Here is a 69,125-nt window from a genome sequence, read left to right on the forward strand (position 1 = left end):
AAGGTGATCGGCACCAATTGCAGGATCCCTTGTAATTCGAGCAACTGGCGATCCGAATTGGTAATTGGGTTGGGTTGACGTCTAGAGAAAGGGAAACTCTTTTCCTTGGTTTGTGTACATGATTCCGAGGGGAAATATTTGTTATCGTCAGAGTACACAGGCTCGTGAATTAGGCTAGCCCAAACTCCACTGGGCCAGCAAGAATATCTAAATTTGCTCTGATTCAAAGCAGCCCAATCTGTTCATCTTCCTTTTATTTGTTGTACGCTACAGTTTTCGGCAAAAACTATGCACTTTCATTGTGAAATAAGTTGGTAAACCGATTCATCTGATCTGAATGCCCAATAAAATATTAAATTACCGCATATCTCAAAAATTTGTAATATAAATGGTGAGTTAACATGATATGAGAGTTGTTGGGAATAATTCTACTTCAAGTTGAATTTGGGTAGTAGTCTTAATCCGAGTTCCATAAGAACTCTTTAAAGAATTTGGCCAACAATCCAACTCCCAGTTGAATGGAAATTGGACTCTTAAAATAAATTAAACCCTAGGCATTCCTATTTTAAGTGAGAATAGTAAACTTAATTCAGGTTTGGCTCCACCTCTTTGCATATAAATAGATTCATACCCAAATATAAACGACAGACTGAATATTTCCCGTACCAACAAGAGTTAAAGATCTTAAATTTGAACATTGTTTCCATATAAGGTACAAGCCCCCACGAATTATCTTAAACTAGATGTCAACATGAAAATGTTTATCCATATCCACCTTCAATATATATATATATATATGATTCTTACGTAGGCCTGCATGCTACTCTTAACTTTTGACTAAAATGTTGTTGCCAAGTATTGTAATCTATTTAATGTTCATTTTCATTCTTTGTCATTACCTAACTCTTATAATTTCCTCCAAAATTTATCATTACTCTTCTTTTTTTTTTTCTTTTTTTTTTTATATAGATATCATTACTCTTCTTTTAATTAACTCTTATTTCACTCTATCCTAATGCATCAAGAGTACTTTATTAAGGGATTGAATTTGAACCCTGAGGTCCATTTTGTCAAGGACGGAGGAATGTTATCTTGCTCTCTTCTTTCTGTCTTCTTGTGGTATAGTGTTCAAAAAATGCCAAAACTCGTCTCCTATACCACCTGAACCTGCATGATATTTACGGCATAATGATGTTAATTCCGGAAAAGGCCAGGACACCCATTTGCAACATTAATTTCTTGTGTCCTTGCTCACCCAATATATATTCCTCCTTTTTTTTTGTTTGTCCCTCACCCTTGGACGATTTAATGTCCTCTCTGCACCATGAATTGAATGGACGAGTCCCCACTTGTTGGCCATATTGGAATTCTCTGCAATTCTCTTGCCCAGACCACAAAAGACAATTGTGAGCCGCTCATGAGAAAACCGGATTAGGATTGTCCCTAGTTATTTACTCGAATTTGAAAAAATTTAGATAAGTAATTGTGAGAGACTACTTATGAGACTTATTTGACCAAATAAAAGTTGAATCATCCAACCATTTATCTGGTCAAATAAAATCCATAAATAATCTCTTACAATTGACTGTTTGAATTTAAGAACAAATAATTATAAACGACCAAATAAGTGAGCCCACACAATACCCTCACATGTCACAATTATAAAGAATTCCAGTTGCTAGTTGCCCAACTTGCCCACTTGCCTAAAAGGACTTCTGAGTTTTGAGTGCTAGAAAAACTTGAACCGTCTTTAGGATTCATAGGTAGAATAGGTCTTTGAGTGCTTCTCTTTTTCTCGATCATTTGCAGGACAGATGGGCCTCTCTTTTCCATTTGCTATCAAAACCACCGTTCATTCACGTTGGGAATAATAAATGTAGATGATTTAAATTATCCAAACAAATCCCTAATTTTTATTGCTTAGTAAAGAAAGGAATATTGGAACTTAAAGGCAAAGATAGCTTAATCCTGAAGGCTGATCATCAGGTGTCCTCCAATTCTTCATGTGTGAAAATAACCACCTAAAAATTAATAATGACTGCACCGTAAAAGGAAATTGGTGGCTGTTTACAAATTATTATTATTATTTTTAATTATTTGCTTAACAAACTGGCTAATATATTTTCAGCATTTTTCAAATTAAAACCAATTAATAACCACAAAAACCTTTTATTTTATTTTATTTTCTTTTCTTTTCTTCTGTAATTATCTGGGGCCTTTTAAGCTTGGACACCCAACGACAGCTGGAGTAGTCAAAGGGGCTCTACTTCCAAGGTCTTGTAAGCCAATCGTAGGCACGATGGAAAAATGAGAGGGACATGTGATTGAATGGCGACGGAGGTATGGCCAAAATTATGAGCTATTCTATGTGAAAATGATATTGCAATAATTCATGCATCCATACAAATGTGGAATTAAGGACCCTATCCCTATTGGCTATTGCAACGAAGTAGAAGACAGGGAAGCTTCCTTCCAGTCACTTCTCTTCTTCAATGCCCACTTTTTTTTTTTTTTTTTTTTTTTTTTTTTGAACAATTCTTCAATGTCCACTTTAAATATTAGGGAAAGAACAACAGAACTGAGGGTCCATACCCACTACAATGAACTGCTCAATAGCTCTTTATTGTTATTGTACATGATAATAATAATGAATAATTTAAAATTAAAAAGAAGAGATAGTAATAAATAAATAAAACACAGATTTATTTAATTTGACAATGTGCTTATATTTACAAAAGTGAGACTATATTTCAGTATATAATTTAAGATTACATCATAATATATTTATAAAGAAACCTTAATTGTACGGACGTATTTTAAAAATTTTTAAAATACTTTGTACCGTACCTGAGATTACTACTTTTTATACTAAGAGAATATAAATTACTTGTTTTAACACCATTCAAACAGGTATTCGAAAAAATGAAAATCGAACAACTCAGACAGAATAAGACCGCGCCTGATTGATCATGGTCAATATAGCTCAAAAATAAATAATAAAAAATGGTCATGGGTCAATATGGTATAGAATAATAGAAATTCGAAACCCTTTTCACACTTCTAGTCTTCTACGAATTCCATGATTAATTACCTACGTAGCATCCAAAGATTCTCTCCTGTGGGCAAATTGTTCAGCCAAAAGAATAGTTGAATGGACCAACGCACGAGAAGCTATGAAGATCACCAACTTGCACATATAATGATGGGTTGGGAATGACAAGCTCCCGCCAGGCGGGACCATGGGCATTCCCACTTGTTTATCACATGTATATACCATGCATATACTAGGAAACCAACCAGTAACCACACGTGCTTTTCTGTTTCTTTTTTACTTCAGGTAACTCTTTCTTCCTTCCAATCGAGTAATCAATATTGGATTCCACCAGCCGGGGCCTTCAAAATTTAAAATCACCTTTAACCCTTCAAACCAACCAACGGACAGACATTTTAATCAAAATTAATAGACTGAATTTGAAGAATTTTGGACAAAAACTTTGTCCCACATTCACTAATTTACTTCTTACTATAATATTTGAATATGATATTCTTTCTTTAACATTATTACCGCACTAGTTGTCCGACCAATATCTCTTAAAATTTGAATAGAAATCGAAAGAAATAAGAGTAAAATACGGTTTTTAGGATATACGAGCAGATATATCCCGTATCTTAAACAGTTCATAGATTTGCTCGGCGATCCTGAGACCGACATCTCCCGCTCTCAACATATCCAACATCCACTCTACTCATGCCCTACTGTCCTCGTTCAACCCTCTCCGGAAAGTTCCAAATCAACCACTCTCTAAACCATCCAAAATACAGCCCAAAAGGAAATTGCATGTCCCATTACAACCACCTATAGTTGAGCCATAATGACCAGCTAGCTCTCACATATCATTAAAAACCATCATTTTCCCATGATAAACAGGCCCATAGTATACGTGTATAGGCAACGATAATTGAGAAGCCAACCAGGGGACAAACAGCTTTACCCAATAGCCTTCAAAACCTAGACCTAAAAAGTTATGACTCTTATGAACATACATCTCTCATTAGCAGTTAGCACCATTATTACTATAATAATCATTGCACGCCTCAACGCTTGTTACAGCTGTAAAGACTCGATCTAATCCAAATCAAACCACACACCGCGTTGTTTAGCCTCCTTGTGTGCTGCCAAATTCCACATCCTACTATTCCGCATATATGGTATGCAGTGCCAAAGATAAGTAGTTGGCCGCATTTATTAAGAATGAATTTAAATTCTAAGTGAATGAAAATATTAGAATATTATCAAACAATTAAAAATTGTCATTTCTTATTATTTAAGATAAATGATAATTTATCCAACAAGCTAGCTTACCCCCAACCCGAATTTGAGGGGAAATTTTGGCCATCTCGTTAATGACACACATATCATACGTATTTCTTGGAGCGATCCATATCCTGGGCAGTTTATATAAAACCCAAAAATGCCATAAGTTGAAAATGACGTTTGATGATGTTCTTTATGTACTCACACTTCTAGTCCTTTTTTTTTTTTTTGGTTGTTGTTGAAGCCTTCTATACTCTTTTATCTCTTAATTAAGACATGGAAGTCTTATCTCTTAACACATTATTTGAGAGACAGCGTACGCAGCATTCTATGATAATTGTTTGCATCTTTCTCGACTATATATGGAACGAGATTTTAGGGTTTCAAAATCTTAAATCGAAAGAAAACGATCATTGATATATCGTTCATCAATCAGCAATCAGCAATCATCAATCATTCATCATTCATCATTCATCATTCATCATTCATCATTGTGTTTATGTAAAATTAATTGCCCATCAACCTAAATAAGGGCAAAATTGGAACACGACCCCTAAATGGGTGACAGGCCAAAAGTAAACGCTCAAAGCATTCACAGAAACAGCTCTACAACTTAAAAAAAGAACCCCAAATCATTACAGTATATACACCGCTAACCACGAAGCACCTCTACTCAGGTATTGCACTCAACATTGCCGAAAACTTTATAGCACCACCACCATTCCTTCCCCTTCTCAACCCAGCACCGCCACCTCCGGCGGTGGCTCCTCTGGCAGATCTCCCCTCCTCGCCGGAAAAAATCGCCGGAGACCCCGCTCTCCGGCGACACCCACATTTGTCACCCCCACTTCTCGTCAAAGCCGAGCTGGCTTTCACGGCCAATGCAGCCATTTCCTCTGGCTGTAGTGGGTGCCTGAGCTTACTCAATGGCAAAGCAAAATACAGCTGACCCGGTTGAAGCTCCTCGTTGTCGTTCACGGCCGATACGACGTCGTCGAAGTCCATCTCGTCGGAGTTACAGATAAAACACGTTGGATTCTTCTGCAACAGATAGGAAACCTTAACCGGGTACGAGAATTCCTGTAGCCGACCGTCATGTAGGATCAGCTTGGCCGTGGCCACGTCCGTCGAACTGGACGAATTGCAATTACCCATTTCGCCTACGATTCCGATTTTTCTGTGAGATTATCGGACAACACCGTTGATGGAGGATTTCGGAATCGGAGAGGAGCTGAAGCGTAAAGAGCCTGTGGAGGTGGTGCATATATAGACCTGGTGGACTGCCTCGTTATTTGAACCCTTGTGCCATGTCAGATTTGTCGTTTAGTACAAGCAAAAGCTTGAGTATATGTATATAATTATAGTCCCTGAAATTGGGTTAAGTTCGTTTTCTGTCCTTGAATTTCAACTCCTTTCAATTTTGATCCTTCAAAAATTTAAATAGTAGCTATTAGCAAATAAAGAGAGAAGGTGACATGTTAATAATATATATATATATAACATTTGAACAATTTTTTAAAAATTTTGTTTATTATATAAAAAAATATTACAAAGTATATACAACATTGATTAACAAATTTTTTATAGTGATTGGATAAAAATATAATAATATTGTATGATTTTATAGTCTTATTTATAGATGAATATGACTCAAAGTAAAAAAAAAAAAAATAAAAATAAAATAAAAATAAAAAATAAAAATAAAAATTATATGTAAAAATGGAAGAGAGAGGTTAAACAATAATTTTTTTTTTTTTCTTTTAACAGAAAAAGTAACTAATACATGTCATGGCATGTCAATGAAAAATATATAACATTGTAGAGTTTTATAATAAAATGAAATATATAAGACAATATCGGAAATAAAGAAAAAAAAAAAAAAAGATAACAATTTTGAAATAATTCAGTCTTAAAACCCTACGTCCAACACAAAAGGTAACACGCAATTTTATGTCTAAAAATTATATATTATGCTATATTGGCCTTCTTATTTGCTATATATATCAATAATTTCATATCTAAGATGAAGTTCACTAAAAAAAAAAAAAAAAATCAGATATACCTAATAAAAAGAAGATAATATAAAATGTTATTTGGTCTCCATTTGTCATATCAGCCATTTTACGATCTTTAATTGGCGAGATAAAAGGATTAGAATGTTTTCATATAAATCTTTTGGGGATTAAATGAAAATTGTATGAATTTCAGGGCACAAATCCGAGTTGGACATAATTTCAGGGTAAAAAAAAGAAACGGATGCAAAGTTTTCGATCAGTGGGAAGGGCTCGCCAGGCTGTAAGTTGGTAGTGACAGGTTGTTCGTGTTTTGCTCATTAGTCATGAGTGTGTCTTCCAACTGTTGCCCTCGTTTCAAAATGAATATTACGGATACAGGGACTGGCCGGGGCTTTGTATTTTCAGAAATATTCCACACACTTCTATTTTTATATTTGTGGGGATTTTTGAAATTATTATTAAATTTATAATCGATTATTATTGTTTTGATAATGTAATGAATTATTATTAAATTTGCAAATTTAATAATAATGTAGCATGTACCGTCTCTTGTGGTCCGAATTTTCACTGTAAAATTACTGTGTGCATTGCACGGGTGTGTTTTTTTTATGTGTACATAGATCTTTGACCGTTGATGAGAGGACGGGACCAGGTGATGAAAAGTGGAACAAAGGGCTATATATGTCTATGTGATTGTATTAATAGGGGCTGTACCTAATACCGCACTATCTCGAACGGTGGATCTTCTATTTATGACATGTGATGCAATGTAGGCTATGATAAAGCCGAAAAACAGTATTGGATATTAAGAAAAAAGCTTATCATGGTAGGCCACTGGTGCATGACAAGAGCTTGGACTCTTCTATGAGCTAAGACGATAAATTTGTTTGGCCCTTTTTTAGCCTTTTCAATTTATGATTTTTTTGGCCAATTTAAATGAATTTTTAATGAAGAACATTATTATTTTTTTCTTTCATTTTATTATAATATGAGTAATGGGTCTATTCTTCACTCCTATTATCATATTGTTTTAATGAAACATTAAAAATTATTTAAAATACGTTATATTAACTAATATAAAGTGAATATGATAAAAAAGTAACATTACCCTTAAAATGTATAAAGGAATTTTAATGTAACGTATGTGGCAGATGAAAATGTTACATTTGAAAATAAAAGTGACGGAAGAACTTATTTCAAACATGTGCAATATTTACCATAATAAGGTGTCATTACCGTAGTGGTTAGAATGGATATTTGTAACAAACGAACGGTAATGAAAATGTTCTACAATTAGGTCAGGGGCAGTTAATTTGTTAAATTCAGATTTGAAATCTTTCATGCACTATTGCTGAGTCGATAGTTGATAATATCACCAAATAATGGGTCTATAATCTAAGTCGATAATATAAAATAAATGTCACAAAACACCGTAACACATACAAAGAAAAAAGGTGGCGCGGCTATCACCACCTTAACATATCCTTTAAGGTGGCAAAACAACCAAGCCATATATATATATATATTAGATTGATGTATCAATTCACAATTGGTTAAATTGATAATTTATATTTTATGCTTAGAGTAATGATTAAATACCACCCTCTATGTGGCAAAGTAGTAAAAAATTGTGTCTTTAGGTAGTGTTCAATCATTACTCTTATGCTTAATCATTAATTAATGCTATATGCCACAAATATTTTAAAAATATCTTATTAAGCTGATGCAAGGTTTATTGTCCTAGTATAATCCCTTTATTTAAAAAAAAAAAAATTAATAAATACTAGACCTTACCACAACAATTTTATATATAAAATATTTGTGCAATATACAGTATTACTCTTAATTATTTTACTAATTATAAATTATCATGCCAATTTGCAAAGTGCATTTTTTTTTCTTTTCATATATACTCATATTCATATATCTTGGCTGCAACATATTTGGGGATATGAATAAACAAAACTCTTCTGCAATATATACTAATGCCAAAAAAAAAAAAAAAAAAAAAAAAACATGTTGGCGACAAGACTCATCTACAGACAAGCAACTATGGCATTGGCAGTGCAAGAGGGTTTGGACGGAGGGTGACTAAAAAATGAGAAGACGATGACGTGGTTTTGAAGAAAATGGAGGGTAGCAGAGCAGGGGATGATATGAGGCTTAGGAAGAGAGACGTGGCAGGGTGTAGGAGTCCAGGGCGCTCCGCTGCAAGGCATGAGAAAGGCCACGTGGAAGCAGAGAAGGTCTGAAGAAGGGGAAGGTTCCCTTGGAAAATGTAAAAAGTTCCCCCCAACAATCCGACAAGGGCTGGCGTAAGGTGATCTGAGTCTGCTGCCCTGTCCTTTCTCTATGCTTTTCCATCACTCCTTCCTTTTGTATTCTTTATTCAAATTAGATTCCAAAATGTGGCCATGGATGCAATTTTTCTATTCTTTTCTTTTTGCTCTTCTTCCCTATCTATTTTCTTTCTTCTTTTTTCTTAAGCTAATGTACTTTTATTTGCGAAAGATTATGGACTTGAACTATTATGATTAAAAAAGGGACACATTTTTTCTTCAAATTAGTTTAAATAAATTCTTTTAACTTAGCCTTTTATATTGATATTTGTCTTTAAAACGTGTGAGAATCACGTGTTCTAATAACAAAATTTTTAATAAAATTGTACATGATAATCTTATACCTGAGAACAAATATCAGTTTAACAGGCTTCAACTCAATTTAAAAAAGAATTGTATCCTTAAAAGAGCATAAAATGTCATTAGGCTTCCTAAAAGCATCCACAATGGCTAGTTTATTTTGAATTTTTGTGTAAAATGGTTAATCAAATCCCTAAAAGAACATCTTAATCCGATTCTCCACCGTAATATAATTTGCATTTAATTTATGGTGCTTAGATCAAATCCATTTTAAATGCCCTGAAAGCACTTATAATTATAAATTATACCATTGGGACAAACAAAGGAATAAGTAATTAAGAAGCAATATTGTCTATTCAAGAAGTAACTCCTTTTAATCGCTTCACAATCATTTATGGAAGAAAATTAAACACTAGAAAGAAGTGTACACTTTTGATTAATTTTGATTATAGTACATAAACATGTGCATAACCCATGCTTTGTTGGAAAGATTTGATGTTGTTTATACTAACTAACCAAAGCTAATTGATAAAGATTAAAGAGGAAAGGACCACCCCAACCCCAAGCCTTTCCTTGAAGCTTCTTCAGCCCTTCCCTTTCCCACTCAATCCTAAAGACTCGTGCATGTAGATGCAATCATGCAGATTTTGACAATCAGGTCTGAGCACCAAGGCTTTGGGTTTTTTCATATATTATATTCTCTCTCTCTCTCTCTCTCTCTCTCTCTCTCTCTCTCTCTCTTATACAAAAAAAAAGAAAAAAGAAAAAAAAAGACTTCTTTAATAAATGATTTTCCTGTACTGACCTTTTTCTTGTCCTTTGCTTTTCAGCTTTTCCCCTCTCCTTCCTTTTTTTTTTTTGACGAAAAAATAATTAAATTTATTTCTGCAGCTTTTTGAGTCTTTGAGTCAATCTACCGCCTTTGGGTTGTCTTTACAGACTCTTTAGTAATTATATATATATATATTTGGTATTAGGTTTGATTGATTGTGAAGTTTAGTTTATAAAAAGAGGATCGGGCTGTGGATCACCTAGCTAAGCAAAAAGAAAATTACCAAAGTGGTGCCAACTCGTGGCTAGCGAGGGAGCCCCCACGATCAAATTGTATTTTGATTGAGAAAGAAGGAGAAAATGGAATGAAGAGGGTTCTTGAGAGAGAGAGAGAGAGAGAGAGAGGGTACTACTTGAGCTTCTATTTATTGTTTTGGAGATCGAGAATGTTCATTTTAAAGTGTCGTGTTCGTGAAACATGTTATGTGGATGCTTGCCACATGACAGGCCGAGAGCAAGCTATTTGGTTATTGCTAATTGCTATGTAGTAAACTGTTTGAATGGGTCTTTAATATTAGGGGCCTCTAATCTTGAGCACAATGCTAATTTATTGTACTAATAGAAAGTGGAGGTGTATTAATTGAAAGAACTCTATAAAGATTTCCAATATATATAAAGTTAATCAATTGGATTATATATTTCGGTCCCTGGGTACATTTATATATATGATAAATATGATAATAGAAGTGGGCAGAGTTTATAATGTTGAAGGATTTGACATTTGTTGGCTAAATCAATTGGATTGAGAAGGAGATACAGTTGGCAACTAAACATGAATAAACCTCAACAACCGGCAAAAACACATTAGAAGCACAATTGTGTCGATTTTATAGGGGATTGATTAGACAAAACCTTGATCAAGAGAATCCGATCTAAAATAAATCAAATAGATTTCCAATCTTAATTTAGACGACAAATTCTTTTTGGCATCTTTGATAAGAACAAAGGTTAGTACCATGAAAGTTCCTAGCTTCTTCTAGCTGTGCACTTTAATTTGCATGGCCCCTCAAGAACACTCTTCCATGCTCAAAATTCAACGAATGTAATCATATTTATATGCTTAACAAACGCATTCCATGTTATAAAAGCGTTGGATATATCATATCAAGTGTTGGATATATACATTCATCATTGGAATTTGGATCTATGGAGTTCACCCACATATCTGATTCACATGAGCCTGTAATTTTGAAAAATAGAAGGATATATATATATTAAAAAAAAAAAAAAAAAAAGACCGTACTTTCAACTCCCTTATCCTAATTAAAGAATGAAAAGCTTATTAATTTGCTTGGGTCTCTGCTTTGCAAAATTCCACGTACAATGAAGAAAATCTAAAAGAAAGGAGACCTTGTAGGTGTCCCTTTTCGACTTCTTTTGCGAAAAGAGTCGTCGGTGGGTGTCCCTTCTCTACTTGCTTTGCCAAAAGATTGATCACCCTCGGTTCTTGCACGTACATCTTCATCGGAATCATCTACCACTGAATAATTCCTCCTCCTCTTGGCCTGCAAACAAAATTAATTATTTCTGCCAATGAGAAACTCGAACCAAAGATTAAAAAATAAAAAATAATAATAATAAAAATCTTACTTCTACTTTGCATGCGATTGAACAAAATAATTTCCTCGGCAAACGAGACTTGGACGACTCCAGTTCATATCCACATGTTTCACACCCGTAAGCAGCTTTAGCACGAGATATATTATGCGATTTCTCTTGCTTCTGATGAAGAAATACTATATCTTTAGAATTAATGACAAAACTGTGTATATCGGAGACATCAAAGAATGCTCCAATGTCTCTAATCCGAACCGCAGTCTGATATGAAGCTCTGTAAACCTTTTTTTTTTTTAAAAGAAAAAAAAAAAAAAAAAAAAGTCAAGAATTATCATGATGAGTAGAAGAAATATATATAACTAAGATTTAAAAAAGAAAAGAAAAGAAAATTAAAGCTCAAATTACTTTGATAATTTTGTGACCTTCATGCTCGCCAACCATGGCTTCAGTACAAGTCTCACACAATGATTTGCCAGGACAATCTCTGCAGAAAGAGGTACAACGTTTAAGGTGTTCCTTGCATGTGTTATAGAATTCGGCTTCTAACATGGGCATCACCCAGGGTGGAAGCGTTGCCATAGTTAATTGACGTCGTAATTTGATTGTTTTCACTAATTAATGCATGATCTTATAACACATTTATATAGATTAGGGTTTCTATCCAATCCTGTTTAGAATTGGGAGGCTCGAGCTAATTAATTGGACATATATATACTACGAATCCTACCTGTAGAATGACTCCTAAACCGAATAAGGCGAGGAAATCCTAACTTAATTAATTACTTACTAGTATATTTGATCTATATTTCTGTATAATATTTGAAACACTATCAATTATTAACCAAACATGACTTTGCAGGGCAGTAGGATCCACTACGTAACTGTTGAGGATGCCGCAGCTAGCAAGAGAAAAGAAACGACAAAACATGATTATTTAAAAAGGGAAAATTAATATAAATTAGACGCACTGTTTACACATAAAAATCTCATATCCCTGCATCAATAATCCTTTTTTTTTTTTTTTTTTAAGATACCAAGATCACATTAGAGCACTAGCAACATATTTCCAACTATTTTCTCTAAATTTAGGGAACAAAATTACTTTTTGCTTCCCTATAAAAAAATACCCCACAATAGATTCTCTTACATTTCCCTATATCAATTAAATATTATTTTTTTACTCTTATTTTATTCTTTTTCTCTATTTCCTACTTTTTCTCTCTTTCCTATATCAATTAATTATACTTCTTTTATATTAAAATAATACATAGGGAAGGAATAGTAGACATGTATACATAGGGAATTACTATTCATTCCCAACCCCTCATCTAAATATAGGGTATCTGCTGTAGGAGGTTTTTTTATGTTTTTCATAAATTTTTTCCTAAATATAGGAAAATAAACCAATATAAGGTAACTGCTACTAGTGCTCTTATATTAAAATTGGGCTGACGGACATAGAAAGAACGGCAAATACATAAAAATAAACTTAAGAACGAAAGTATGCAGTGACAATGCTTCTGAAGATGCGGGCCAAAGATTTCGACCCTTGCATCAATAATCTGTTAGTATTTTGATTGAATGTTACCCTTCATATTCTAACCAAATTTTTCCTATGCCTTATTAGTATAAATGAACAAGGGTTTCGATGATGTCTTGATAGGACATGGTCAAGTTATGGCTCAATTAGATTTGAGAGATTGCTTACAATCCCACCGTTTAAGCCCCTTATGTGCAGTTTGCAGTAGGCAAGTTACGTTCAAATAAAGTAGCTACTCTAGTCACCCCCTTTGCCTTTCTAATTATAAAATAAAAAAAAAATAAAAATTTGGATGAATAAGTTTTCCATGAATTGAGGGACATATGCAAAAATAATTGAGAAATGATCTTTTTACATCTTATTTTTAAATCAACCCCAGATAACCAACTTCCAAAGGAATTACTGGAGAGACTAGGAGAAATATTTACAACAATTGCAAGATCTCTTTCTGGGATGATAAGTCTGAAGCCTAACCAAATCGGATTTTGTTGAAACTTAGATCTGGATTTGAGAAATCTAAAAGATTAAAGGGGTTCTTCGGAAAGGTGTCAAGGGATCGTGGATCTGCTATAAAAGATCCATAGTAGTGGTGGCACGTGTAGCTCATGCACTAAAGGAGACGCGTGTGGTACCTTCGTTGGGAAGGAGCCATATGGTGGAAGAGAACAAACCAGTAAAGATAAAGAAGAGGCGCGTGGATGACAAAGGTCAAAGGATGGTTGCATATCATATTTTCAAAACCCCAAGAAAAAAGACAAAACATAAGAACAGGAGCCTATTCCTTACATTATGAGGAAACCTACTCAGTCCTTTTAAATTCAGAGGGAACCTAGACCTTTTAGATTCAGAGAGAACTTAGACATTTTCAAACACAAGGTTTGTGATTAATTCTGCTTACTTTTTATTAATCACTTGCGCATATAAATAAGAGAATTACAAAGACAGAGAACAAGAAATGAATTCTTATATCTACCCTAAAATAAACTCCTAATACAAATAAACTACTTAGAGATAACTCTAACTCTAACTTGGAGAAACCTACAACTAAATAACTTCTGCACGTGCTACAAATAATTAAAAACTCCGACTTAAAATGATAACTATAACTATCATTCTTTAATTAAGCTAGGACTATTATAAGATACAACAAAAATAACTATAAGAGTTTTATAGGATACGTGCTTGTGAGTCATGCCAAGGTCTTCGAGCTGCTTTAGAATTCTACTTTCATATCACGGAGACATCAAGGTTGGGGGAGGGGAGGGAAGGGGAGGAGGGAAGCACGGAGCAGGTGGAGGGTGTTTTGTTTTTCTAGAGCATTTGAGAGAGGGCGTTCTTTTATACAAAAAAAGCCTACTGTACCCAGTAATGGGCCTATTTGTGGCCTGCTACGGATGGGGTTCAGAGCGCACACTTTATTTCAAATAGTCCTCACCAAGACCTGCTGCATAATTTTATTTCTAGAAATTAAAAGTTTAATACTAGTGTTTTTCTCTAAGGAACCCTTTATTGTACAAAATAGATTAGAGATTACTCAAATACAAACCATAATGCAAACCAATTCGCTACCTGTGAACATGTCTGCTTTCTCCAACCAAGAGAAACGAAAATTCATTGGCTGAAAAATTTCCCATCACTAAACCCAACAAATATGGTTGAATTCTTATGCTTTTCACCAACCAAACTCTATAAAAAACATAGTCCATTCACCTTATGATCATCACAGCTTTTCCCATGTTCCCACAGACAGAGAGAGAGAGAGAGAGAGAGTGATCTGGTTAGTAATCCATAGCACCCATAGAGTAACACAAGAATTGGGATCAAAGTTCATTCACCTTATGATCATCACAGCTTTTCCCATGTTCCCAGAGAGAAAAAAATGTTATCTGGTTAGTAATCCATAGCACCCACAGAGTAACACACAAGAATTGGGATCAAATTTGAACACAGAGATGGGTACTGAAGAATTATAAGCCAAACCCACAAAAGGGTTCAATCAAAACACAATCTTGAAGCTCAAGATACAACGAAATTGGGGATTACCAGATGGAAGTGTAGCTTTAGAACTCAACGTCCAAGCACATGGAGAGAAGGGATAAAGAGGAGAAGACAGTCTGACCCGACTGCAGAGCCGAGCTGGCGCTGGTGCCCAATGCCCTGGCCGCTCGCCCAAGCTATTATTGCTTGCATGCAAGGCCTCGCCAAACATAATCAGAAGGACAATTATCGTAAGATTTTACAATTGATAGAAGGGGAAAGAAAAGGTGAAAGAACCTTGGAGTGTGAATTTACTTTCTCATAACTTGATACAACGGAAAATCGGCACAGCGCTAGATTTCCTCTACATCCAAATATGCACTTGAAAGGCTACATGAATATCCAAAAGACTTCAAATGATCTGTTAATTGATCAAGTATGGAGTATATACCGCTTGAGCTTTCATGTCTCTTGTCATTAACCAGAAATTCATAAACGCAGCCATCCATTTCAATGAAGCTAATTGCTCTACACTTTTTGATCCCATGGTCATTCATTAGTTTCCTTATCTTCTTCACATCTTCCCATCTTTCAGCTTCACAGTATATGTTTGAGAGAAGCACATAAAGCCCCGAACTCTGTGGCTCCATCACCAACAGCTGCTTTAGGATTTGCTTTGCAACCTCAATATTGCCACAGGTCCTACAAGCACCGAGCAAGGCACCCCAAACCACAACATCAGGCTTCATAGGCATTCCTCCTATCAACCTAATTGCTTCTTCTAGGAGCCCTGATCGCCCAAGAAGATCAACTACGCAAGCATAGTGCTCAATTTCATGTGATAGCCTGTAAATGGAACTCATTTTGTCAAAGTAATATCTCCCAAAATCAACAAGACCACTGTGACTACAAGCAGAAAGCAATCCTGTGAAAGTGATCTCATCCGGCCAAACTCCACAGGCTTGCATCTTTTCAAAGAGGTCAATAGCCTCCAAGCCACATCCATGCAGTGCCAGGGCCCCAATAATAACATTCCAGGACACTAAATTCTGTTCTGGCATCTCGTAAAAGATATCCATGGCAATTCTAAGGGCACCGCACTTTGCATACATGTCTATGAGGGAGTTATATAGAGTAACACTAGGTTTTAAATTACTGCACATGTAACTATGGATCTTCTTTCCCATGATCAGATCCCCGATATGGCTACAGGCTGAAAAAATGCTAATTAAGGTAGCCTCATCCGGCACCACCCTCAAATCACACATCTTGTGGAAGAGATCCAAAGCTTCCCTACAAAAACCCTCTTGGACATAAGACGAAATCATTGAATTCCAAGAAACCACATTTTTCACAGGCATGCTATCAAAAATTTGTTGAGCGTATTGAGTGAGCCCATGTCTACCGTATGCAGTAACCATGGAAGTCCATGAGACGACATTTTTTTCAGGCATGTGATCAAAAACTATTTTAGCTGAATGCAAATGCCCACACTTAGCATACATATCCAAAAGAGCATTTCTCACGATTAGATCAACCTTAATTCCCATAATCACAATATAGAGATGCAGACATCTTCCCAGATCCAAATCACAACCTTGTGAACAAACAGAAAGTAAACTAACTAAAGTGAACTCGTCAGGATCCATCCCCAATTTTCTCATCCCCTGAAACAACAGAAAGGCTTCCTTGCGACAACCCATTCTAGAATAGCCACCAATCATCGAATTCCATGAGACCAAAGTCTTTTCTAAAATCTCATCAAACACCTTCCAGGCACATTGAATAAACCTAGAAACAAAATACACGCTAATAAGTGCGTTTTGCACGCAAACTTGAGACCCAATTCCTAGTTTAATGGCTTGACCATGAACAAGCACAGCTTCCCAATACGCAGATTTTCGAGCGCAAGCCTTAAGAACAAAAGGAAGAGTAAACTCGTTCGGCGAATGCCCTGAACCAATCATTCTACTGTAGAGCAAAATTGCCCTTATTGGATCATCACTATTTGCGTAACCCCTTATCAAACTATTGTACATAAATTTATTGGGTTCTGGCATTTGCTCGAACATGAGGCGTGCGTATACGAGACTGCCTGTGTCGGCAACAGCACAGAAAGAAATTAATTTTCCGAGCGTGAGGGTCTCGTGGGTTAGGCCATGGAGGATGATCTGGGCATGGAGTAGCTTGAGTTCTCTCATGGATGAGCATCTCTCTAGGAGGTGGTGGAGGTTTTGGTGAGTGGGAGACTTGAATCTGTGGGTCAAAGTGGTGGATAGAAAGTGGAAATGGAATAGGGAGTGTTTAAGGCGGGAACCAACGGTCGAGTATTTGAGAGCGAAGGACATGATCGTTGGGCATTTGGTTTGAACTGTGGAAGGGAATGGTTTGTCACGGTTTTTGTTTAAGTGCTATGTGGACAACTGTGCCGTTTCTTAAAATACTTATTCTTGAAATTTTAATTATTAATTTCCAATTTACATAATTCAAATTTTAACATTTTGTTAATTCATTGTATTTCATTTATTGATAAATATTAATACGAGAAAATCTCAACCATTCAATTTAAAAATTAATAATTAAAATTTTAAGAATTTCAAAACAGAATTATTTTAAAAATATAGAAACATTGATTCTATTATGTATAAAATGGATACAAATAATAAAGTTGATAATTTTTTTTGCAAGATACGCGAATTCGATACGAAATTAGTAAGTTATGGTGGAAGATTTAACCTGTTTAAATAAATGGGTCGACTTATAATTAACCTATATAGTTTTAGGGAATAACTTCAATCCAGTCATGGCAGAAACTAGGCATTTTTTGCCTTCCAATGAGAAGTTGACATGTAAGCTTGGAAAAAACACCCGATGGATTTCTTCAACATATGCTAAAATGAGATCCGACCAGAAAAAATGAGCATACCGGTCGGATCTCTATCAGTCGCCGGTGGTCAAGGTGAGAGAAAGAGAGATCTGGCTGGAAACCCATACACATTGCCCGGATCTCTCTCTGTTGCAGGTGGTCGGGGTTGGGTCAGGGTGCGAGAAAGAGAGATCCGGCCGGAAACCCACGAATACTAGCCGAATCTCTCTCTGTCGCAGGTGGTCGGGGTGAGAGAAAGAGAGATCCGGGCAGAAATCCACGCAAGCCGGCCAGATCTCTCTCTGTCGCAGGTGGTCGGTGTTGGGTCGGGGTGAGAGAAAGAGAGATCCGACCGGAAACCCACGCACGCCGGCCGGATCGCTTTCTGTCACAGGTGGGCGGGGTTTGGTCGGGGTGAGACAAAGAGATCGGGCCGGAAACCCACGCACGCCAGCCGGATCTCTCTCTGTCGTACGAGGTCAGGGTTGGGTCGAGGTCGAGAGCGTTGGATCTCTCTTTCCCTCGCCGAATCTCTCTTTGTCGTCGGGGGTCCAGCTTGGGCAATGCCATGGTAAGGCGAACGGGTTTTTCTTACTTGATGGTGCAGGTCGTGGGGTACTTCAGCAATATTTCAATTTTTTTGGTTTTAGCTGACATGTCGACTGATTATTGGTGGGCATAAACCTATTGTTTTCTGTCATGACCGTATAGAATAGAATGGACACTTATAGTTTTATACCCATGTCTCGATACGACCTGAATCCAATAAGTGACATTTTTTTTATACGACTTTCAAACCCAATACTAAATTAGCGGATTAGGGTTGAGGAATTAAATGAGTCGAATTAAGGTTTACCTATATAATCTTATACACATGCTTTAACACGACTTGAGCACCCCTAACAAATAACACTATTTTAATTTGTTGAAAATAGTTAATTTTCGCGTTCTTAATTTTACCAACATATACCTTTTTGGTTGGTAAAAACTAAACTGTACTGTGTTCCTTAATGGAGCTAAGTGTTACTTGTTGGGATCCAAAGGATTGACTTATCACGTCCTACTAAATAAAGCAGAAGAGATATCTTCCCAACATATATTCTTGACCTTTTCAAGTTATGCCTAATTGTATGGTTAGCGTTACTTCACTACTATTTTGTTTTTTGGTTAGATTGTCTTATCAGTGAGACACTACAAACTGCGCCACAATCAAAAGTTTCATATAGAGAATGCATAATATTAGATATTTAATTCAATCAAAGTTCTACTTTGACATGTTTATTCCAATCTTTTCTGGTCACAATCCACTCCCTGCATAAATGCTTTCAGGACATATAAATTCCTAGCCAATGTTGTCATGCTGTTCAAGTTTCAAATCTTACTGAAAAGGAAGAGCTTTACATCTCTTTCCCATTATTCTAATTGGAAACACAAATGAAAAAAGAGGCTTTGCAAGACCTTACTTATTATTAGGCTGTAGAAAATATCAAATTTATAATGACCCAACTGTATCATATTTGATATTTCTGTATATATGAAACACAATCAATGAACAAAATTTGACTTTGGTAAACATCGACTTTCTCACTATTTACCCATTTCATTTCTACGTTGGCAACCTCCAGCCAGAATTTTACAAAGAAGGAAGAAGCCAAAGATTGAACAGAGATGAAGCCAATGAAAGGAACCAAGACAGGAAAGCCATTGCGGTGGACAACTGATATCTACTACATAACTTAGCAGGGCAATAGTATCCACCGGAATCAAGCAGGAGGTCTGTCACACTAGCTGCTGAGGATGCCGCGGCTAGCAAGAGAAACGACAAAACCTGTGATAGAACAAAACATTCTGTTCCTTTTAAGCAGTTGAAAAGGATGATATCATAAAGCTCTAATTAGTTGAAAATCATACGTACCAAATCTCCTGCAATGATGACCAACATTATTCTTGGTTGACGAGGTAAACATCTAATGAAGACAGAGTATGCATCCACCACTAATAATGTCAGGCTCCATGGAATTACCAAGCCCATGACTGTCACCAAATAGCTGTAAAATCAGCATGAGCAATAACAAAAGTTAAAGATATGAACTAAAAAAATCCTCTGACTTGACACCCTTTACTTTTATAGCACACTGCTGCATCTTCACAGCAACATAGACAGAATATATGATATAACATCTCATAAATAATTGAAAATGGCACCATGTGATCTTGCAATTGATGAATAAGATAATGCAACCAATTTGGTAAATCAACTAAGCCTCCCAAAGGCATGACTTATTAAACAGTCATTAGAGATGATATGTGCCAAATTACCTACTTCTTAATTCCAAAATCCTACGACATTCACGGAATTTACAGTTATGCCACATCCAGAGGACATCGAAGATATATTTAGTAAGGAAGATCAAATGGAAACTTACCCCCTCCCCCGAGGTCAAAAGAAAAAGTAAAACAGATCTTTAGAACCGCCTTTCTATCTTTCTTCTAGTGTCTTATGCTCTCCTTATATCATTCTCCCTCTTTAACTCAAGTAAAGCTTAGAGACTAAATCTACCATGAGATAAAAAAAAAAAAAAGAGTAGGACAATATTAGTCATCACAATTTGAACACACTCTTTACTTATAAAAAATAGAAAAACTAACAATTTGAATGAACTCCTAAGAAATATTCCATGCTCTTTTAATAATTCATCCTTACTCAAAATCCCTTGCATCTGCAACAAAGAATGACCTCGAATGTAGCCTGGTATTGATGTTGAAACTTAATTTGCTTTATGATGGAATGGGTTATTTTCCATATGACATTTTACCTCATTAAACATTCTTCTTTGTCTGGAGTTAATTGATAAAGAAGACACTTCTTAATTGACCAGTTTTCACATGCCCAAGATATTTAGAAAGTAAAATTAATATAAATTACATGCAGTGCTTACACATAAAACTCTCATATCCCCCCACCAATTTATGGAAAAGCAATGTACTACTAGTATTTTGATTGAATGTTACCATCTAGGAATACTTCATTCTAACCAAGTTTTCCATGAGATTGCAGCACATACACAAACATAATAACCTCTTGCCTTCTTTTCTCTTCATGCCAACACTTTCGAGATCGTAAACAATGTTATTAAAAAATTAAATGCTCCAAACATTAAGTCCCATCTATCTAAGAGTCTTTGTAGTAGAGACTTAGAAACTTTCAAACTTTGACCATAAATCCATGGTTTTCTTGTTATCAGAAATAGTGATAGATCCTATATGACTAGGCAGATGTGAGTATTAAGATGAGCTTTTATGCCAAACTCTTCAAAAATATTGAGCGAACTACTTGAACAAACATGCAAACTCTTTATTTCAAATAGTCCTCACCAAGACCTGCTGCATATTTTTTTTTTGGATGAATACCTGCCTGCATAATTTTATTTCTAGAAATAAAAGTTTATTACTAGTCTCTTACTCTGAGAAACCCTTTATGACCTAATATATCTTGTGGCAAGTATGAATCAAAGAGTATATGAAATAGATTAGAGATTACTCAAATACAAACCAGAATGCAAATGATTCACAAGCTCTCTATACACTGAAGTGCTATTTCAATGTCAAACCTTGAAGTGTGAGGTGTCGAAGTTAAGTCATTTTGAACCCTTTATTCAATAGTGTTCAGACCATCGTTCCCAAAAATACGTACCACCCATTCACCTCTTCAATTTACAACTTTCATTAACTCAAATTAACTAAACTAAGCCTTAGTCACAGTTGGTAATTTTCATAGGCATTAGAAGATGCAAAAAGTGAGAATTGATAAACATTGGCACACAATCCAGCACATAACATGAATATATAGTATACACAGGCAGACCCTAGAAATTCTTCTAACTCACTGCTCCTTCTCTTGACTAATACCCTAGTCAGCTAAATTCCCGCAAAATGAGCCAACATCCATAACAGATCTCAACAAAAGAGAAGTAAATCTAAAACCCATTACCCTAAAGCTCTTCTCTTCACCTAATAGATTCCAAAAAGTCTTAAAATTCATGTACTTTTTATTAATTCCTTCGCTACCTGTATACATGTCAGCTTCCTCCAACCAAGAAAAACCAAAATTCACCCATCACCAAACCCTACAAATATGGATGAATTCTCATGTTTTTCACAAACCAAGCTCTATAACAAACATAGTTCATTCACCTTATCATCATCACAGCTTTTCCCATGTTCCCACAGAGGGGAAAAAAGAAGAAGAAGTTCTGGGTAGCAATCCATAGCACCCACAGGGTAACACACAAGAATTGGGATCAAGTTTTTTTTTTTTTTTTTGATGCTGAATTGGGATCAAGTTTGAACACAAAGAGATGGGTACTGAAGAATTATAAGCCAAACCCGCAAAAAGGGTTCAATCAAAACACAATCTTGAAGCTCAAGGTAAAAGGAAATTGGGGATTACCAGAAGGCAGTGTAGCTGTAGAACTCAACGTCCAAGCACATGAAGAGAAGGGAGGCGGAGGAGAAGACAGTCTGACCCAACCGCAGAGCCAAGCTGGCGCTGGTGCCCAATGCCCCTGGCAGCTCGTCCATGCTATTATTGCTTGCATGCAAGGCCTCGTCATAGTCAACTCCAATTCTCAGCGGCTCTAGCCATGCCTCTCAGGAATTCTCATGTACCAGAGAGAATGTACCAGGTGGGAAATGAATATAAAAGCTGAAAAGTAAATGTGGGAATGGGAATGGAATTACAAGTATTTATGGTAGTTTTCAGGGAAGAGAAATGGGAATTTGAATAAATGGCAAATGCGTTTGTGTGACGGAAAAGGAATTCCGAGAAAGGAAAATAAGGGAAAGAGGGTCAAAGTGACGTAACGTAATGGTGCGCGGCTGCTTGGCATCTTTCTAGTTTCTCCTTCCTAAGTGGATTTGCTTTTCTCCGGCAGGGCTTTGATTTGGATTGTCATTTTATTTTCTTAACTTTTTACTAATTTTGATTTGTTATTGAAAAATGCTTTTTTTTTTTTTACATCTCTTCTTGTACATACTACTTTTATTTTTCGGATAAAAAATTTTCATCAGAAAAATAATTTAAAATTAAATAAAATTATTTCGACATTTTTCCTCATTTACAGGTCCTAATTCAAGTACTCACAACAAATAAAACAAAAACAAACAAACTTCTTTTCTCCCATCAAAAAAAAAAAAAAAAACTTGTTTTCTAATTTGGTCCCCCAAAAAGAATGAACTGGCCTCCAAGGAATTTAAACAATTTTGAAAAAATACAATAATATCTCTTATGAAATAGGGTTTTTTTTTTTTTTTTTTTTTTTTTTTTTTTTTTTTTTTTTTTTTTTTTTTTTTTTCTTTTTGAACCCAACTCTTATGAAATGATTAAGTTTACTAATATTAAGTAAGCTTTATAAAAGCCCCATTCATATTTGTTGGAAATAAATCTATCCTAATTTTACTTGCATAACAAGTTAACTTAAGCATCAGAGTATCTCCGGTCCTCCCAAGAATCAATAGATCTGATGACACTTTCTCTACTTTGCAAGTAGTCCATCACCGGTTAAGCTATAAAAAAAATACATCAACAATTTTCACTATATTTATAAAAGTTACATGTTAAAAAAGACTTAACTAAAAACCTGAAACAAATTAAATAATACTATTGTTTGTTCCCATTTAATCATGAATTTTGAGCACTTGAAAATTGTACCAAAGTGGAATATCGGGTCGGTTAGGCAATTCAAATGCCAACCAACACTGTGATAAACGAAATCGATTTAGGTTCAGTTTCAATTATCAGTGGAGATTAATGGTAGGAAACGGTGGAAGAAGGACAAAAATAAATAAATAAATAAATATTCAATTACTCAAATTTAGAGTTATTCTTTACAGTACAAACCATTGCCCATACGGCCATACCTCGATGACACATTAAATGAGTATTATGGAGAGAAAAACACATGTAGACTTTGATTTCCTATGGTGCCTAATTGAATCCATTTTCCTTTTTTTATTTTTTTTTTTTTTTTTTTTTTTTTTTTGCTTAATAGGATGAATATTGAAGCTGTCTAGAATGTACAAGAAAATAGATTACATTTTTATTTTATTATTTTTAACTTTATTGACGATACAGTGCTAATCAATCTTTGACTAGGCTTTTTTTTTTTTTTTTAAATAATAATAATAATAATAATAATTAAGAAATTAATAAGGATTGATTCATACTAACCCATCAACAAAGTGGAATAGTAATTACATAAGAACAAAGTTTTTAGCGTTACTCATTTGAAAGCCAAACAATTTTACTAATTAAATTTGAATGGTAAGTCCGTAAAGTACGTGCCTCTTCAACCAAAGTTAAATTCATAGCATTTTTTTTTAACATTTTTATTGCTGGGTTATTCATACGTACGGCACGGATCATAATAAACAAAATATACATCATATTCAATTATTCAAAGATCTTTTTTATAGCTCTAGTCTTTTTCAACGTGGATGCATAATTTCATTATTATAACTAATTTTCAACTCTCTCGTGCATTCCCTTAAAAAAAAAAAAAAAGAAAGAAAATAAACTCTCTCGCACATACCTATTTAATTTCTTTCTACCCTTTTGTTATTATTTTTTGCTGTTGGTGTATCAATTCAACTCTCTTGTATATTATAATTTATACCATTCTTTTATTCTGTTTCCAATTAATTACATAAAAGAGTTCATGGTTCAATTGGCCGGCTAAACAAATGAAATAGACTCAGCTAGATGTGCTAATTTTAGTGCACACCGCATAGTCAATTGGGCCGTCCCCTATTATTTTTATTAAGATTAAAAGTGGCAAAAAAAAAAAAAAAGGGGGGAGGGGAGGGGGGTTGTTTGAAAAATAAAGAAATAAATGAATCGGATATTTCATAGTTCATTTACAATTAAGGTTATGCGGCAGTAAAAATCAAACATTGAACTTCTTTTTTTTTACAGAGCTTTTGTTGATTAAAATTGTGATTTTTACTGTCATGTCATCTCAGTTGCATAGATGGAGATTCGAAAGTTGTTTCTGCTTTTCTTGACCAAGAGGCTCGCTTTGATTGGCATATGAAACTTGTTGTCTAGAAGGCTCGTCAGCTTTTGTGTTTGATTCCAAATTGGATATTTCGTAAAGTTCATCCCAATGTCAATTGCTTGCATTATGCATATAATCTCACTAGCTGACTCGTTTCTTTTAAATTGGGTTGAATAAATTTCTTCCGATTTAATCTATTAAATTGACACATGTTCAAAATATATGTGAAAAGTACTTGCATTTTTAATAAAGTGTATAATTAAAAACATGTTAATTAATTTAATGAACTTAATTAACTGAATAAAAGAGAATTCCTATGATGATCGAACGTGGGCTAGCTGTTCTTAATTACTATTAGGAAAAGACGTAAAGTGTGTGATCAATTTTAAGCCATCAAAGTAGGGAAAGCATTTAGACTAAAGGGATATGAAATGTCTACCACACAAATTCCCACTTCAGAGACATTTATTTATAAAATCTACTTCACCCTGTGAATCGAAGCATCAGATCCTTACCAAGCTCTCCAACGCATCCTATGGAACCCATGTTCTAAAAATTGGATTCGGATTTCGTGCAATAAGGCTTTCCATGTCTGATTTAGACTAGATTTTTTTTTTCTCCATATAAAATCACAAAGATTGAGAATCCGACTCATTTACAAGTAAATGGATCTTTATTTGTTTAACGAACAAATTAGTGAAAGTGGTGGATGATCTTTCAAAGTTTTGATACATTTTCCAATATTTTGCTTCCTTCTTTTTTCACATGATTTTTTTTTTTTTACTATGTTTTTTTTTTTTTTTTTAAAGAATGAGTAAAACTATATATCGACAAAAATAATCAACTGTACAACAAAAGACTTACAACCCAAACAACAGAAAACAAAACTACTAGAAAACCTTTAAGAATATCTATGCTACACTCATGGAACTAAACCGAAAACACCCAAAAAAAAACAGCCCTACCCACAATGGAACAACTAACTCAAAATACAAGTATCAATGTTCCATTTGTGACAAAGAATAATATTCTCCATAGTTTTTGGGAATTTGCCCTTTCCAAAAACTCTACACCGAATTGCCCAAAAAATTTGCTTCAAAACCTGCTCTTTAGTGAGAAGTTGTCCACCAACTTTTAACTCATTTCGGGCTCGCCATATCCAATACACAGCAGAGCTCAAGATAAGTCTACAAATTGTCCCCATCAAACTCTTACTCTTCTAGGTTCTACATCCTTCATCAATCACTTCACTCCAACTTGTATAACAATTCAGCAAGCCACATCGCTGTAAACAAGTTTTCCAAACTCGGGAGCTAAAACCACAAGAAAAGAAAATGTGGTTTTGGCTCTCAACACCAGCCTTGCAGAAACCACAATTAACATCCCCTTTAAAACCCCAAGCAAGCAACCGGTCCCCAGTAATTAGCCTATTATGAAGAGCTAACCATAGGATAAAAGCTTGTTTGGGAATAGCAAAAGAATGCCAAACCAACGGCCATCACCTCACAACCTCCTTTTTCATCCTTAGGTGATTCAAAGTTTCTGCACAAGTGAACACACCAGACTTGACAAGACTCCAAATAGGTTTGTCAATTCCACCAATCGGCACATCCATCAATCTACTTTGAATGGCTACAAGATCTTCAGAACGCGCTGGCCTCCAACACCAATTACCCTGCTTAAGGACAGTATCTAGCTTAACATCCAGTCTACTATTGGAGTTATAGATAACTCTAAAGCCTTTTTTTTATTTTTTTTACTATGTTCTTTATAATTAATATTTCAATTAGGGATATAGGTGGTAAGATTAGATGAAATGATTATCTTTTGAGTAGGATGATTCTTTTATCTTTATAGGGTTTGTTAGTAGGCGGATTAATTTGATCCCTTTGTAACTGTAAAGTCTATTATTTATTGAAGAGTAAATATCAATCAAATATGCTGGAAAATATCACTTTCATCTTTGATAGAGATCAGGATTGCAGCAGGTTTACGATTGACTGTCTGTTTGGGTTTGCTATTTCAAAACGTGCAAGTTAAAAATAACAATTTTAAAATGTGCAATTTGAAAATGCAAATTTTAAAATGATAGTTAACGTTTGGTAAAATTACAGTTTCCCCTTTACAATCAAAGTCTAACCTTTAAAATCGTGTTTTTAAAAATGTACCCCCTTACTTGATCCTGAACTATCAATTTTTTTCAATTTGGTTTAAAATTATGTACATTTTGCAGTGCCAACGCATGTTCCCACATTCCAACATAATTTGAAAATGGAGTCCTGGAGTTTCAAAACAGCATTATCAAAAGCCATGATAAGTAATATACAAACTGGATAATAAATAACAAATTAAATAGATAAAATTTCATTTTTATGGAAATAATCTTTGAACTTTTAAAATATTAGAAATAGAATTCATCGAAACGTATCAGAATTTTGAATAAAATGGTAACTATATGGATTTATTTCCCTTTACAAAAATATTTTGGTGTTTTTGGACAAAAACAAAAAAAATCAGAAGAAAATTAATATATTGCAAGTGTTTTTAGTTTTCAGTTTTCAGTTTGAAAAAAAAAAAAAAAATTAGTGCAATTTAAAGATAAAAACTGTTTTTATATTTTGAATTATTTATTAATTTCTTTTACTTGAGCTCAATAACTTTAATTATGAATTTCACAATTTTTTTCACTTTTCCAGCCGTTCTCATTTGGCAAGTTGGGTGGAGAAGTTTTTTGATTGAGTTGCTAGCTCTTACGAGTCAACTCTTTTGGTCGGGACTCTCGAAGAAGATGGTAGTAGGAGATCCTATATATATATATAGGCATATAGCAAGAGTAGAGATACTCTTAGGTTTCTGAGTCGTCTAAAAGGCCGTACATAGATTAAGGATAAAAAAGAACACTCCATGAATGGTGATATCTCATAATGTTAAAAAAGTGTTTTTTCCTTTTCTTTTTCCAAGCATGTTAAAAAGTGCTTGTTCAACAGATAATACAGTTGTAATTCAACTAGCTTCCACCGAAAATACTGAGAATAATGGACCTAGACGCAACACCTGATCTCTTGCCGATTAACTCAAATTTCAGTCACCGGAAAATATGGACCCGGATTTCATGTTTTTCCCAAAAGCTCATATATTTCACTTCCCAAGATTTATCTTCTGAATTCCTTAGAACCATATTTGTCGTGCCTCCAGGAAGGTGTTCTTTAGCAAAAGAAGCTGGGATTCGCTGCATAAAAACAAAGAAGACCCTTTTGTAAATTTAGCTTATACAAGAGAAAGAGAGATCTGGTGATCATTAAAGCCCAATTTGTTTTTTTTTTAATTAATTAATTAATTTTTTTAATTTTTACAGTGACTAAAAGCAAAATAAATAAAATCAAGAAAATATGCTCTAAACTAATGGCTTTAATGCTAAGAAAATAAGAGGATATATGTTGGAACAGGATGATGATTGCTGGCAGGCTAATTAAGATAAATGCGTCTCTCGAAGTTCTTCATGCCATTTGGTAACATCAAGTCAGTCCATGATTGAGATCCACATGGCATGCAGGCAAGTTTAACCAACAGTTAAATAAGGAAAAAGGGTTAAAAAGAGAGGAAAGCTTACAAGTACAAACCACTCCTCCACATGGTATTTTGCCATGCATCTCTCGAAGTAAGGAAAATCAGAGGCAAAAGACTGGCCATTTTCCAAACCTTACATCTTTCTGTATCAACCTTTCCTTTTGTCCCTTTCTCTTCATTAAGTTTGAGCTGTGAATCCATTTTCTTGGTGGGAGGCTCCTTTTCCTCTATTTTTTTCCTTCTCTGGATGTCTTTCCCTTTGAGTTTTTTGAGCTGGTCTGCTTCATCATGTGGAATGTGGTTGTTCAGCGGACCATAAACTCTCTCACAACCATCTTTTCCAAAAATTAGAACATCAAAAGACATTTCTCCATTATATATTTGAAAAGCAAGAATTCATTGTCCCCCAAGGAGTGATCTTCAAAGTACTGCTTCCAACCATCTTGCAAATGTATGCCTTCTGCTGTCTTGCGCAATTTAACACGCCACTCGTCACCTGAGGAATCCCTAAGAATTGCTTGATCAGGCAATTCTTTCGGTAAATGCTTCACAAACTTTGGTGGGATTCGCTGCAAGTTATGAGAAAAAAAAAAAGAGGAAGATCAAATTTAAGCTTCTGTCAAACGAACATTATAAAACATTAAAGCATGGGCAACATGGGTGTGAATGACAAATAAATAAAAGCACGACCTGATGTATTCCATCGCATTTATTTTTTATGCTTTTTTTTTTCTTTTTTTTTTTTTTGTTAAAAAAAAAAGAATGTATATGGTGGGAAAAAATACACTTGCTCTAACTTATAACAATCAACCAGCAATAGAGGAGCCACATCCATTGAAAGGAACTCACTTAGCACCTAACCCTATGCTGTAATGAAGATCCTTCAAATAATAGACAAACCACCAGGACTTTAACTAATGATCTCTTATAATAGTTTGGTGATCTTGTTCAAGATCAAACATATCCACAATCATAAAATGAACTGATCAACATCTAATAAAGATTCTGTACAAACATTATTATAAACTATGATATTTTGGCACAACAAAGCCAATTTGTAGCTCAAGTCAAATGTAGGCAGCCAGATCTTCTCCCCAATTAAAGGTCTTATTCCCCCATGACAATGCACTGTCTTAAATTCCTAAAGCTGTTAAAAAATAGTGAATCTTCTAGTCACATCCGCTATGCATTGGAATGGTATTGTAAATGCAATGTCTTAAATTCATAAATATAAATTAGATCGGCCCCTGTAAATTACAAACTTCAGATAGAAACAGAGCATAATATCTCCAGATTTTCAAGAACAAACTAACCTCTCAGAGCATATCATAAAACAGTAGTGCTTATAAGAAACATACATAAGAAATGGTCAAGCAACAGTTAGCCAATGAAGATTACTAAAAGCATTTGAATATGAAGGATCATGGACCAAAAAGAGTAAAGATGCGAATTCACCCCTAGGCCCTAGTCACCAGAGTAATTCTAGTATAATTTGACAGCAGTACTCTGCATCTGAGTCCTCCTGTGGAGTCTTCAGGCGTTTCTTTTCAATGAGCATGCTTTTACAAAATATGACTGAGATTCACTTAACAAGTAACACTAATCCAAACTTCAAAACGTCAACGAAGCCAAAACTCTTTAAACTCACATGCTGTCTCTGCTAGATCATCTTAGACTAGACTAAAATCAATAAACCAAGCCTCTCTCTATTCTAAATCCAAAAGATGATTATATATATGATTATATCAATAGACGTCTTAAGTCCTGTATGTTTTCTTCTAGGAATTTTTATGAATTAAAGAATATAACAACGACAAAAACCCACAAATGAAAATTTAGATACTGGGCTAGGGGAGAGAACATCTAATCAAATACAAATCAGATCATTCAGACAAGAGGAGATTCAAATGCAAAGAGAGAGAGAGAGGGACTTCGTGTGCTGAACAACCACTTCAATAAGAAGACAGTGGCTCACTTAAGAAGACATCTCCATGTACGCTTATGAGTTTATATATATATACGGTTATGAGTGCATTTGTGAAGTTTTTGTTCCACATTACTAAGATCGATGTAAGAAGAAAGAGTGAGTGATTTATATAGAGTAGACTTAACCAGTAGCGTACTTGGAGATGAACTTGTACAGAGATCACGTGTAGATCAATCTGTGAACTTTGAATTGCTTATATATATGGAATACATGCTCTGTTTTTGGAAGGTTGACAAAAACAGATTTCACAAAGCTCTCAGCTCCGCCATTGATTAGATGTCAAAGCAATCAGACATGAGTGCGAAACGGCAACCAAAAGGAGTTTATTTATCTCTAAAATATACAGAACAACTCTCCAAAAAACAGTAAACATAAAAGATTTACAGATCCAAGAGCAAAGAACAAAGGGATATAGAATCACCAGGTGCTCAGTGTTGACGCCTCCAAAGATGAGCTTGAAGAAGCAGGGTCTATTGTCATCCATGTCGTCATGAAACTCACCCCTCATCTAAGATCTTTAAGTCTTCTGTGTATGGAAGTTGCAGAGGGACTCAGGGAGAAAGTAGCCTCCTTTAATATTGCGAAAACTAGGGCTTTGCTGCACCCTAGCTGGCTTCTCTTACTATATATAGCTCTGCCTTCCTCTTACAAGCACCACTGCAGCGATAACAGATAGAGAGAGAGAATGGAAGTGGGTGTTAATTTACAGACTGCTTGCGTGTTATGAGAGTTTTTTTGCCATTATGGGCTACGTTAGCTTGCATGTCAGCCGAAAAGTGACACCCCGCGCGGAACTAAAATATCAGGAGAGGGGGACAAAACTAATAAAACAAAAATTTTGGGGGTAAAAATGAATTTTGAGGGGTTCATTTCATAAAAATATATAAAATTTTGAAGAATTTTTAAAACTTTTGTGGCATTTTAAAATTTTGTGGAGGCCCGGGACCCCAAAGGCAGGGTGGTTCCGCCTCTGGACACATGTTCCCGCAAATAGGGGTTAATTAGTACATTTCAAAGAAAAAAAAATGTAGGGGAGCCGCTCTCGCTCTCGCAAAATGTGTTAAAATATATGATCAAATTTGATTGTATTGGCGTCAAGGTATCCTGCTTTTGAGTAATTCTAAATGTTATACTCATATTCTTCGTGTCCCTCTAAAAATGATGTAGCTTTTAAAATTACCATGTGATTAAAATTCAATTTTGATTAATTACAAGCTCAATAGTGATTTTAAAAATTATTTTATTTTTTAAGAAACATAATAGGAACATGGGTATGACATATAGCATTATTCCCCACTTTTTTACATACACAAATGGGGCCTAGGTGAGAAGACTTATTCGAATATGATTGTAATTGATTTTTGATTTGATTGTAATCTCCTATCTTTTAGTACTCAGATTTGATTATATTTAAACCTGATTTAATATTATTTCCACTTATTATATTTGTATTGTAATCTCCTATCTTTTGTATTGAAATTATCATCAAGAAATAAAAACAAAACTTAGCTCTTTAGGCTCTTTCCTAGTAGTGAATATAGGTGTCAAATACTAAAACACATGCAAATCATTTTTATGTTTATAAGGTTTGTTAGTAGGATTAATTTTGATCCTTTTTAATTGTAAAGTCTATTTATAGACAGAGTAAAAATCAATAAAATATTATCAACAAGGTGTTTTTGTTGCGAGGCCCACATTCTTTTTTCAAAAGAATCTCCCCCAAAATAATACTATTAATGGACTCTCTATTTCAAAAATTTCACTAAATTTTGATGAAAGTTGTCAAAACACCTCATGCATCAAATTCTTTAAAGTTTCTCTAAAATGGTGAACGGCAAAAACCCTCTTTATATTTAACCCCCCCAAATAATTTCTCTATTAATTTTTTAATTATTTTCTTTCAGTTTCCCGCCAAATCCTTGCAAGGGGAATCGATCCCCTTCCATCTTTGATGTTTATATAGTTAAAGTAATTGCTCCAAAACTAATAAAAAATAATATTTAATTAAAATTGAGAAATGTTTAGATAGTTTGATGTAGGAAACTTTTTAAAAGTGATGGTTAAACACAAAAAAAAAGTAAATTCTTTCACTAAAATTTAGTGAAATTTTAAAGAGTCCATTGAGATCACACTTGAGATTCGAACTTGATAGGAATAAGGATTGTACCAGGTTTACGAGGGACTGTTCGTTTGATTTTGCGATTTCAAAATGTGGAAGTTAAAAATAGCAACTTTAAAGCGTGCAATTTGAAAACTCTTTTGGTAAAATTATAGTTTAGCCTTTATAATCACAGTTTAGATTTTAAAATCACAGTTCTTTTAAAAATGTACTCTCAAACGATACGTTTTTTACAATTTTTGTTTAAAATTACAGCTTTGATCTGCAAAATTGCAATGCCAGAGGCATTTTGAAAGTGGTTCCACGTTCCAATATAATTTGAAAATGGTGTTCTGGAGTTTCAAAACAGCATTATCAAAAGCCATAATAATTAATATACAAACTGGATAATAATCTCAGTGGTTCTGCAATTGGTCACAGGGAATTGTTTAGCAACACCTTAAACTTACAGCAAAATCTGAACCGATAATGAATACAGATTTGTTAAAAAAAAAAGGCCTATTGGTCGAGCTGAGCATACCAGAACCCCTGGATCTTCACCTCCTTTGGGGTCTTCGCACCCAAATCAGTGTCAGATGGCTGAATGCTCTCAAACACTCCAATCACCTCCCCTGTCTCAGGCTTGCTCTTGGTGACACTCAGGGTGATTTTCCCTGTTGATGATGATGTATTTTTAACGTTCTCCTTAGCGAGCTCCTCCTCGTCTCCTCTGCCTCCGGCAGGCAATGCAACCGCATTGTCATAACCGGTTGAGCCACCCCGGCCCTTTGGGTCCAAGAAAGATGAGCCACGGTAGGATGGCACTAGAAACTCTCCTCCAAAACTCTCCGGCTTGCCTGATGCCACCAGCTGCTTGATTGTGAAAAGGAAGGGTACGCGCTCGCCACCAGGCAGCTGGACAGTCACGGCTGCGTAGTCAATGCCATCTTTTTCCACGAACTTAATGCCGCCATCGGCTGATACTTCAAAGGGTCCCTCGATTTCGTCCAGGGTATAGGTTAAGCGGGTCATGAGCTTGGTGTTCTGGAACTCCGGTGGGGAATTCTTGTTCACACTCTCGGCTTTGACAGTGAAAGAAGTGGGCTCTAGGCAGAGCTTCTTGGCATTGTACTTGCCGGGCTTGAAGGCGAATGCTTCCACCCCGCCGTCAATGGTTGGGCACTGGTTGGCTGTTCCGGATCCCTTGACCTCCAGGTATGTCTTGCTCTGAATTTCATCATAGGTTAGCCTCTTTGGAGCTCCTTCAGCACTTGCTCCCTGAAAAAACATCGAGTGACCAGATCGTCCATACAGTTTTAGATGTTAATAATCTCCATTCATCGTAAGTGAAAGGAAATATAAGAAGTCGAAATAATGGTAGTATTTAAACCCAACCTTCTACGATTAAACAAATGCCATTAACATTATTACCATTTTCCTTTCAATTAAGCATTAACGGTGTGAGTGGAAATATATATATCTAGCAGGCCAAGTTTCCTGAGTCAGGACAGTGTCTGCAGCACAACACTTGGGAATGCGACCTCTCTTAAATCACAATTATCCAATCAGCTTAAGCTTTAGAGCAGGATTCAATCTGATATTATGTTAAATCACTTCATTCATATTTAAATTATTAAAGCACCAAGCATGGTTTTCAAACATTATAGCTTAATTGTGCTTCAAATCTAAAACGGATCGGAATAGGATCCCCTCCACTTCAAGTTAGTCATTTCATAGTCAGAATTTAATATTGATGTGAGTAAATGATGTCACATGATAAATCGGAACACAATTCTGCTTTAATTAGACAATTAAGAAGGGGCCTCGAAATTTGTCAAGCTGAGGGCATGTAATACCAATCGATTGGTGTTCTTTTTTTTTTTTTTTTCTTTTTTTTTTTTTATGTTATAAACTAACATGTATTTCGATTGCTTTAACCAGGCTTTTAGCGAGAAAAAACAAAAAAAAAAAAAGATGATCTAAACGAATATGAATTGAAGGGCAGAAAGTAATGTAGTCCATCAGTCAACGATGACAAAGTAAATGAAAATCCGCAATCTAAATTATTCTTAAACAATCTTGTCGGAGTCTTCTCTCTCACACGTATACTTTCATGCAACATCTTTTTGTTAGTCAAATTTGGTGTCACAACTGAAAGAGAAATACATACCGAGACGACGAGGGCCGAAGTAGCAAGAGCAAAGCCGGCAATCTTGGTAGCGTCGACACATTTCTGAGCCAAGTCCTTAATATCAGCTTGCAGTGAGCAAGTAAGCCTGGCTGAAGCTGGTTCCACGCCAAAGGACTTGGAAACACTGACAGAAGACCTCAGCTGTAGGCTGCTCCGAGAAGGCACGCCCACCTTGGTGGGTTGCATGAGCGTGGCTGCTGCTTGTAGCGAGGCTGCCATTCTGTTCTCCTTTTGCTCTCTCTCTCCCTCCCAATGCTTTCTCTATATTCTGAGAAACAAAGTAAAAGAGATCGTTTTGTGTGGTGGGAGTGCAGACAGTGGACGGTACTGGCAGTTATCTGGTGGCCTTGCTGCGAGTAAGATAAGGGATAGGATAAGGCTTTCTCTTATTGGTTGGTTGAAGCTAATGCCCCTGTTTTTGTAGTTTGCCACCTGGCAAGTTCTCATTTGGGATAAAGATACTCTCAGTCTGACCTGGATGTGTAATGGATGATACGGAAAATGACACTTTGGTTATCTTAGCAAATTCACGTTGGGCTAACCAAGGACTGTTGAGTACCGTAGCAAATTTGGATGAAAAATTAGCCCGTTTCTAATTTGATAGAGATAAGATTAGTATTTGAGTTGGATTTCTATTCTATTTTATTGAGATTATATTATTTAAATTAGAATTAGGATTAATTAGACTACTAGAGTTCTTACCAATTTAGTTATCGTTCTATTTTTGTCTATTTAAAGATCATCATGTTGTCAATAAAAAGGGAAAGAGAATTATTAAGCAAAAGCTTGTTTATGATTTGCCTCCAACCTGAATTGGATTTACATGTGGTCTCTCCTACTCAAAAGGAATTCATTGTCTATCATATTTTTATCTCAATCATGTGGGGTTCTATCATAATTTAGCCTAAAAATTGTACAAACGTAGACAAAACTAGAGTCGAGTTATGTTTACAAATTATTGATCAAGTCAAGCTGAGTTTATATGAGTATGACTTGTTTCATAATCAAGCCGATTAACTCAATTCGAATAGATCCTTCTCAAACATGTTTGTGAGCAGTTCTATTCATTTAACGACAATAGACACTAGGATACCAATTACATTAATTTGTTGTTGTTGTTGTTTTTTTTTTTTTTTTTTTTTTGTGTAATATAATTTGTTGGAACTTAATTTATAAAACATTGCCACACACGGACAAACCCAACACAGCAAGATTCTACTAGTTCCAGGAAAAATAATTACTAAAAATTATTGTGTTGCGATATATAAAATGTTAAGAGGGATATACTTGAGTCAAAAGCTTCATTATTAAGCTTTTCTAAGCAACTTTTTGGGATAAATTATAAGAATAAATGCAGATCCAGTCCACATGATTTTATTGAGTTACAAATAGTTACATGAGAATTTAAAGAGATCCTTAAGATTTTTCGGAATAACTGAAAAAACACAAATGAATCACGAAGAGCATTTTTTTGTTAGAATTACGCTGTTCGGTTTACATGATAAAAGCCAAAAGGACAATATTTTGCTCTTATTTCTTTGAATTATGCTTACAATTTTGAGTGATACTTACAATATAATAGACTCATGGATACACATATCCATAAGAGAATTAAATAATACAAATAGACTTTAACTACAATTAAGTAACTGTGACTAAGTGAAAAACTTCGATTATAACTATGTTACAGTCTTCAACTGTGACTAAGTGATGATCTTCAACTGTAGTTAAGTCACAATTTTTAACCGTGGGTAAATAATACTTGGATCTCATGATATACTCTAACAATGTGAACATTAATAATATTTCTTTTTCACACCAGGAGAAGTAAAAAGATTTGATTACTTCCTAAGTGCACCACGGTGACCCTTTATATATATATAGATAGATAGCTCGTTAGGAAGCTAAAAATGTGTTGAATAGTTTTTTGACCAAATAGGACAATTCTAGTCATCCATATTCCTTGATCGGATGAATCTGCCAATGTTGGACAGAACCCGCGGGGAATTCCAATTTCCAAACAACTTTTAAAAGTAAATGCTTAAAAGGCCATCCAAATCTGCCAACTCTAAAGTCTAAAGGGCTGGGCTTGGATAATTGCTTCATGGGCTGACTTTAGAGAAAACTGTCATGAAAGAGAAGGCCCAAATCCAACGATCCAGGGAGGTAATCTGGGAAAGATGAATGTTAAGTCCCAGTTTGATTGATTTCAGTCAAACAAAACACAGTCTCCCCTTTCTAAGGACAAAAGGACATCTTGAAAGTTGAAACTGCAGGTCTACAACCACAACCAAGGAGCACACCGGTAGATCAATCGGTTTAGAACCACGACGTGCATCAGCGGGAAATAACACAGAGAGAGAGAGAGAGAGAGAGAGAGAGAGAGCAGCTCAAAAGTGCTTGAAACACAAATCATCGGAGCTCCTCAATCCAACAGAGAGAGTGAGATTGCTTTCTCATCATCGCTACCTCGTCCATCTCTCTCCCCAACACACTAGGATCAAGAGACAACGTAAATCAAAAACAAAAGAACACAAACAAATTAATAATAATAATAATAATAATAATAAAAGGCTTATTAGCAGGCATTCAGTATGAGTAGGAGGTAATTAGCTCATCACTGAAAGTATCAGATATGATAATCTCTCATCATTATGCCTGACAATCTCACAAATTAATCAAACCCAAAACCAAATCTGCTGAGAGAAACTAAAACCCAACATTAAAAAACAAACACAAAAAGAGTACGACAATGAAAAGGGTACGGAGTTCTCTCTCAGACAAATGCCTCGATTTGTCGTCACAAAAGAATGGAATAACAGAGATCGGACTCGTCATCATTTTTTGTTCATCACCGAGAAAAACATCCTCAACCCACCAATCATTATTTCTAGAAAATACAAAAAAATAAAAAAAATCATATCACAATCACAGGATCTAAGAAAAAAAAAAAGTAAAAGTAGGTAAAGAAATCAAAGCATTCAGTAGAATAAGGAAGCAATCATCAATGGAATATAGAAAAGCAAGAGAGTGGATACTAACAGATCCAATTGGAGTTCAGAACTTGCGGAGATATAGATCGTGTTTTTTTTTATAGGAGAAACTCCTTTTAGGGTTTGGGTTTAAGAGCCTTTTAAGTATAGGGTTGAATTTAGGGTTTTCAGACTTTTCTCGAAATTACGAGTGTACCATCATTTTAGCAGAGCGTTGGGTCAAAACCTGCGGCCCATTTGTCTGTACAGTGACACCAGTTCATTCAGTTTAGAAATAACTTATTAAATTTCTCACAAAAATACTTCTATAAATCTTAAAACAGTAATACTACTCTTACACCGGTTATGAGCTTCTCTTTCGACATAGAAAATTACTTTGAATACACCACGTCAAGTCATCTTCAAAAATATTCAATCTTATGCTCTATTTGTTTTGGCGTAAAATAGTTTTTAAGAAGTGATTTTGATATTTTCTAGTGTTTGGTAAGGGCGAAAATAATGGTCAACCGGAAAGTAATTTTCATTTGACAAAAATTGCTTAGTAAACTTTGAAAAATGATTTACGCTTTTTAAAAGCATAAATTATTTTCTGTAGATGACAGACGTAGTTGACTCTCTTTTAAACGACGCAGTCGACCTTTACGTTCAAGTAGTTGATTATCGCCGGATTCCAACAAGCCGGATTCTAGCACTGGTCGGTGCCGGCATCTAGAAAATTATGCCAGAATCCGGCAACATCTGGCTACCGTCGCCGGATTCCAACGGTACTTTACCATATTTTGGCTAGACTGGCTGAAATGACCTGATCCTTGGCCATCGGGCCGAGATCCTCCCAGAATGGCAGGATCCTGGCTAGCTGGCTGGGATCTGGGCAGGACGGCGGGCTTCCAGTCAACTAGTCGGGATCTGGCTGTTTTGTGCCGGAATCCATATGCGCAAAATATTATTTTATATTGTGAATAAAATTTAATTTTTTAAATTAATATGAGTGAATAAAAATATAAAAAATATTAATAATTTTCCGTACGAACCATACACTATAAAATAATTTCGACGGAATATTTTTTATTTTTTTATTTTTTCTAAAAAACGACTTCCCTGAAAATATTTTATGACAGAAACCATTTTATACCGAAACAAACGGAGTATTAATAATGAATTTAGAATTCGAAAACAAATAAAGTACATGCTTTCATCATTTAAGCTCATATCAATTGTATTTTATGGATTAGAATATTAATTTATATAATTTCATTTTTATTATATTAAGAAAATAGAGAGGAAGAGTTTTCACTTGTTGAGATGAGAGTTTGTGCCCACATATTAGGTGACCGTTAAAATCATTGGGTGTGTTTGGTAAAAAATATTAAGGTAAATTGTTTCTTTGAGTAGAAGTAAGAAATGATTGATGTGATATAAAATAAAAAGAATTTGTATGAAATAAAAACAAAAAAAAAAAAAAATGTTTTGTAGTGACTTTTTTATTTAAATAGTAATAAAAAATTATTGATGTGATATAAAAAGTGTAAAAAGTTATAATGTTATATATATATATATATTTTAGAGATGTAAAAATAGAGGGATGGGAGGGGAGAATGGTTATCGAACTGAGCCAATTTAAATGAATAAGCTCATTAATTTTTTGAGATAATTAGTAATTTAACATTATATACCATCCTTTTCTTTTGGGGGTCAAATTAAACAATATCTTAAAACATTTATTTTCTTAGTCATATTGAAATATGGCACCAACTCAATCCCACACTCCAACTCCATTCCTTTACCCAACTGGGTATGGTGGCAATTATAAGAAAGCTTCATCTATTCAGATAAAACTAGACAAATTTTGGGGACAGAAGAAGAAAATTGTCAATGCAGAAACTAGGAAACAATGGTTGCCACTCATCATATTCTTTATGGGGGTCTTACATAAAAATGCTGAGAATACAATGCTTGCTCAAAGTTGCAGAACAAATACACAGATTTCCATATACTAAAAATACTTTCTTAAAACTTCTTAACGCAATCCCAAACAGACCTTAAATCATAACTGTCATGATTCAGTGCCTAAATGAAGTAGACGACCAGCGCCCATATGGGGTACACTAACAGAGCGATAATGCCAACAGTGTTGGATATTCCATGGGTTTGTGTAAAAGAATTTCTGAATCCCCCAGATGCCCGGATGTGCTCTTGCAATAGGTAACAGCCAATGATAAGGCATATCGCGATACCAACCCAACTGTCCCTCAAGGTGTCTGCAAAGAAGCTTGGAGCCACAACCAGAAGGAGAATCAGAGATCCTGGCATCTCCAGCCAATCTGCAGAATCATCAGGAAACCAGATTTATAGGAAGGCATTGAACAATTACTATGTGACATGTATAGAGGACAGAACAAAGTGAGACATGCTTAGAAGTGATCAGTAAGATGGGATGACTATGGTGACTCGACCATATACCTGGGAAATGTCGTGGGAAGAAAAGCCTTAGTACAACTGCGATGAAAGCAATCCATTTCCCTACCTCTCCTCTGAATGGTTTTGTAGCAAATTTATCAGTAAATAAAGCTTAGCAGAAGATAATTAGAAAAGGAAAAAAAAATAAAAAAAATAAGAGAGAGTGCACCACCAGTAGGAATTATCACCTAAAAAAATTGAACAGTACTGAAGGAAAGCTAAAGAAAATGTAAGGGACTAGAAGTCCAGTAAGCATGTTCGTCCTCCAGTTGGTTCGGTCCAATATCAACAAATAACTGCAATGAAAAAGGAAACCAAATGTTGTTAGTTCATTCAAAATTAGCCTATTAGTAGAACAGAACACGACACTCTTCAGATTTATAGTGTTAAGACCACTACAAAGTGGGGAAGTAACTGAGGTACATATGCAAAATATAGTTAAGGCAAGAGAAAATAGCTTTTACATCCCTTTGAGCTGAAGAAATTTAGTCATCCAGTCACTAACTGCACAGTTTTGGGCAAGAAGAAAAGAGATCAATATAGTTTTGAAATATGTTCTTCCTTGTATCCAATCTTCTTGGAATCCAAGCAAGAATTATAAACCAAACAGAACAGGAATGAGCTATTCTTCGTTTTCACCAATGTCAGGGTTCATATCTTCTGCAACCATTAGCAGGAGATGCAAGTATATTTTGTTCATATCATATACGACTGTCGATAAACTGAATCTTATATCTCTCACTGCAAATATAGTTATAGTTGTATTCATCAACTTGATTTTTGCATTTTGTATACATTTATTTATGGCTTCACAGTATGCCTGATAAGTGAAATGTTGGAAGAGACATGACAACAGAAATATTTTTCTAAGATGGCTGTCTAGATTCACCTAACAACTTAAATAGTTGGTCTTTAAGGCAATCATACAACTCTCCTCAACTATTTGAGTCCTTCCTAATTGTGCTTGAGCTCTAACTCACCCTTAGAATATTAATTAAATTATTAAGTTTATATTTTTTTTACCAGGTTAAGCTTTTTGGACCATGGGTAATTTAACATGGTATCAGGTTAAGCAATACAATCATGACATCGCTGACACAACTTGGCACACCAGGCAGAGGCAAATTTATATGCCCTGAACATTTTAAATCACCTGGGCTACTATGAGCCATCGAAACAATGTCAGAATGTATGAGATGCTAAAGCCAACAGAAGGCCCCAACTAAACGTGAAATAAAATGATTCAACCATACGAAAAAAACGTTCTCAACATTTTCGGGTCGAGCTGTGAAATGTTGATCAAACAAGAGAAGAGAAAGACCCAAAATTGAAACACTACAAATACTTTTTTCTTTTTCTTTTTTGATAAGGAAACACTACCAATACTCATAATTAAATAAGGAAATTGACAAAGGTAAACACTTTCCTCATTGGATTAACCCAAACATCGAAAAAGATAGTGAGACCTTAATGTCAGTCATCCATGATTCATGAACTAGGCATAACAGTTCAACTCTTACATTCACATTCCAAACAGTATAAAGCAATTCATCCAAAAAAAATAAAAACAGTATAAAGTATCAAATCCAACCAACTAGAGATCGAAAACAACCGTTAAGAAGAGCCAAATATGGAATTTACAGAGACAGAGTACTCACATTGCAGCGAAGGAAGCGACCCATTTAAGAAAAGAAGTCCCAAAGCTGAGGCCACCAAGTTTGGCGGCATGAGTGATAAGCCTCTTAGCGGCAATCTTTAGCTCATTGAGATCAGATCCGATCAAATCCGCGGTGGCCGGATCAGTTTTCAGAGCCAAATAATCCATCCTTCCCATTATGCTTCAGATCTGATCAGCAGCACGAATACAAGTTAAGGTAACCCAAATGTGGCTTGACGACAGCATGACTTTCAACCTGCTCATCTTTATCTCTATCGGTTACAGTGGGGGGACCCCTCGTTTTTAGCGCAGTCATTTCGGATCTCTAACTGTTAATTCAGCTTTGAATGTTCTGTTCGGATCCTCATGGTTCGCCGTGTGGTCGCGCCAGTTCCGGGCCATACTGCACGCGGCACTCCTCCTCAGTCATATCGTTGCTGACGTTGTAGACATGCTTGAGCCCACCGCGCCACGTGTTGAAAGCTGTTTGTCACTGCTTTGTCGGTCCGTTTGATTTCAAAAAAGTTTCGGCCCAGTTAAGGCACGGCATGCTGACAGGCCCAAAGAAAAGGTTGAAGGGAACCAAGAGGCCCAAGACGCAAGTTTTTTTTACAAGTGGGCTTCAGCCCAACAACCCAACTACTAATAATTCACTTGATAACTTAAGATGCGTTTGAAATTGCGGTTTTATAAACAAAAAGTGTAATTTTAAACTAAATTACAAAACATGAATCGTTTGAGAATTGTGTTTTAAAAAAAAATTGGGATTTGAAAGCGTATAAAATTGCTTTTTCAAATCCCTGGTAATTAGGTGCTTTTTTGAAAACGCATAATTTTAAAAGTTAACCTGTGAGGCTGTGATTTTAAAGATTAAATTGCGATTATGCAAACACTTAATTGCGTTTTTAAAAATCATTTTTTCAAATCGCACTTTTGGAAATCGCAAATCCAAACGGACCCTTAAACCCTTATCATTGCTGGACTACGTACGTACCCATTACATATATTCAGTTGGCTGCAATTTGCCCACCGACCTGAGTCCTAAATAACATTAATAATGTTGCATTATTAACATAGGGTCTCGATAATGTCCACCGATCTAAATAGCTGTTTAAACAATTTATGACATGTTCGGACAAAGTAAACTTTATAAAAAACCTTCTCAATTAAGTTTCGGAATTTAATCGGGGTTGGTTGGAGGTTGGTAATCACGGGTCAAGTTGAAAAACATAAAAGAAAGAAAACTTAATACTTCATTATTCCATATTCCATATTCCAAAACTTAATAATAGATTGTGTTATATCACACCGACCCACAATAATTGCTGAAACTCGCATCAAGACTCGAGAGTAATTGGGTAGGTCCTCTATCACTTTGCAAGCTTCCCAAAAAGATAATGAGGAAGCCTTCTTTGACGAAAAGCTTAAAACAGTGAATTATTTCACGTATAATCATTAGGGGGGCAAGAATTACGCACACAACAGCACCATGAGTCATGACTACGACTTCTTCCCCGAATCATACCCAAAAAAGAATTCGACAAAAGAACAAAAGGCAAGTAATTATCATCTTCCATGTTCTAAAGTCCAACTGGTTCTTACATTCAATAAATTATTCAGCATTTACCCACGTGTCATACGAAGGTGTGAATAAAACCTGAGAGAAAAAGAAAGTGCAATTTCCAGTAACGCTTTTTCCTGCGGGCACTGCACTAATCATGTCATAAATACGTATGTTTTTCTTCCTTCCCATGGCATGTGCATCGTCCAATACCCATCGCCTCAAAAGACGAGTCGGACGGACAGAATTTGCGAATCCCACATAACTATTGGTACGCATTTTATTTCCAGCTTCTCCACCAGAGTTTTTACGTGGCAAAATAAATATAAATTACTTTACAATCGCGATGATTCCCAGCTAACTGCGATTCCACGTCACAACACGTGGGACCGACATTATTGCTGATGCTGGTGTCGTCGTCCTTTCCTTGGAGCATCCACGACCGTCGGTTCATGCGAATCACAGACCTGCGTCTTGAACTTGCACCCAAACCTCCTGCTCAACTTGGACCCGCCTCTCCTCCGCCCTTCGTTTTCGGGTGTTTCCGCCTTGTCGATCTTCTCGATGACCTTCTTCATGGTGGAGCACTCCCGCTCCAGCTGATGCACCCGCGTCCTCATGCTATCCATGTCCAGCCGCAGCACCTGATTCTCCCTCACCGCCGCCCGCCAAGTGCTCTCCCCCTCCGCGCGTTGCGCCGAAACCCCCGCGCCCTCTTCCGCCTCCCCCTCCTCTTCCTCCTCTTCCCCCTCCCCACCCCGCCCTGTGACCATCACGGACGGCCTTCCGGGTTCCTGCGGCGCCGTTTCGGCCGCGATTAGAGTCCCCGCGATCGCGTGGCGCAGCTGGAGCTGCTCGAAGAAAAGGACTTGCACCACCGCCCGCAACGGTAGCCGCTCGTTCTGCGCCGCGTGCGTGCACGCTTCAAGCGTCAGCTTCTGGCAGTCCATCACTCCGCATATCTTCTCTCTCTCCTCCTCCGATATCCACGGATGCGCCTAGCGAGGGTTTCACACATACTTAATACGGATACGGATACGGATACGAATAAGAATACTAATACTAATACTAATATACGGAGTTATTGTATGAATGTACCTTGAGATAGACATCTACGGAACGGTAAAGACCGTCGTCGAAGAGACGAGCTTGATCTGGAAGCGAAATAGCAAGTTTGTAGAATCTGTCGGGCTTGAGATTGGCATCGGAGGCGATCTCCGAGAGGTAACCGTCGATGAGTTTTCCGACGAGCATTAACGCTGGGGATCTGAGTTCTCCATCTGCGTTATCTACGTCGTCGGTTCGGTTTCGCTCCTCAAATCCATGGAGGAAGTAGTTCAAGATCCTCTCCACGCAGTCGACGTCGTAGAGGGTCTCGTTCAGATACGAATAGCTGGGAATGAGGAGGTCGTCCAGCGTGGCCTGCTCGAGCTGTGACCCAATCTTCTTCTCCAGAGCGGCTCTGCAAGCTTCGGAGGCGTTCAGTATGTTCGCTGTTCTCAACAATCCAAAGAGGAATCTGGTTGCCGGAGAAGACGACCTGGTGGAGCTCGTCTCCGATGGAAGGTTCCCGACTATTGTCTCCAAGAGCTCCCTCTGCTCACTCTCCGAATTCACTATGGATGAAGACGACGACGACGGCTTCCGATTGTTCGACCGAGAAATGCCTGGGATGTGCTTCTTGGCGTAGTAAATCAAGCAGCCCTCGATGATCTCCGGGCTCAGGTCTCTATCTTTCATGGTGGAGATCACACGGTTGAAGAATGGAAGGCTCAGAAGCACTAAATCCTCGAACCACGGCTCCGCATTGGTGCCCCTCGTCAAATTTCTTCTTCTCCCACCGGTCTCGATCCCATTCCACAAGATCTGCTGCTTCGAACTCCTACCCTCGTTCGCTCCGTCGCTCACCGGCCATCCGAAGAGAGCCGGATCGACCGAGGACGCTCGCGAAGCAATGGAATCGATGCACTGCTCAGTGATCCCTAGGGTTTCCGCGAGAGGCATCAACCTCTCGCAAGACTTCAACGCTCTGATCGAGTCCTTGAGGCTCCTGAGCACTGACTGCGAGAAAAACCTCTCCGTCTTGGATATGAGGTTGTCCTCCGAGTACTCCTCCGTCATCTCCAGAACCTCACCGGCGCACCGGAGCGGCGCCACGTTCCACGCGTTCACCTCAGTCTTCACGCCGTAGCAGAACTTCGCCGCCGTCTCGAACGTCTCGCTCCCGCCGGGAAAGTCCGCCGGCAGCGTTATATGACACTCTATTTCCTCAATCTCGTCTCCGTCGCCGTCACCCTCACGGTCTTCTCGCCGCTCCGTGGGGTTGGCCTCTTCCTCCGTTATCAGCAGGTGAAGCTTTCGGCTCTTGGACATCAACGGAAACTGAAAAGCAAAAGTAGGAACAGGAACAGGCACAGGCACAGCACAGTAAGAGACAGACTAGTAAGAGAGACAATATATAAAAAACGGTGCGCATCGACGAATCGTAACTGTTACCTTGTGCAAATGGAAGGCCATGTCGTCGACTTCGACCACAATGTCGCTTGGCAAGCCGGTGGTGCAAAACCAGGCTTGCCCTTTGGAGCTGGGCTTGTCGGGTGCCGCCATTTTCACAGTGATCGAGTGTTGCCCGTTTCTGGTTTTGTTTTGTGTTTGGTATAGGAGGAGGCTAAAAACCCACACCCATGTGTATGTGTAGAACCAAACAGGACTTAGACTCCTGCTGTCTTTGCTTTATAGACGGGTAGAAGAAACAAATGGGAAATCTGGGATGTCTTTGGGAGAGCCCTGATTACAAAAAGTCTATGGGGGTGGGTGAGAAATGGACTTGACCTCCGGAGTGAAAGTATAAAAACTGGTTGGAATCCAAAAATCTCAGATCGGACAAATAGAGTTTGAGCAAACTTCGAAAAAGGGGATCGTGGGATCGATTTTCTTTTCCCAAATTTCCTTTTTCTTTTTTCTTTCTTTCTTTCTTTCTTTGAATCCCTCTCTAAAAGACACTCTTTCTTAACAATAATAGAAAAGGACCGTCCTTATCATCCATTTGCCAGGCGACGCAATTGCTTGCCAACTGGGCCTCATACTCTCTCTTTGCTTTTTGCGTAAATGATGGAATATTTTAGTTTATAATCCAATTTCATCACCTGGGCTCAGCTTTAATGAACTCCATAAATATCATACATATCAATCCATTTCAACCTTTACAATTGGGATGATTGGATTGCAATGCATTAGGAAATTATAGGGTTTACTTGGTCGTATTTTTAGTTTGAGTTGTATTGAGTTATGAATATAAATAAGGCGTTATAAGTGAATTCTTAACTCAATCTATTTAATTAAACGAGTTAAAATCTTCAACCATAATCTCTTAATTTCATGTTAGGTTATAAAAAATTACAAGGTGTTTTACCATTTTCAAACAGTTTAGACTGCAAAATCTACCTATAGCCTCTTTCTTTATGGAGTGCTCAAATTGGTGTGCAATTCTAACATTCCAATTATACTAGTACATTTTTGTTTTTTTGTGTATTTGTTTTCTTTTTCAATTTGTCTTCTCTTGCAGCCTGTCCTGGTCTTTTAGATTAAAATTGGTCGTAAAAGTTATTTTATAGCTCAGAATATGTGTCCTCTCTTAGATCAAGCAAATGCTCATGTCACACAGATGCACTATTCTGTTGTCTAAGTAGAATTTATAGTAACTGTGGTCTGTAATAGTCTGAGTAGAAAAAACTCTACCAAACTCTACCCCCGTAACTCTAATTTGATTTATAAAAATATCTTTATAACCTTAAATATTTGTCCGTTTGGTTCATTTATATATATAGAAAGGAACTCTGAATAAAAAAAATGCATTGGAAGAAGATGTCGACCGCAGCAAACCCACAAACCTCACGTTTTTTGTACGCCTTGTTTCCAACCTCAAGTCATAGGTGGGCAAACAAGAGGATGTGATTTTGAGATTTCTTTTATCATTTTTTTAAGGTCTAAATCAAAAATTCTTTCTTACCGTATGGATTTTGTAAATTAGTAATTGATTATGGAATGGTCGAGTCATTTTAGGTGTGCACAGAATGAGGTATTGAAAGGAAAGCAAGCACTTATGGTGACTGGTAAGAGAGAAGAGTAGTAAAGTGTGAACGATGGATCACATGATTCAAACAAAGAGAGCTCTCCATAATCTCAAACTGTCGATGCTTTCTTCGTCTGAAACAGTTTAAGCGTATTATTGTTTGCTTTCATTTATTAACAGACACACCTACACATGTACCGTCCTTCCAATGCCTTTATGGCCATCTTAATGAGGTGACACGAAAGGCATTGGTAAAGTCATAGAAATCAATGCATCCCATACAAAAATAAATAAATCATAAATCGAGATTTAATTTGAAAAAGGCCTCAGAATTTATTTGGTGTCAGGTGGGGCTTGTAATTTTTTAAGCAATTTGTTAACCCAATTTCAACTTTACATTAAATTAATAAATTAAAATTGACGTGCATGACCCGTTTAATTAAATAAATTTGGTTATGGTTGACGTATATAGTCTTATACTCATGTCGAGACCGAATGCGCTACATTTAGGACTTGACATGAACCCAACACGAAATTAGTTAGTTAGAATTGAAGAATTTGATCTGTTTGATTGGATGAGTTAGTATTTACTTACGTAATCTTACACTTATGTCTCGATATAACTTAAACCCGACAAGGTAATACGCGAATGGTCCCCAAACCAAAACCCTTTTATTGTAGAGATGATTGGGGGAGAGTTGTCCTTTAAAAAGTTTCGAATGTAAACACAAAAGAGACCCACCCAGTCGTATGGATAATTTCAGAGTTATTATTAAGTCAAAATAGTGGGTATAAGAGGGATGGTGATGTCAATAACAGTGGCTATGGAAGCTAGCCAAACAAACCAGCCCACCTCATCTTCTTCGGACCGAATCTTGTGATTTCATAATTGCATCGGAATGGAATTAAAGATAGATAGAGAGAATTCATTCAAGAGATAAACTTCCAAGTCCCTTATTACTTACTGCATTCACATGCTTTGTTGACTAATCATTCAACAAAATGCACAAAAAGGAGGGCAGGTAGTAGTTATTTGGGCACATCCTTTTGGACAACATAAAGCCAAACCATTAAAGTCCAGATTTTCCAAATTCATACTCTGCTGGATAAAATTCACAACTTGCTTATCTCATTTCAAATCTCTCTCTCTCTCTCTCTCACTCTCTCTCTCTCTGTGACATTAATTTAGCCTCTGCCACTAAACAATAATAAACAAGTGGGGTTGAGGAAGGAAGCACAACTGCACAAATACCACGACACAGAATCAAAAAAGGACACCAAACCCATGGTTGAAGCATATGAGCACCCTGCACAAGACTGGAGGAAATACTTGATTATTTATTATTTTAATCCATAAAAGCTTCGAATTGCAGGTTAGAGATGGTCAACATATCTTGACCATACCCACAATACATTATTCAAATACTATAGTTAGGACATGATTATATCCAACTAATTACACACTCTCTTTCTCTGGAATTATTTATGAATAGCTCCAACCACTACTCTCTTAACTTTAGAAAATAACACTGCCCCCAGAATCCAAGGCATCTTCAACTCTTCAAGGTTCTACTTTTCCTGCACAAAGCAACATCAACAAGCCAATTAGGCAATTACTGGGCTATCAAATTCAAATTAAACAAAGTAAAAAATGCAGTCAATCCAATCCATAAGAGTGGCTTACTATAGCTTGTTTTGATTCTTCTTGCACCATTTTATCTTCAAATTTCAAGCTCATCTTACCCATTTAAGCTGTTTTGGGTTCAAATGTCAGATGGAATGGATGATAATATCATGGGACAGGTTGGGATGTTCCATGCTACACTTTTCCACAAGGTTTCCTATAAACTAATTCTTCCAACTCAATCTATTAAACTAATATCTATTAAAAAAAAACATGTGGGTATGTTTGGTAAAGATGGTTGAGTTAAATTTTGTTTTTGTTTTTGTTTTTTTTTTTTTTTGTTTTTTTATAATAGTAGTAAAAAATGATTGATATGATATAAAATAAAAAGAATTTGTGTGAAAAAGTGAAAAAAAAATTGTATAGTAGTGAATTTTTTTATTTAAATAATAATAAAAAATTATTAATATGATATAAAAAGTTAAAATTTTTTGAAATTAATTGTTTTTTAAAAAAGCAAAAATAGGGGAAGAGACGGATGCCCGTGATTCTCAACATGCAATTTTAAAAATGAATTTGAGGTGATCCCTTGTATTATTATTTTTGGACACATTTATAGCTACTGTTGATGATGTCAACAACAAAACAATGAATTCTTGTATCAGGTAAACTTATCACACGTCTTCTGACACCACTGTTACACACTATATAAAGTACTCCACTTGATCTTTGATCATTAAAAAAGAAAACGAAACAAATTTTTTTAAGCTCGTTAACCACAAATAAAGTCAGTAACTAAAATCTTCTTATCCCCAAACAATGTCAAATTTTGCAGTTGTACCTTGGCAGTTGGAGCAGAGTCTCCCCCCGACCCCGATGGTTGCTTGCAGGTTGTCTCTTTGGACGGCATGACAACTCCAGGCCATGAGCGGCACATGCAATGCTTTCCCTGATCAATGCTGGCATACAGAGTCGCCAGGTGTTCGCCGCACCCACCCCAGGAGAACTTCCCACATCGCTGGCAATCGACCTTAAAACACATGTTTGAATGGGGATGGTGCTTCACTTCGCTGATTCAATTTGATTGGGTTATATAATATCTGCAGCAACTTGATATCATCGCCGCCCTTTGTCTAAACTGATACGCTCGGCGCAACAGCCATCGCTTTGCATAGTAATTCACCAACTAATAGTATCTTCTCCAAAGCGCTTCATAATGATACCCATTTGTCATTTACTACAACTCTTCGAGAGTCGAGACCACCGATGAAAGATGCTTTTGTACCCTTGTATGTTTAACTAGCCTACTTATTGACGCGAGAAAAATGTTTAAGAATTACAATTTTTTTTACAACTGTCCGGGTATGATCGGAGGGTGTTAAAAAATAAAATGATAGCTAATGTGACTCCAATTCCATGTTATCACGTGTCAAACAAGTTGTAAAGGAGTTATAGGTGTACATTGCATTACTCTTGCTACAAATTCAGGGTACTCATAACCAATTTTCTGTTGAAATATGATACATTACCACTCCAAGATACAACTTCAAACCATCTTTGCTCACGTGACAATTTTTACTTTGACTACTTTTTTTTTTTTTTTTTCAAAATATCATCTCTCTTTTCTATTTACCTACAATTGATTGTTGACACATGTCGACATGTGATTGGAGCCACTAAAAAAATTTGATACCATCCAATTATATGAAAACACATCAACAAATTGTAAAAGAGATAATAGACCGGTCTTAGGTCTAACATTTTTCTTTCTATTTTGTTTATTTGGGAAGGAAACAACCAAAATATTGCGTCAAACGCATTATTCAGAACCAACCCTCTAAAAAACACAACTCAAAAAGTATTAAACCTATCAAAACAAAATAGAAACTTACAAATACAGACAAAGATAAAAGACGATTGTCTTATGCTCTGGGCTGTGGCCTAGGCCCTTTACCCGATCCCCGATCGCCGATCGGTACCGACTAGAAGAGACATTTGGCATATACCAAATATGTAAGTTCAATTAATTTTATTTTACATACATACAAATACAGTTGAATATATATACACACACTAAAAAAGCCCCCATTTTCATCATCACATTGTTGCCAGGATTATCTTCACACACTATTTGATTTCACATGCCCGGCTACTCTTCGTAAAGTGATTTCTTAACGAGCCCAGACACAATTTAGCTGCAAGGAGGAATATTTTGAGGCATAGGTACAGGACCATTTACGCATAGGGATTTACTCGAGATGAGTCTGAAAGCTTTTTCTCAACTTTTTCCTTCTTTCTTTTAATAAAACTATTTCATGTGCTTTGAATATATCCCGCTTTAGTGGATTGATGAGTGCTCATGAGATGGGTAACAATTCCTTTTTCAACTGGTATATGTTCAAGATTTCAAGCTCAAAGTGCTTCTTAGACGACGCAAGTGGGACAAGGTTTCCTAGGATTGGATTCCTATTAGAAGGCTGCCCGTACAAAAAATGGGACAGTCTAAGAAAGAAAGTTATAGGACTCACCTGCCACAAGCATGTGAGTCCTGCTTCAAACAAGTAAGCCTCACAACCTCTCTCTTAACTGCTCGAATTTCAGTAAAATTCAAGTAGCATAATAACAATGATCCTCGTCCGCTTTCCTATAGAAGATGGGGCATGCTAGCAATAAACAGGTGCAACATCATCCGATCAACATATCATACTATGCAAGAGTCTATTCATCCAACAAAAACTAGTAGAAATAACAGACAATTTAAGACTGCCAAACTTCTACAACAAGATATAATAGAGTATTGTTCTTAACACCATAGCATAATGTATACACCAAGGTAACGCATGAATCCTACCTTAAAAAACAAGCATGGTAATCTTATGATGCACAGCCGACTATGGCCAATCAAGCAGTTTGAAGAAACCCATAATTTGCGGTCACCTACACAGAGACCAGCAGAATCCAAAAACTTCAAGAGTTTTTGCCATCAGCCTTATTTTCCGAGGAATCTAATGCTGGTTTCTTCATTGGACTTGATTCTGCCGTACCTGAGTTTGTCAACACTCTCTTCACTCCTCTTCCTACCACACCAAGATGTGTGACTCCAGAAGATCCATTTGTGTGAGCAGTGGAGACGGTTGGGGAGTCAAAATCTCCACTGCTGTCAGCAGTAGCCATTCGCGAGGAGCTCATAACTGTTGGAGATGCACTCTTTTCACTGCCTAATGACTTAGCAGATGCCATCCCCAGAAGTTCAGAGAGAATTGACTTAGGATTCAGGGCCAGTTGATGAAGATCTTCAAGCTGCAAATCCAAGGATGGATGATTTACTCAGGATACAGTTGCACGCGAATGTTTTTAATTCTTGAACAAAAATAAACTTACCTTCTTCTCCAGCTCACTGCAGAGGTCAGTGAGTGTTTCAATTTCTGTTCCTTTTTCTGTTATAGTGTTATCAGACTGCGACCCACTGGAGTTGACAACCTGATCTAGCTCAGATGCAGATGATGAAGTTGTTGATTCTGAGACGCTCTTTACTTCGCTCATAAGCCGCTGCACCCGAGACTTGCACACTGATATAGCTTTCTGGCAAAATAGAATGGCTTCTTGAGGCTTGGAACCAATCTCCAGACACAAACATATCCGGAAATTTCTGAATTTTATAGTTAAGGTTGTGACTAGGGAGAATTAAAATAATAAGTCCTGCTATTAATAACAATTGATGAACTCATATAGCTTATTGCTTGTTAAATCTTAAGGCCATTGGCTACGGGAGACATAAGAGTATTTTAAATTTGGAAGGATACAGTTCAGCTATCAGTCGACTGTCTGGTTCAACCAGCTGTTCTAAGAGAGATAGTGCTTTTTGATAGTCACTGAGAGAACTTTCAATGTCCTCTGCATGGAGCATAACAAAGACATTATTCATGTTTATGACAGATAAGAGGCTTTCAGAGAAATGCACTAAAAAAATTATAATGGGATCAAAAGAATCAAGAAATGCTTTTTTGATAAGTAAAAAGAATCAAGAAATGATGATACTAGTTAACATAAAAAACAAAGGAAAAAGAAAAGTACACGAGACAAACCTCTTTCCAGAGCAACTTCTGCCAATGCTGATAATATGTCCACTTTTTCCATTGTGTCAACAGAGTGTTTTTCTACAATTGCTCTTGCAACATCTAGCATTTTCCATGCCAAATCAAGGTCAGACTCATCCTCATCTGCTTCAGCCAGATCCTCAACATCACTATCCTCATCTTCTTCTTCTTGATCTTTTCCACTGGAAACTGTAGCTGAATAAAGAAAGCATCAGAGTTAAAAAAAAAAAATTAAAAAAAAAAAAAAAAAAACTCTAACCTTTAAACACTATCTCAAATGATGATGACAACAATGCGAGGGAGTCTTAAACTTGTAAACACTAACTGAAATAATAATGGGGATGAAGCGTATCTGTCTTGTAGCCATATCAGATATGGACAAAATATCTTGCGTATGACACTGATTGTCGATGAAAGTATATATATTTTTTTTTCGAAAGAATGAAAGTATTTTTCAACACATCATACATTAGATATCACTTTGCACAAAAGAATTTTTGATGCATAAAAAGTGCACCATAAATGCATGCATGTGAATTGCTTCATATATGAACAAAGACAAAAGTAAATTCATCAACAGATTTACTTCAAACAAATTATCAATGAATACATGCCATGAGCAAGATACTGACCATCATCTGGTGCTCCTTCCTGATGATTTGTACTTGCTTCCTCTTCAACATTACCCGAGACAGAAGCCATTGACGACCCCCCATTTATCTCATTCTTAACATATCCGTCTTTAGCCGAGTCTTGCTGAGAATCACCCTCCTTCTTGGGGACAGTACCCAACGGATCAGCCTCAACTTGTGCTTTGTACAGCAATGCACATCCATATTTATAGTATGCATGCACACATTCCAGAGACAGTTCACCATGATGCGCAACCCTAATTCGTAAATCATTCAATATAGAGGACAAATTATATATATAAATAAGCAGGAAAAAAAAAAGAAAAAAAGAAGAAGAAGAAGGTTCCCTCCGCTCTAAATGAATCGAATCACTTACACCGAATGAAAATCCAGGCATATTTCAACATTCAGTGGAAGGCTCAGACTAATTTTACGTCTCTAATGCTTTCAAAATGTGTTATAATCCGTATACGATAATTGAAGTTTAAGCAATATTCGAAAAATTCACGCACCATTCTACCCTATAACACAAAAGGAGCAATTATCAAACAAAAAGGTCCCATACACAACAAAAACCCTAGACATTAAGGCAAATAAGCAAGTAGACTGAGTAACCCCTCTGAGTAAGCAAACGGTGTATGAAGAAAAAGAAAAAAGAAAACCGAAACCTGATCTCTAGGGCACGGCTGAAGCACTCGGCGGCCTCGCTGAAATCGCTGTCCTTGATGGCCTTGGATCCCTTCTCCATCAAATCCTCCGCGTACTCCAACGACTTCTCTCGATCTCCTTCAGAGGAACCCTCGGCCGCGTTGTTGTTATTGTTGTTGTTGTGGTTGATGTTGTTGCAGGTGGACTCGGTGCCTCCTTGAGCGTTAGACTCTATGGTGGCCTCGTTGGAGGCCTGGGTTGCCAGGGCAGTCGGGGCTGCCATTGTCACCGAGGTTTCTGACGCTGATGCCTCTTCCACCATCGCTCTCTTTGATTTGGGGAAATTAGGGAAATGGAATGACTTCAAAAACCCTTTCTGGCGGAAAAAAAAGAAAGGGAAAATAAACTAATTCGGAAAACGAAACGTTTCACGAATGCGAAACGATGTGTATCAGAGCAAGTGGTAAGATGAGTGTCAACTAAATATCTTCCGCGTGGTAAATTTAACTTTTTAGAATAAAAATCTATCTTTAAAAAAAGCAAAAATAAATTGGAAGTTTGATGGCTTAAAAATTGGCTATAAAGGGTGGGCGCCCCTCACCCTTATCTTCGTAGAGGGATGACTGGCCACCCTTTGCAGCCGCCACCCTTTTTCTTAATTCTTTTTAATCTTTTTATTCATAATAAATTTGTAATGTAAAGTAAATTTGTCACTTGAAATGTCTCGTAAATATATGATGTGTCATATAGGAGCTACATATCATTATATTAGGGTATGATGTGGCACACTATTAATTAATTTTATTGTAAGTTAATATAATAAATTATTTAAAACCGAGGTAATGACCTAATTGTTGACATTGAAATTACAATAAAACCTATGAATTAATTTTGATTTTTCCCTTTTAAGTTGTTAAGATCAAAGCAACGTGCATGCTCATACATGACCTATATTACAAATTGGTTTAGTTTGCAATAATCAAATCCAAACAATAAAATTAATGATTTTTTTTTTTTTTGTCATAAATAAATTCTTTAAGGATTCTTCTTATTTTGTTTTTCGTGGGCAAGATTTAGCCAACAAATTGACTTAATTTGATTATGATTCCTCCCTCCATAAACATTCATATCAAGTTCGGAGGCATCTTCAATGGGAGGTTTCACATCCAGGTTTGACGTAGGACTGACAATTTGTGTTAGTGTCAAGTTTGAATCGACTAACAAGTCAACTTAATATGGGTCAACTCGATCCTAATTAATTTAGTTAAACAAGTCAAATCTTTAAATATTGACACAACCCATTTAATAAACAAATCATATTGGGTTGATCCAAACATGACCTGATTGATACACTTTTGATTTGTATATGAATTTAAATACTTGGAAAAAAAAAATTATATGAATTTCAAAAAAAAATTATATATAAAAGTGTTTTTATATGAATTCTAGCCTTTTAAAATTTTGTTTTTTTATTCTAAAAATAATATATATAATTGAATTTATACAAGTGGTGTGAGTCATTCATAGGTTAAGTGAGTTGAGATGGGATTGACCTAGTTTTAAAACGATTTAGTTTGAGTCGACCCGAATTGACTTGAATTTTATTATACAAAACTATAAACCGTTAATTTCATGTCAGATTCGTGTCGGTTTTGTGAGTTATGTAAAATTTGTCAACTATAATTTGATATCTTCCACATCGTCAAACAAATGCATATTGAAAATCAAGGTTCTTATTCTAGTGGTGTGTTTGGTAAATAGGAATAGATATAGAAATTGAATAACTATGTATTTGGAACACTTATTCCATTGTTTGATTACATTTTCGTTAATATAATATCAGTAATAGTTATTCCCCTCAAATGATGAATAGCTATTCCTCCTTAAAAGGCTTATAATAGGTATTTCTTCATTAATGGAATAGCTTTAAAAATAAATATCCTAAAAAACTTATTAGCCACTTTTACTCGCTCTCTTCTTATGCACTCTTGTTAGTCTCCGTTATGGGTGGTCAAGCCAACCACCTCCCAAATGAACATTCGAAAGGAATGTGACCATCTTCGACGTAATATTTCAAGTGGCTCGGATATAGCGGTCGCAACTGCTAGATTTGGTGGTCTAAGCACCCTCCTCTGTGCAATGGTTGGGGGTGGCGCTGGCCAATAGGAATGGAGGTTATTCTTGTATTATTTTTATAAGTAAAATATTTTAAGAAATTTGGTTGAAATCCAATTTTTTTTATGGTTAAAAAATTGGGTAAAAAATGACAGTATATTTAGGCTCCTTGTACTCTAAATAATACTCATTCCAAGTAATCATTATTCCCATTATATTACAACGAAAAATGCACCATTTAACTAAAAATAATAGTTAAATTCGATGAATTCCAGCTTTGAATTTTTAAAATTGAAATGTCTATAAGCCCCATGTCGTGCCAATAGTGCTAGTGGTTGATCCGTTGATGGCAAAACGAGGGTATATTCGTAAAGTAGTTTGTTCAAAAAATGCCAGACGGCCCAGACCACATAAAGCTTACACTCTACTCTTGAGGATCAGTGTTGTCTGAACTCGTCTTACCAAGTGAGCCATGGCTTCCACAATCTCCCCAGCGCTACTCCAAACCCTCTCGCTACGCCGTGCGCGCAGTGCGCCCCATACGTTCTGCCAGGCGCACGTTTCTAAACCTGCGCGGGCGCCTCGCGCAACTGCCGTTCACGCAGGCAGGAGACAGCTGGTGTTTCTGCTGACGGCGTCGACGGCTCTGGCGGCGAGAGAATCTCCGTCGATTGCGCAGGACATTCCGTTGTTCGGCTTGAGGAAGAAGCTGAGGAAGGCGGAGGAGGAAGTGGAGGAGATCGTGAGGGAAGGGTTCGTTGCGGCGGAGGAGGGGATCGAGACCGTTGAGAAAGGAATTGTGACGGCGGAGAAGGGAATCGAAAGGGCGGAGAAGGGGATCGAGACGGCGGAGAGGGAGATCGAAACGGCGGTGAGCTTCGGGGGGCTGGCGCAGGCGGGAGTGGTGGCGGGAGCGGAGGTTGTGGGGATTTTGGTTGCTACTTCGATTGTGAATGGAATATTGGGGCCCGAGGGTCAAAAGTCTTACTAGTAGCCAACTGTTGGTGATTGGTTCTATCTTGGTTATAAAAATTCCTGGATTTTGTATTTGAATCTGGCATTTTGGTTGCACAGACTGTTGGGTAACACTTATTAATAAGATTAATTGGGTGTATATCCTCTATGTTTTTGGATTAAGAAATCTCTCATTTCCGCCATGTAAATGAATATTGATTTGTTGACAGGATAAACATTAGGACTGTTAAAGTGTTAAGGGAGTCTTTGAAATAATCCAATGTAAGTTGAACACAAATCATTATCATGTTAACCATTCATGCATATATTTTTGTTATTGTTATTACTCATATATTTTCTCCTTTATTACTTGTTTGGATTCCATTCCAACACCAAAAACTACCCTGCATTCTGCAACCAGTCATATACTTTGCTGTCTAGTCAACTCAAAAATCAATGTCGGGTGACCGAACTATTCCTAAACCTAACCCGACTAGTGTGGTTGTCTCTTCTTGGCCATATGGGTGGTTTGACCACTTCTATTATAGCTATTGAAGTGACCGACCCACTCCTTTTGGTCATGTGGATGGTTTGGCTACTCCTAAACAAGTTATTGGATTGCAAACCGCTCTAGTGGCTAAAAGAGTTATTCAATTACTCGTCTTTCCTTCCTCTCTCTCTTGTGTGCTATTTTGATTTAGATTGTTCATTTTAAGTAAACAGCTAAAATTATAGTTATGGCGGTGTGTATTGCATGCGGTCTTGATTTGTAATCGACCTTGATGATGAATTCAAATGTGACTCATATTTAAATGACCCCCTCAATTTATTATTGGAATTGCAATGTCCTCGTATGCCCCCAAAGTGATAAAAATAACCAAAAATCCAAAATTTTGGATTTTTTTTCTTCTTTTTCTTTAATGTTTTGTTTTTTTTTTTATTAATTTTTGTTTTTGTGTTTTTCATTTTTTACGTGGGACATTTCTGTCGTTTTGGTCATAAAAGGAAGACATTGCAATGACAATGGTAAATGAAGGCACATTACAAAAATTGAAATATTATGAGGGACATTACCAATTTGAAATAGTACGAGAAACATTGCAAATTTATTGATAATTAGAGGGAAATAATTAGACCACCGATCAAAGATGCTTTTTTTTTTTTTGATCAGGGTACCTCTCGACCCTTTAGCTTCGATGTACCTCGTTTGCTGAACGACTGGCCACCCAAATGTGGTAGTCGAACCTTTCGAACGCAATGACCGACTACCAGGACCAATGACTAATCTCTGTACTTCATGAGAACCGCTACTATTCGCATGGAGCGCTTAAATCAGGGCTATGCTTGGATGGCTGGCCCAAAGAGAAAGGTAGCACCCATCAAGTCTCGAACTCGTGACCTCATGGGTATCACATCCTAAAAGCCCCGAGCTTTAACCACTATGACACCCCCTTGGGGTTGATCAAAGATGCTTTTATACCCTAGTATGTTTAACTAGACTGCTTATTGCCAAAATATTGCATCAAACGCTTTATCAAAACAAAATAGAAACTTACAAACACAGACAAAGATAAAAGACGATTGTCTTATTATGCTCTGGACTCTGGAGTCTGGACTGTGGTCTAGGCTCTTTACTGGAGATCAGTACCGACTAGAAGCGACATTTGGCACATCCCAAATATGTAAGTTCAATTAATTTTATTTTACGTATATATAAACACAGTTTATATATATACACACACACTAAAAAAGCCCCCATTTTCATCATCACATTGTTGCCATGATTATCTTCACACACCATATATGATTTCACATGTCCAGCTAGTCTTCGTAAAGTGATTTCTTAACGTGCCCATACACCATTTAGCTGCAAGGAGGAATATTTTGAGGCACAGGTGCAGGACCATTTACGCATAGGGATTTACTCGAGATGACTCTGAAAGCTTTTACTCAGCTTTTTCCGTCTTTCTTTTAATAAAATTATTTCATTTGCTTTGAATATATCCCGCTTTAGTGGATTGATGAGTCCCCGTGAGACTGGTAACAATTACTTTTTCAATTGGTATATGTTCAAAATTTCAAGCTCAACGTGCTTCTTAGGCGACGCAAGTGGGACAAAGGTTTCCTAGGATTGGATTCCTATTAGAAGGCTGCCTGAATTGTACAAAAAATCTGACAGTCTAAGAAAGAAAGTGGTAAGACTCACATGCCTCCTGCACATAATATACTATGCAAAGCATCACCCGATCAACATATACTATGCAAGAGTCTTATTCATCCAACAATAACTGGCATAAATAACAGACAATTTAAGACGGCCAAACTTCAACAACAAGATATAATAGAGTATTGTTCTTAACACCATAGCATAATATATACAGCAAGGTCACGCATGAATCCTACCTTACAAAACAAGCATGGTAATCTTATGATGCACAGCCGACTATGACCAATCAAGCAGCTTGAAGAAACCCATAATTTGCGGTCACCTACAGAGACCAGCAGAATGCAAAAACTTCAACAGTTTTTGCCATCAGCTTTATTTTCCGAGGAATCTAATGCTGGTTTCTTCATTGGACTTGATTCTGCCGTCCCTGAGTTCGTCAACACTCGCTTCAATCCTCTTCCTACCACGCCTAGATGTGTGACTCCAGAAGATCCATTCGTGTGAGCGGTGGTAATGGTTGGGGATTCAAAATCTCCGCTGCTGTCAGCAGTAGCCATTCGCGAGGAGCTCGTAACTGTTGGAGATGCACTCTTTTCACTGCCTAATGACTTAGCAGATGCCATCCCCAGAAGTTCGGAGAGAATTGACTTAGGATTCAGGGCCAGCTTATGAAGATCTTTAAGCTGCAAATCCAAGGATGGATGATTTACTCAGGATACAGTTGCAAGTGAATGTTTTCGATTCTTGCACAAAGATAAACTTACCTTCTTCTCCAGCTCACCACTGGAGTTGACACACTGATCTAGCTCAGATGCAGATGAGTGTGTCAACTCCATTCGCGAGGAGCTCAGAACTGTTGGAGATGCACCCTTTTCACTGCTTAATAACTTAGCAGCTGCTATCCCCAGAAGTTCAGAGAGAATTGACTTAGGATTCAGGGCCAGTTGATGAAGATCTTTAAGCTGCAAATCCAAGGATGGATGATTTACTCAGGATACAGTTGCACGCGAATGTTTTCAATTCTTGCACAAAGATAAACTTACCTTCTTCTCCAGCTCACCACTGAAGTTGACACACTGATCTAGCTCAGATGCAGATGAGTGTGTCAACTCCATTAGCGAGGAGCTCATAACTGTTGGAGATGCACTCTTTTCACTGCCTAATGACTTAGCAGATGCCATCCCCAGAAGTTCAGAGAGAATTGACTTAGGATTCAGGGCCTGTTGATGAAGATCTTTAAGCTGCAAATCCAAGGATGGATGATTTACTCAGGATACAGTTGCACGCGAATGTTTTCAATTCTTGCACAAAGATAAACTTACCTTCTTCTCCAGCTCACCACAGGAGTTGACACAGTGATCTAGCTCAGATGCAGATGATGAAGTTGATGATTCTGAGACACTCTTTACTTCGTTCATGAGCCGCTGCACCTGAGACTTGCAAACTGACATAGCTTTCTGGCAAAATGGAATGGCTTCTTGAGGCTTGGAGCCAATCTCCAGACACAAACATATTCAGAAATTTCTGAATTCTATAGTTAAGGTTGTGACTAGGGGGAATTAAAAGAATAAGTCCTGCTATTAATAACAATGGATGAACTCATATAGCTTACTAATTGTTAAATCTTAAGGCCATTGGCTACTGGAAACGTAAGAGTATTTTAAATTTGGAAGGATACAGTTCAGCTATCAGTCGACTGTCTGGTTCAACCAGCCGTTCTAAGAGAGATAGTGCTTTTTGGTAGTCACTGAGAGAACTTTTAATGTCGTCTGCATGGAGCATAACAAAGACATTATTAATGTTTACGACAGATAAGAGGCTTTCAGAGAAATCCACCAAAAAAAATTATAATGGGATCAAAAGAATCAAGAAATGCTGATACTAGTTAACCTAAAAAAGAAATGCAAAAAACAAAGGAAAAAGGAAAGTACAGGAGACAGACCTCTTTCCAGAGCAACTTCTGCCAATGCATATAATATGTCCACTTTTTCCATTGTGTCAAAAGAGTGTTTTTCTACAATTGCTCTTGCAACATCTACCATTTTCCATGCGAAATCAAGGTCAGACTCATCCTCATCTGCTTCAGCCAGATCCTCAACATCACTATCCTCATCTTCTTCTTCTTGATCTTTTCCACTGGAAACCGTAGCTGAATAAAGAAAGCATCAGAGATGATAAAAAACTTTAACCTTACACTACCTCAAATGATGATTACAACAATGCGAGGAAGTCTTAAACTTGTAAACACTAACTGAAAATAATAAAGGGGATGAAGCGTATGTATCTGTCTTGTAGCCATATCAGACAGATATGGACAAAATATCTTGTCTATGACACTGATTGTCGATGAAAGTTTTTTATTTTTATTTTCCCGCAAGTATGAAAGTATTTTTCAACACAACATACATTAGATATCACTTTGCACAAAAGAATTTTTGACGCATAAAAAGTGCACCATTAATGCATGTATGTGAATTGCTTCATTTATGAGCAAAGACAAAAGTAAATTCATCAACAGATTTACTTCAAACAAATTATCAATGAATACATGCCATAAGCAAGATACTGACCATCATCTGGTGCTCCTTCCTGATGATTTGTACCTGCTTCCTCTTCAACATTACCCGAGACAGAAGCTATTGACGACCCCCCATTTATCGCATTCTTAACATATCCGTCTTTAGCTGAGTCTTGTTGAGAATCACCCTCCTTCTTGGGTACAGTACCCAACGGATCAGCCTCATCTTGTGCTTTGTACAGCAGTGCACATCCATATTTATAGTATGCATGCACACATCCCAGAGACAGTTCACCATAATGCGCAACCCTAATTCGTAAATCATTCAATGTAGACGACGATTTATATATAGAAATAAGCAGAAAAAAAAAAAAAAAAAAAAAAGGATCCCTCAACTCTAAATGAATCGAATCACTTACACCGAATGAAAATCCAGGCATATTTCAACACTCAGTGAAAGGCTCAGACTAATTTTACGTCTCTAATGCTTTCAAAATGTGTTATAATCCGTATAAGATAATTGAAGCTTAAGCAATATTGGAAAAATTCATGCACCAAAACCCTATTACACAAAAGGAGCAATTATCAAACAAAAAAGTCCCAAGCACAGCAAAAACCCTAGACATTAAGGCAAGTAAGCAAGTAGACTGATATGAAACGCTTTTTGGAAACCATAAATTCAACAAATGGAACAAACACTCTGCTAACCCTCTGAGTAAGCAGACGGCGTATGAAGAAAAAGAAAACCGAAACCTGATTTGTAGGGCACGGCTGAAGCACTCGGCGGCCTCGCTGAAATCGTTGTCCTTGATGGCCTTGGATCCCTTCTCCATCAAATCCTCCGCGAACTCCAACGACTTCTCTCGATCTCCTTCAGATGAACCCGCGGCCGCGTTGTTGTTATTGTTGTTGTGGTTGATGTTGTTGCAGGTGGACTCGGTGCCTCCTTGAGCGTTAGACTCTATGGTGGCCTGGGTTGCCAGGGCATTCGGGGATGCCATTGTCACCGAGGTTTCTGACGCTGATGCCGCTTCCACCATCGCTCTCGTTGATTTGGGGAAATTAGGGAAATGGGATGAAATTTTGGGTCACAAAAAGGAAGAAATTGCAATCGCAATGGTAAATTAAGGCATATTACAAAAATTGAAATATTATGAGGGACATTAACAATTTGAAATAGTACGAGAAACATTGCAAATTTATTGATAATGAGAGGGAAATAATATAGTTTTCCCTCAAAGTAAATTAGTTGAAGGAAGTTATAATGGATTCTCTACATTTATAATCTAAAATAACTAATTAAAAGCTACTTTTTATATTTTAATTAATAGCTTTCCAAATTTATTCTATATCCGATTATCTATTATTCAAATAATTTTGATGAATATGTTATTTTGGAGTTTATTTAGCATTTTACATAAAAGTTCAAATCTGGATAATAGACTGTGTATGCTCTAATAACAGCTTCACATCAGAAGGTCTTTTTGGAAACCCAAGTCCAGAAAAAAACCTGTTTGGTCAAAAGGACGTGCAAGAAGGTACTCGTTAATCGTATATCTTATCCCCATACAAACAAAGCCATTGGAGGGTAGGACCAGCCGTTCGACCTGCTTGATTAGCAGCAGCTAACTCAACATTTGCACGGAATATCTCCATGGCTCGCGTGGCCTCAAATCCCGTCGGCCTCCACAGATTCCGACCCAGCTTTCGAACCCCTCAAGCCCCCCACCAGCTCTTCAAAACCCACCTCCACTCCCAAACCACCCCCCGGAAATTTCGGAGCATAGCTCGTTGCCAAACAAACCCCGACCCAACCGAGACCTCTTCAACGGTATGTCCTCTAGTACCCCCCATCATCAAACCTCGGATTCTACGTTCCTCGTTTGGGTTGGAAGGTATTTATTTATGTGTTTTCTTGTTTATTTATGTAGCAAAAGGTGGTCGATGGTAGTTCCAATTCCCAAGCCACAAGTGCCTCCGTGGATAATGGGCCTCCGGAATTTCCGAACAAGAACATCAACAGGCGGATAGCAGTGGTTTCTACTCTCGCTGCATTGGGGCTTTTCTTATCGGCACGATTGGATCTCGGTGTTTCCTTGAGGGACCTAACTGCTGCCGCATTACCTTACGAAGAGGTTTTGTCTGTGAAGTTTGTTTGGTCCTTTATATATTGGCTTTTCTATATGTATATGTTTGTGTTGCGTTTTACATTATTTTTTGTGTGATGTTCTAGGCTCTTTCCAATGGAAAGCCCACTGTTGTGGAGTTCTACGCAGATTGGTGCGAAGTGTGTCGGGAATTGGCTCCGGAGGTCTACAAAGTTGAGCAACAATTCAAGTAATGATCTTCAATCTCTGGAAAGTTATTGTTTTTCACTTCTTTGGGTAACAATTCTAGCATGTGATATGGAGTTTGTGTATCTTTGTGCAAGCTTAATGATTATTGTTGGGACTGAGTTGATATGACATGTAGCGATATCATCTTTAACTCAAAAAGTCTACGGTTTTGGGTCTAATTATGTCACCGAAGTGTATTGATTCTCCTGAAGGTAGGATTTTCCATTAGACGTGAATTCTACCAATAATAAAGGTTCAAATGTTTGGATAATATGTACATAAACTACGTATGATCAGTGAATGCACACTTGAATTGTATATATTGCACTCATAGATGGCTTCGCTATGTACTATAGATTGCTTTTTTGTTTTCAATTTCTTCTTAACACCAACTGCCATTTCTATTTGGTTACTCAGGGACCGCGTGAATTTTGTTATGTTGAATGTTGACAACACGAAATGGGAACAGGAGCTTGATGAGTTTGGCGTTGAGGGCATTCCTCACTTTGCGTTTCTAGACAGAGATGGGAATGAGGAGGGTAATGTAGTTGGGAAGCTTCCAAGGCAGTACCTGCTTGAGAATATTGATGCGTTAGCCCGTGGGGAAGCATCTATACCTCATGCCCGTGTCGTGGGACAGTATTCGAGTGCTGAAGCAAGGAAGGCGCACCAAGTTGTCAATCCAAGAAGCCATGGTTAGATGTTACTTTCCCCTGCAGAAGCAACCCATCAATTTGTCGCTGGTAATACATGTATAAGGTACTTCCCACTTACTGGTGTACTTATATTATACTCATTGTGAACGAATTTCTAATATTATGGAAAAATTACATCGGCAATCCTTGAAATGAATTCATCATTCACAAGTTTGCTGCATTTGGTAGCTTGCTAGTGCACCCATGTAACTTGAATGAAGAATGCTTATATAGAAACACCAGAGTGCTTCCTTCAGAAAAAAAAATATCCTGATAAAACGTATTTTGTGGCTGCAGGAATTTATGTTTGTTTAGGATGGTTCTAGGTTAACCTAGAACCATTTTTCTGTAAAAGCTATCGAAATTTTTGTTTGTTTAGGATCTTTGTTGATTGTGTGGTGTTGATTGTGTGGTGTTGATTCCTGCTAAATGCAAGGTAGGCTCTGTAATGGCTACAGAGTGAATGTTCTATTTTATTTTGTAGAAACAAAAAGGTATTTGGGCTCTGGCCTAGTTGTATCTACCTCTGATCCGGGATTGAATCTTCACACCCTTTAACCTGCAGGTTGAATTTTGCATTGGAAATTTGATTTCGCATTATTTATTTCATAAGGAAGTTAGCACCCTGCTTTAGCTGAGTCATAGCTTTCTCTAAAGGTTGGATTTCTTCCTCAATTGTAAAATTCCACCCGGGGTCCTCGTATGTGCCTTTTGATAATTTGTTTACTAGATCTTGAATATCCCAGTATGTATTATAAATGACACTCAAAACTATGAAGAAAAATAAATGTCATTGTCAGATAATGTCTATAATTTAGCTTGCAGGAAGTGTCAATGTAAAACTGTGTAAAGAAACATGAAACCTGAATGATTTTCTTCTGTTGTGATAGTTAAAAATGGAATTCTGCTTGGTACCCCAATCTTCATTTATGTAGTTTAGATAGCCTCCTAGATTCTAACAAAACACTCTATCTCCTTTCAAACTGTCTTATAAGGAAAAGATAGAACAGAAAACTGAAGAAAGAGTTCCAGGAAAATCATTCTCTTTTGAATCACCTGTTTTAGTTTCCCAATAATCATTAGTATCCTGCTTTACCTCAACAAAATGACACAGCTAAGCTAACCTGTCAGCCACCTTATTGCCCATCTGTACTTCCGCTTGCATCTCTACTGCTGATTACTAGCATTCGAGTCCTCTTCCTCAAGTATGCAGTTTTCAATGGAGAAAACCACTAGTAGGAAAAAAAAAAAAATTTAAACCCACAACTTAACTAGGAAAAATTAGGAACCACATTGGTGGTTTTTATTTTTTGTTTTTGTTAGTTTGAAGACAGAAACTATTGAAATCAGGAACCAAAGGAGCTCTTAATTGTCAGTTTTTATGTAAAAGCTCACTCCCTAAAGACCTATGGTAGAAATTAACTCATTTCATTTGTAACGGAGGCGGGGCTACCCCAAGTTTGCAGCTCTATTGCAGGCTAAGAGGTTTGTAAGAGAGAAACAACGTGCAACAAAAAAAAGTTTAAAAGAAAAAAGAAAAAAGAAAAAAACACCAAAATAATGTCAAGATAAAGAGAGAGAAAACCTGCTTTCATTAAGAAACTCTGTCAGAATATGTTGCATTGTATACGAGGGCAAAGAATCTAGTTGATCGTGAGCTATATATTATGAAAATTCATGGTTATCAAGGATAAAGCTCTGCAGATAAGAACTGATACAGGGTCTTGTCTCTAATAGTATTAAATGCCATTGTATGTCTAGACGCTTGGTTTAGAGTTGTGGTGGGCTCTAAATATGGCAGTTTATGGGGCGGGTGGTGTTGTGGAAGAATATCAAGAAAGGATGTGAGAAATTTTTGAGTTTTACTAGATTTGAGGTGGGGGATGGTTTCAGGAATAGTTTTTAGCATGATCTGTGGTGTGGGGGATACGGTTCTAAAGGTAGCTTATCCAATTTTATTTAGTCTCGCTTTTTGCGAATGATGCCTCTGTTGCAGCTAATTTGGAGTTTTGGGCGGCTCTAAGCAGTTGAATGTGAGCTTTACTAGAGCGGCACATGATTGTAAGGTGGATGTCTTTGCTTCCTTTATTCTGGTGTTGCATTCAGTTAAAGTGAGAAAAGGCTGTGAAGATTAATTGTGGTGGGTTTCCTCCAAAAGAGGTTTGTTTAAGGTAAAATCCTTCTTTTACTCCCTGACTTGTTCTGAAGGTAGCCGCTTCCCCTGAGAGAATGTGTGGTAGTCTCGAGCTCCTTCGAGGGCTGCATTTTTTGCGTGGTCGGTGGCTCTAGGCAATATCCTTACCTTGGATAATCTCAGGAAGTAGCACGTTATCGTGATGGGCCACCTTCTTTTTCATTGTGATGTGGCTTCCGCTATATTGAGTGCTCTCTTCAGTCGTTTTGTGCTGTCCTGGGTTATGCACAGGTGTGTTGTCGATCTATATGCTTGTTGGTGGTCATCTGGCAGGTCGAAGAGTGTTGCAGTGTAAAAAATGGTGCCGAAATGCATCTTTTGGTGTTTATGGATGGAAATGAATGATAGAAGCTTCAAGAGAAGACCTTGGAGGAAATCTTATATTTTTTTTCTACAAAACGTTCTATTTTTGGACTGCGGCTTATGTGTCTTCCCCTCCCCTGACGATTAGTTATAATAATTTTCTTGTTTGTCTTCGTTTTCTAGTTAGGTGTATCATTTTTTATATTTTCTAGTTGGTTTGATTTATTGAGTTTTTTTTTTAAAAAATGCCACTGTATGCCTCACCCACTAAAAAATGCCATTATTATTATGTTACTGAATTTGGAGTTTTAGAAGTTGTTATATATAAAAAAACCTACAACCTGGCTGCATTATCACCGTATTTTCTCGCACGGACATCCATGGCCACTGCTAAACATGTCTCTTTTCTTCATTGTTTTTGTCACTCTCTTGGCACCTTACCAGTGTACGTATCTCCAATGCATCAATTTTAAACCATTCTTTACTTTGGAAAGCTCGGTGAGCTTCAGACTTCCATTAAAGCATGGTCCATGACTCCATGGCCATTGGGAAGCAACAAAATTGCTTTCCCTGTTAGCATGCTGGGCCCTATTGTCTCTCGTTGGGATACAAGCAGGGAAGTAGTAGTTTAAAGCAATCAGCATTCAGGATCAATTTTTAACATTTCCTCTGAATTAGGTTGGATAATTTCTTTCAACACAGCTTTTATGTATTCTTTAGCATGTGAGAATCTTATGATTTTTAATAGAATTATAAAAAAATCATGTGTCATGCTGTTAAAAAATGGAGAAATGTTACACAAACAATATGCAAACTTTCTTTTTTTCTTTTGGACAAATTTTTCCTTTAAATTATGTTGGGAGTAATTTCTTTCAACCCAATCTGTTAAATTGATAACTGTTCAAAACGTTCATGGTTTTCACATGCATTTAACTTGCTCTATTAAAAATGTAAAAAAAATGCACTTGAAAATCACATACATTTTGGACACGTTAGTATAATGGATTGAATTGGAGAAATTTGTCCGAACCAGTTTCCGCCAAACAATAAATTTTTGTTTTCGAAAATATTTTTTGTCAAAATTATTTTGTTAGAAAACATTGTGTAACATTTCTCAATGTTAAGTAAAATAGTGATATTGTATTTCATGTTCAAGTTTTTGTTTTGTTGCGGTGAACTGTATACATGCTATCACGTCAAATTTTAAATCGCCTGGTAATTAATATGTAAACTTATGGCTAATATTTTTGGACACATGCTATTTTATTACATTAACGGGCAAAGAAAACAGTGGTGATTTAAACGTAAGAGATGATGTAATTAGGGGCAGCAAAATATATATATATATATATATATATATATATATATATATCATTCTGCTGAAAGGATAACTGTGAACCAGACCTTGTTGGTGTCGCAAGGATGACTAGTCGTTCCACGAAGCAACTTGCAATCACTAATGAC

The 69,125-nt window shown here is 36.7% G+C and overlaps 9 protein-coding genes, 2 long non-coding RNA genes, 2 other non-coding genes and 1 pseudogene across 16 annotated transcripts; 2 read left to right on the forward strand and 12 right to left on the reverse strand.

Moving 5' to 3' along the window:
• Positions 1–4,778: 4,778 nt before the first annotated feature.
• On the reverse strand, positions 4,779–5,572 carry LOC133864090 (uncharacterized). Its single transcript, XM_062300299.1, has one exon. The coding sequence runs from the start codon at positions 5,468–5,470 to the stop codon at positions 4,985–4,987; it is 486 nt and encodes a 161-aa protein (XP_062156283.1). The 5' UTR covers positions 5,471–5,572; the 3' UTR covers positions 4,779–4,984.
• Positions 5,573–11,041: 5,469 nt separating this feature from the next.
• LOC133864348 (pentatricopeptide repeat-containing protein At2g29760, chloroplastic-like) lies at positions 11,042–17,262 on the reverse strand. The gene is made up of 4 exons (XM_062300646.1): positions 14,467–17,262; positions 11,763–11,841; positions 11,391–11,639; positions 11,042–11,305 (listed from the first exon to the last, which is right to left on the reverse strand). The coding sequence occupies exon 1, from the start codon at positions 17,220–17,222 to the stop codon at positions 15,228–15,230; it is 1,995 nt and encodes a 664-aa protein (XP_062156630.1). The 5' UTR covers positions 17,223–17,262; the 3' UTR covers positions 11,042–11,305; positions 11,391–11,639; positions 11,763–11,841; positions 14,467–15,227.
• Positions 17,263–19,188: 1,926 nt separating this feature from the next.
• On the reverse strand, positions 19,189–22,591 carry LOC133863965 (CASP-like protein 5C1). 2 transcript variants are annotated; one of them, XM_062300138.1, is made up of 3 exons: positions 22,191–22,591; positions 19,656–19,774; positions 19,189–19,568 (listed from the first exon to the last, which is right to left on the reverse strand). In XM_062300138.1, the coding sequence occupies exons 1-3, from the start codon at positions 22,351–22,353 to the stop codon at positions 19,374–19,376; spliced, it is 477 nt and encodes a 158-aa protein (XP_062156122.1). In that variant the 5' UTR covers positions 22,354–22,591; the 3' UTR covers positions 19,189–19,373. The 2 variants fall into 2 exon arrangements, with proteins under 2 accessions (XP_062156122.1, XP_062156123.1); XM_062300139.1 differs by having other exon boundaries at positions 19,656–19,788; positions 22,191–22,588.
• Positions 22,592–32,819: 10,228 nt separating this feature from the next.
• On the reverse strand, positions 32,820–34,953 carry LOC133863971 (oxygen-evolving enhancer protein 1, chloroplastic). Its single transcript, XM_062300146.1, has 2 exons — positions 34,618–34,953; positions 32,820–33,725 (listed from the first exon to the last, which is right to left on the reverse strand). The coding sequence occupies exons 1-2, from the start codon at positions 34,855–34,857 to the stop codon at positions 32,967–32,969; spliced, it is 999 nt and encodes a 332-aa protein (XP_062156130.1). The 5' UTR covers positions 34,858–34,953; the 3' UTR covers positions 32,820–32,966.
• Positions 34,954–36,534: 1,581 nt separating this feature from the next.
• Positions 36,535–37,788, reverse strand: LOC133864391 (uncharacterized). Its single transcript, XR_009899494.1, has 2 exons — positions 37,681–37,788; positions 36,535–37,528 (listed from the first exon to the last, which is right to left on the reverse strand). It is a non-coding gene; the product is annotated as an uncharacterized LOC133864391 (long non-coding RNA).
• On the reverse strand, positions 37,228–37,299 carry LOC133865103 (small nucleolar RNA Z105). Its single transcript, XR_009899635.1, has one exon. It is a non-coding gene; the product is annotated as a small nucleolar RNA Z105 (small nucleolar RNA).
• LOC133865143 (small nucleolar RNA SNOR75) lies at positions 37,410–37,498 on the reverse strand. Its single transcript, XR_009899666.1, has one exon. It is a non-coding gene; the product is annotated as a small nucleolar RNA SNOR75 (small nucleolar RNA).
• A 1,725-nt stretch (positions 37,789–39,513) lies between the features above and the next one.
• Positions 39,514–42,156, reverse strand: LOC133862322 (cold-regulated 413 plasma membrane protein 2-like). Its single transcript, XM_062298102.1, has 4 exons — positions 41,747–42,156; positions 40,277–40,384; positions 40,092–40,162; positions 39,514–39,952 (listed from the first exon to the last, which is right to left on the reverse strand). Exons 1-4 carry the CDS (start codon positions 41,920–41,922, stop codon positions 39,699–39,701), a joined length of 609 nt encoding a protein of 202 aa, XP_062154086.1. The 5' UTR covers positions 41,923–42,156; the 3' UTR covers positions 39,514–39,698.
• A 1,140-nt stretch (positions 42,157–43,296) lies between these two features.
• On the reverse strand, positions 43,297–46,300 carry LOC133862997 (BTB/POZ domain-containing protein At5g66560). Its single transcript, XM_062298954.1, has 3 exons — positions 45,803–46,300; positions 44,405–45,688; positions 43,297–44,304 (listed from the first exon to the last, which is right to left on the reverse strand). The coding sequence occupies exons 1-3, from the start codon at positions 45,911–45,913 to the stop codon at positions 43,702–43,704; spliced, it is 1,998 nt and encodes a 665-aa protein (XP_062154938.1). The 5' UTR covers positions 45,914–46,300; the 3' UTR covers positions 43,297–43,701.
• Positions 46,301–48,698: 2,398 nt separating this feature from the next.
• On the reverse strand, positions 48,699–50,269 carry LOC133864272 (uncharacterized). Its single transcript, XR_009899479.1, has 2 exons — positions 49,844–50,269; positions 48,699–48,956 (listed from the first exon to the last, which is right to left on the reverse strand). It is a non-coding gene; the product is annotated as an uncharacterized LOC133864272 (long non-coding RNA).
• Positions 50,270–51,742: 1,473 nt separating this feature from the next.
• LOC133864059 (NASP-related protein sim3) lies at positions 51,743–54,798 on the reverse strand. Its single transcript, XM_062300255.1, has 6 exons — positions 54,400–54,798; positions 53,732–53,988; positions 53,088–53,294; positions 52,806–52,896; positions 52,384–52,651; positions 51,743–52,302 (listed from the first exon to the last, which is right to left on the reverse strand). The coding sequence occupies exons 1-6, from the start codon at positions 54,699–54,701 to the stop codon at positions 51,970–51,972; spliced, it is 1,458 nt and encodes a 485-aa protein (XP_062156239.1). The 5' UTR covers positions 54,702–54,798; the 3' UTR covers positions 51,743–51,969.
• A 2,105-nt stretch (positions 54,799–56,903) lies between these two features.
• Positions 56,904–57,635, forward strand: LOC133863839 (uncharacterized). The gene has a single exon (XM_062299957.1). It carries the CDS (start codon positions 56,967–56,969, stop codon positions 57,483–57,485), a length of 519 nt encoding a protein of 172 aa, XP_062155941.1. The 5' UTR covers positions 56,904–56,966; the 3' UTR covers positions 57,486–57,635.
• A 2,083-nt stretch (positions 57,636–59,718) lies between these two features.
• Positions 59,719–63,364, reverse strand: LOC133863669 (uncharacterized; annotated as a pseudogene).
• A 207-nt stretch (positions 63,365–63,571) lies between these two features.
• On the forward strand, positions 63,572–65,912 carry LOC133863670 (thioredoxin-like protein HCF164, chloroplastic). 3 transcript variants are annotated; one of them, XR_009899420.1, is made up of 5 exons: positions 63,572–63,964; positions 64,065–64,268; positions 64,367–64,470; positions 64,887–65,228; positions 65,730–65,912. XR_009899420.1 is itself a non-coding variant. In XM_062299711.1 (4 exons), exons 1-4 carry the CDS (start codon positions 63,788–63,790, stop codon positions 65,167–65,169), a joined length of 768 nt encoding a protein of 255 aa, XP_062155695.1. In that variant the 5' UTR covers positions 63,572–63,787; the 3' UTR covers positions 65,170–65,321. The 3 variants fall into 3 exon arrangements, 1 of the variants encoding a protein (XP_062155695.1); XR_009899421.1 differs by lacking the exon at positions 65,730–65,912 and adding an exon at positions 65,462–65,479; XM_062299711.1 differs by lacking the exon at positions 65,730–65,912 and having other exon boundaries at positions 64,887–65,321.
• The last annotated feature ends 3,213 nt before the right edge of the window (positions 65,913–69,125 follow it).

Source organism: Alnus glutinosa, chromosome 3, assembly GCF_958979055.1.
Source record: "Alnus glutinosa chromosome 3, dhAlnGlut1.1, whole genome shotgun sequence".
Taxonomy (NCBI): domain Eukaryota; kingdom Viridiplantae; phylum Streptophyta; class Magnoliopsida; order Fagales; family Betulaceae; genus Alnus; species Alnus glutinosa.

Excerpts from the sequence above, each read along its gene's own strand:
- LOC133864348 (XM_062300646.1), bottom strand. The coding sequence starts at position 17,222 with ATGTCCTTCGCTCTCAAATACTCGACCGTTGGTTCCCGCCTTAAACAC.
- LOC133862997 (XM_062298954.1), bottom strand. The coding sequence starts at position 45,913 with ATGGCGGCACCCGACAAGCCCAGCTCCAAAGGGCAAGCCTGGTTTTGC. Across the intron at positions 45,689-45,802 it reads TGGCCTTCCATTTGCACAAG|TTTCCGTTGATGTCCAAGAG; the intron begins GTAACAGTTACG and ends TTTGCTTTTCAG. Across the intron at positions 44,305-44,404 it reads CCGTAGATGTCTATCTCAAG|GCGCATCCGTGGATATCGGA; the intron begins GTACATTCATAC and ends AACCCTCGCTAG.
- LOC133863839 (XM_062299957.1), top strand. The coding sequence starts at position 56,967 with ATGGCTTCCACAATCTCCCCAGCGCTACTCCAAACCCTCTCGCTACGC.
- LOC133863670 (XM_062299711.1), top strand. The coding sequence starts at position 63,788 with ATGGCTCGCGTGGCCTCAAATCCCGTCGGCCTCCACAGATTCCGACCC. Across the intron at positions 64,269-64,366 it reads CCGCATTACCTTACGAAGAG|GCTCTTTCCAATGGAAAGCC; the intron begins GTTTTGTCTGTG and ends GTGATGTTCTAG. Across the intron at positions 64,471-64,886 it reads AAAGTTGAGCAACAATTCAA|GGACCGCGTGAATTTTGTTA; the intron begins GTAATGATCTTC and ends TTGGTTACTCAG.
- LOC133863971 (XM_062300146.1), bottom strand. The coding sequence starts at position 34,857 with ATGGCAGCCTCGCTACAAGCAGCAGCCACGCTCATGCAACCCACCAAG. Across the intron at positions 33,726-34,617 it reads CTTCGGCCCTCGTCGTCTCG|GGAGCAAGTGCTGAAGGAGC; the intron begins GTATGTATTTCT and ends ATGTTTTTTCAG.
- LOC133864059 (XM_062300255.1), bottom strand. The coding sequence starts at position 54,701 with ATGGTGGAAGAGGCATCAGCGTCAGAAACCTCGGTGACAATGGCAGCC. Across the intron at positions 52,897-53,087 it reads AGAAGTTGCTCTGGAAAGAG|AGGACATTGAAAGTTCTCTC; the intron begins GTTTGTCTCGTG and ends TGCTCCATGCAG. Across the intron at positions 52,652-52,805 it reads AGTCGACTGATAGCTGAACT|AAATTTCCGGATATGTTTGT; the intron begins GTATCCTTCCAA and ends TATAAAATTCAG.
- LOC133864090 (XM_062300299.1), bottom strand. The coding sequence starts at position 5,470 with ATGGGTAATTGCAATTCGTCCAGTTCGACGGACGTGGCCACGGCCAAG.
- LOC133863965 (XM_062300138.1), bottom strand. The coding sequence starts at position 22,353 with ATGACGAGGCCTTGCATGCAAGCAATAATAGCATGGACGAGCTGCCAG. Across the intron at positions 19,775-22,190 it reads TACAGCTACACTGCCTTCTG|TCATGGGCTTGGTAATTCCA; the intron begins GTAATCCCCAAT and ends ATTTGGTGACAG. Across the intron at positions 19,569-19,655 it reads TCATCATTGCAGGAGATTTG|GTTTTGTCGTTTCTCTTGCT; the intron begins GTACGTATGATT and ends GTTCTATCACAG.
- LOC133862322 (XM_062298102.1), bottom strand. The coding sequence starts at position 41,922 with ATGGGAAGGATGGATTATTTGGCTCTGAAAACTGATCCGGCCACCGCG. Across the intron at positions 40,385-41,746 it reads GTCGCTTCCTTCGCTGCAAT|TTATTTGTTGATATTGGACC; the intron begins GTGAGTACTCTG and ends TTTTCATTGCAG. Across the intron at positions 40,163-40,276 it reads GTACTGTTCAATTTTTTTAG|AGGAGAGGTAGGGAAATGGA; the intron begins GTGATAATTCCT and ends AAAACCATTCAG.